The sequence below is a fragment of the Diceros bicornis genome, chromosome 28, assembly GCF_020826845.1.
Source record: "Diceros bicornis minor isolate mBicDic1 chromosome 28, mDicBic1.mat.cur, whole genome shotgun sequence".
Lineage (NCBI taxonomy): Eukaryota > Metazoa > Chordata > Mammalia > Perissodactyla > Rhinocerotidae > Diceros > Diceros bicornis.
The window spans coordinates 31,106,299-31,178,387 of record NC_080767.1 but is presented as its reverse complement, the minus strand read 5'-3'; the positions used below and the strand labels follow the sequence as shown (position 1 = coordinate 31,178,387).

Sequence of the window (72,089 nt, the reverse complement as noted above, 5' to 3'; positions counted from 1 at the left end):
TTTGTTTATTGTTGTTCTTATCTACTACTTAATGAAGGAAATCATACGGTATTTGACCTTCTCCCTCTGACTTATTTCACTTTGCATAATACCCTCAATGTCCATCCATGATGTCACAAATGGCTGGATTTCATCGTTTCTTATGGCTGAGTAGTATTCCATTGTGTATATATACCACATCTTCTTTATGCATTCGTCCCTTGATGGGCACTTAGGTTGCTTCCAAGTCTTGGCTATTGTGAATAACGCTGCAATGAACACATGGGTGCATGTACCTTTACAAATTGGTGTTTTTTTTTTTAAAGATTTTATTTATTTATTTTTCCCCCAAAGCCCCAGTGAATAGCCGTATGTCATAGCTGCACATCCTCTAGTTGCTGTATGTGGGACACGGCCTCAGCATGGCCAGAGAAGCGGTGCGTTGGTGCACGCCCAGGATCCGAACCCGAGCCGCCAGCAGCAGAGCGCGAACACTCAACCACTAAGCCATGGGGCCGGCCCACAAATTGGTGTTTTAAAGTTCTTTGGATAAATACCCAGCAGTGGGATAGCTGGATCATATGGTAGTTCTATCCTTGATTTTTTGAGGAATCTCCATACTGTTTTCCATAGTGGCTGCACCAGTTCGCACTCCCACCAGCAGTGTATGAGAGTTCCCTTCTCTCCACATCCTCTCCAACACATGTTGTTTCCTGTCTTGTTAATTATAGCCATTCTGACTGGCGTGAGGTGATATCTCATTGTAGTTTTGATTTGCATTTCCCTGATAGTTAGTGATTTTGAACATCTTTTCATGTGTCTGTTGGCCATCTGTATATCTTCTTTGGAGAAATGTCTGTTCAGGTCCTTTGCCCATTTTTTAATTGGGTTGGTAGTTTTTTTGTGGGTAAGATGCATGAGGTCTTTATATATTTTGGAGATTAAGCCCTTATCAGATGTATGGTTTGCAAATATCTTCTCCCAATTGTTAGGTTGTATTTTCGTTTTGTTGATGGTTTCCTTTGCTGTGCAGAAGATTTTTAGTTTGATGTAGTCCCATTTGGTTATTTTTTCTATTGTTTCTCTTGCCCGGTCAGACGTGGTGTTTGAGAAGATGTTGCTAAGACTGATGTCGAAGAGGGTACTGCCTATGTTTTCTTCTAGAAGTTTCACAGTTTCAGGTCTTACATTCAAGTCTTTAATCCATTTGGAGTTAATTTTTGTGTATGGTGTAAGGTAAGGGTCTACTTTCATTTTTTTGCATATGGCTATCCAGTTTTCCCAACACCATTTGTTGAAGAGACTTTCTTTTCCCCATTGTTGTAGGTTCTTGGCTCCTTTGTCAAAGATTATCTGTCCATAGATGTGTGGGTTTATTTCTGGGCTTTCGATTCTATTGCATTGATCTGCATGTCTGTTTTTGTGCCAGTACCATGCTGTTTTGGTTACTACAGCTTTGTAGTATATTTTGAAATCAGGGAGTGTGATACCTCCAGCTTTGTTCTTTTATCTCAGGATTCCTTTACCTATTCGGGGTCTTTTGTTGTTCCATATAAATTTTAGGATTCTTTGTTCTATTTCTGTGAAAAATGTTGTTGGAACTTTGATAGGGATTGCATTGAATCTATAGATGGCTTTAGGAAGTATGGACATCTTAACTATGTTAATTCTTCCAATCCAAGAGCACGGAATATCTTTCCATTTCTTTGTGTCTTCTTCAATTTCTTTCAGAAATGTTTTATAGTTTTCGGTGTATAGATCTTTCACCTCTTTGGTTAAGTTTGTTCCTAGGTATTTTATTCTTTTTGTTGCAATTGTAAATGGGATGGTATTCTTAATTTCTCTTTCTGCTACTTCGTTGTTAGTTTACAGAAATGCAACTGATTTTTGTATGTTGATTTTGTATCCTGCAAATTTACCATATTCATTTATTACTTCTAAAAGTTTTCTGGTGGATTCTTTAGGGTTTTCTATATATAAAATCATGTCATCTGCAAATAGTGACAGTTTCACTTCTTCCTTTCCAATTTGGATCCCTTTTATTTCTTTCTCTTGCCTGATTGCTCTGGCTAGGACTTCCAGTACTGTGTTAAATAGGAGTTGTGACAGTGGGCATCCTTGTCTTGTTCCTGTTCTTAGAGGGATGGCTTTCAGTTTTTCACCATTGAGGATGATATTAGCTGTGGGTTTCTCATATATGGTCTTTATTATGTTGAGGTACTTTCCTTCTATCCCCATTTTATTCAGAGTTTTTATCATAAATGGATGCTGTATCTTGTCAAATGCTTTCTCTGCATCTATTGAGATGGTCATGTGATTTTTATTCTTCATTTTATTAATGTGATGTATTACGTTGATTGATTTGCGAATGTTGAACCATCCCTGCATACGTGGAATAAATCCCACTTGATCATGTTGTGTAATCTTTTTAACGTATTGTATGCGATTTGCCAGTATTTTGTTGAGGATTTTTGCATCGATGTTCATCAGTGATATTGGCCTGTAGTTTTCTTTTTTTGTGTTGTCCTTGTCTGGTTTTGGTATCAGGGTAATGTCAGCTTCATAGAATGAGTTAGGGAGCTTCCCCCCCTCCTCAATTTTTTGGAAGACTTTGAGAAGGATAGGTATTAAGTCTTCTTTGAATGTTTGGTAGAATTCACCAGGGAACCCGTCTGGTCCTGGGCTTTTATTTTTGGGGAAGTTTTTGATTACTGTTTCGATCTCCTTACTGGTGATTGGTCTACTCAAATTCTCTACTTCTTGATCCAGTTTTGGAAGGTTGTATGATTCTAAGAATTTATCCATTTCTTCCAGATTGTCGAATTGGTTGGCATATAGCTTTTCATAGTATTCTCTTATAATCTTTTGTATTTCAGAGGTGTCTCTTGTAAACTCTCTTCTTTCATTTCTGATTTTACTTATTTGTGCCTTCTCTCTTTTTTTCTTGGTGAGTCTAGCTAAAGGTTTGTCTATTTTGTTGATCTTTTCAAAGAACCAGCTCTTGGTTTTATTAATTTTTTTCTATTGTTGTTTTGGTCTCTATTTCATTTATTTCTGCTCTGATTTTTATTATTTCTCGTCTTCTACTGATTTTGGGCTTTGTTTGTTCTTCTTTTTCTAGTTCCTTTAGGTGCATTGTTAGATTGTTTATTTGAGATTTTTCTTGTTTGTTGAGATAGGCCTGTATTGCTATAAACTTCCCTCTTAGAACCGCTTTTGCTATATCCCATAAATTCTAGCATGTCGTATTTTCATTTTCATAGGTCTCCAGGTATTTTTTGATTGCTTCTTTGATTTCTTCGTTAACCCAGTCGTTGTTCAGTAGCATTTTGTTAAATCTGCATGTATTTGTGGCTTTTCTGATTTTCTTCCTATAGTTGATTTCTAGTTTCATACCGTTGTGGTCAGAAAAGATGCTTGGTATTATTTCAATCTTCTTAAATTTATGGAGACTTGTTTTGTGGCCTAATATGTGATCAATCCTGGAGAATGTTCCATGTGCCTTTGAAAAGAACGTGTATTCTTCGGTTTTTGGATGGAATGCTCTGTATATATCTACTAGGTCCATCTGTTGCAGTGTGTCGTTTAAGGCCAATGTTTCTTTATTGATCTTCTGTTTGGATGATCTATCCGTTGGTGTAAGTGGAGTGTTAAAGTCCCCTACTATTATTGTGTTACTGTCTATTTCTCTTTTTATGTCTGGTAATAATTGCTTTATATATTTAGATGCACCTACATTGGGTCTGTGGATATTTACAAGTGTTGTATCCTCTTGTTGGATTGTTCCCTTGATCATTATGTAATGCCCTTCTTTGTCTCTTTTTATAGTTTTTGTTTTAAAGTCTATTTTGTCTGATATGAGTACTGCTACCCCAGCTTTCTTTTCATTGCCATTTGCGTGAAGTATCTTTTTCCATCCATTCACTTTCAGTTTGCGAGTGTCTTTAGGTCTGAAGTGTGTCTCTTGTATGTGGCATATATATGAGTCTTGCTTTTTTAATCCAATCAGCCACCCTATGCCTTTTAATTGGAGCATTTATTCCATTGACGTTTAAAGTAGCTATTGATAAGTATGTACTTACTGCCATTTTTTTAACTTTTTTTTTCTCAGTCTTTTAGTAGTCCTTCTCTGTTCCTTTCTCCTTCTATACAAAATTGATGGTCTCTTTAGTTTGACCTCTTTAACTCCTCTCCTGCCTCCTTTTATGTTTTTGATATCATATCTAACTTCTTTTTTGTGCATTTGTATCCATTACCCTCTTATCATGGAAATAGATCATATTTGCTATTTGTGGTCTTCTCTTTTCCCCTTAAATCAGTCCCTTTAACATTTCTTGTAGCACTGGTTTCTTGGTGACAAACTCCTTTAATTTTTGCTTGTCTGGGAAATTTTTGATCTCTCATTCCATTTTGAATGATAACCTTGCTGGGTAGAATATTCTTGGCTGTAAGTTTTTTCCTTTTAGCACTTTAAATATATCGTGCCACTCTCTTCTAGCCTGTAAGGTTTCTGCTGAGAAGTCAGCTGATAGCCTTATGGGGTTTCCTTTGTATGTAACTTGTCTCTCTCTTGCGGGTTTTAGGATTCTCTCTTTATCTTTAATTCTGGACATTTTGATTATGATGTGTCTTGGTGTGGGCCTCTTTGGGGTTATCTTGTTTGGGGCTCTCTGTGCTTCCTGTACCTGGATGTCTGTTTCCTTCCTTAGGTTAGGGAAGTTTTCACCTATTATTTCTTGAAATAGATTCTCTGCCCCTTTGTCTCACTCTTCTCCTTCCAGGATACCTATAACACGTATGTTAGTGCGCTTGATGTTATCCCAGAGGTCCGTTAGACAGTCCTCACTCTTCTTAATTCTTTTCTCTTTTACCTGTTCATCTTGGGTAATTTCTTCTATTCTTTCGTCCAGCTCACAGATCCATTCTTCTGTATCTTCTACTCTGCTTTTGAGTCCTTCTAGTGAATTTTTCATTTCCAGTATTGTATTCTTCATTTCTGATTGGTTCTTTTTTATATCTTCCATTTCTTTGTTGACATTCTCACTGAGTTCATCTATTCTTCTCCCCAGATAAGTGAGCATCCTTAACACTCTTAGTTCAAACTCTCTGTCGGGTAGGTTGCTCCTTTCTGTTTCACTTAGTTCCTTTTCTGGGGTTTTGTCCTATTCCCTTACTTGGAATGTATTCCTTTGCCTCCTCATTTTCCCTCTTTCCCTGTGCTTGTGTCTATGTATTAGGTGGGTCAGCTACATCTCCTGCTCTGGGATAGGTGACCTTATATAAGTAATGGCTTAGGAGGCCTGCAGTGTGCCTCCCTCAGTTCTCAATGTTCCAGGGATGACCCCAATGTGAGCTACGTGTGTCCTTCTGTTGTGGCCTGTTTGCTCTCCCTGTAGGCGCCCAGGGAGGCCGAGTTATGCCCCTGGCCAGCTGCTGTAATGCTCAGCTGTTTGTAGTTGTTGTGGGCCCTTCAGTCCCTTTATCAGGTGTGGGGAGCCCCAGCACAGTTGGCTACAAGATCTAATACCACATTTGTGTTGCAGTATTTCTTTTAAGTGAGTAGGCGCCCAGTGTGGCTGGTTGTCAGGCTCAGGGCCTTACAATAGCTATAAGCCTCCAGGCTTTAGGTCTCTTGTCAGCTCCCTGAGGATTGCAGCTGGGTGGGGCTGGCCTCAGGCACGGGAGCACCCAATGGTTTCAGGCTTTGGAAGGTCGGGCAAACCCCCTATGTGGTTTTTTGAGAAGCAGAAGTCTTCTGCAGCTGACCAGCCCTGCCACCCACAGGCCCACATGCACAGTCAACACAGTACTGCTCTGTGTGCATGTCCCGACCTCCTGAAGTGGACCCAGTCTCTCCACGTCGGGAGCTCCACACACTCCACCACCGCCCCACACTCTCCACCTGCTCCTTGTGCACTCCCTGCCCCACTGAAGTGGGCTCAGTTGCCAGGCTGCAGAGAATCCAGTCACCAATCTATGCAAGCCCATAAGTTGCCTGAGGGCTTGTTGTTGGGTGGGGCCGGTCTCTAGCATGGCCTGCCTGCCCTGGCTGAGCTCGATTAAATCGGTGGTCTAGTGGGTGGGGCAGACCTGGGCTAGCAGGGCCCTGGGAGAACTCCAATGATGTTTGTGTTAGCATGCCCACACCAGGCCACAACAATGGCCACCCCCCATGTCCCAGTCCCTGGAGAGGTCTCACCTCTCACCGAGATGCACTCAGGTCCTATCAGGTGAGTCTCTTTTCACCAAAGTACCGTGCACCTTTCTTTCTGGTGATTTTAGGTTGCTTTCTGAAATGTGTGGGTTTGTGCGTGGGCCTTTTAAGAGCCGGTTGTACTTTCTTTGTGAACCAACTTTTCTGGAGGTACTCCCCAAAGTTTTAGTAGCAGGCAAAGTCAGATATTATGCCACTTGTCTGGATTGTGCTGGGTCCACAAAGTGCCCACAGCGGGGGCGCTCCCCGGCTCAGGGCCCCGTGCCTCCAGGGAGGGCTGTGTACCTCTGGGCTGCTCCTGGGCGGCCGTGAAGTGCTGCGGCCTGTGAAGGCGGTGTTTTTCCTCTCCAGAAGGGAGTTTCTGCCTCTTCCACCTCAATTAGGATTGTCATTTGTTGCAGGAGTTCCTCTTATTCAGTTTTTGGATCTGTCTCAGGGGTAATTTTTTCCACGAGTAGTTGTAAATTGGCTGTGTCCGTGGGAGGAGGTGAGTTCAGAGTCTGCTTATGCCGCCATCTTGACTTCTCTCCAGAAAGGCTTTATTTTATATTAAATTTTGAAAGATATTTTCTGGGTTTGTAATTCTAAATTTATCTCTTTTTGGTCTTTCATTACTCTAAACATGCCCTGCAGTTGTCTTCTCTCTTGCTTTGTTTTTAATGGAAGTCTGCATAATTTTTATCTTTGCTTCTCCATATGTATATGTCTTTCTCACTTTGATTACTTTTCATATTTTCTCTTATATCACATTTCTATAGACTTAATTTTGATTCACTGTGGTATGATTTCCTTTATGTTGCTTTGACTTGGACTTTTCTGCGTTTCTTAAATTTTAAAGTTTATAGTATTCATAAAATTTGTAAAGTTTTCCATTATTATTACTTCAAATAATTTTTCTACACTATCCTCTCCTTCTGGGCCACGGATTGGCTCACAAGTCAATGATTCTAATTTTATTTTCAATCTCTTTTCTCTTTGTGTTTCATTTTGGATAGTGTTATGAAGTTGAACTGTGTCCCCCTCCCCAAATTCATATGGTGAAGTCCTAATCCCCAGAATATCTGAAATAGAGTCATTGTAGATGTAATTGGTTAAGATGCAGTCATACTGAATTAGGGTGGGTCCCCAACCCAGTATGACTGGTGTCCTGAAAAAAAGGGGAAATTTGGATACACGCACACACACACAGTGAGAACACCATGTGAAGATTAAAGTGGAGATTGGAGTGATGTTTCTGCAAGCCAAGGAAGGATGAAGATTGCCAGAAAACCAGCAAAAGCTAGGTGAGAGGTATGAAAGAGATTGTCTCTCAGAGCCTTCAGAGGGAACCAACCTTGCTGACACATTTGATTTTGGATTTCTAGCCTTCCAAACTGTGAGACAATAAATTTGTGTTGTTAAGGCACCCGGTTTGTGGTACTTTGTTATGATAGTCCTGGAAACCTAATATGAGTAGTTTCCATATATCTTCAAGTTCATGCATCTTTTCCTTGGTGTTGTTTAACTTTCTGGTAAACCCATCAAGCATATTTTTCATTTTGTATATGTATTTTTTCAACCATGAAAGTTCAATTTGTGTTTTTTATGTTGTATATATTTCCCCTCAGGATATTTATGTTGTCCTCTACCATTTCAACATATAGAGTATATTTACAAGACTGTTTCCATGTTCTTGCCTTCTGATTTTCTTCATCTTTGTTATTTCTCTGTCTGTTTCCACTGATTGATATTTTTCTCTTTCTAATGACTAATATTTGCCTGTTTCTTTGTATGCCTGGTATTTTTTAATGAAATGACAGACACTAAATTTTAGGTTTGTAGATTTTAAGTTTATTTTTACTCCTTTAAATATTGTTGGACTTTGTTCTTAGATGCAGGTTTTTTTGGAATATACTTGATCTTTCCAAGGCTTACTTTTACGCTTTGTTAGGAAACTTCTGGAACAACCTTTCATCAAGGGATACTTTGACTCCACTACTGTAGCAATATCCCTTTGAACACTCAGTCCAAGGCTTCTGTCCACCCTGGTTGCTGGGAACACGAACTATTTCCAGTCTTCTATGAGCTCCAGTGAATGATCCACCCAGCCCCTATCCAGTGACATTTTCTTCAGCCTCAGGTAGTTTAGTTACACACATGTTCAGATCTCTACCCACTCAAAGGCCCAAGGAAACCTATCTGCAGATATCTGGTATTTCTCTCTGTGTAATTTCCTTCTTTCTAATATTCTCCCAAGAATTACAACTGTCTTGGCTTCTGTGATCTCCACACATTGTGTCCTCAACCAGAAGAGGTTGCTGGGTTCTGTTTGGCTTTTCTCTCTACACTGCAGCCTGGAAATACTCTCCAGACGGTAGGGTTGGAAATCAGAGATCTTCCATTTGTTTCTACTCTCTTGCGGATCACTGTTTTGCATAATTTTTAAAAGTTGTAGCTTTATTGATATAACTTACATATCATAAAATTCGGTGTAATTTCAGTGAATATTAGTCAATTTTAGTAAATTTAGTAAATTCACAGAGTTGTGCAGTCGTCACCACTACTTTATTTTATAACATTTTCATAACCGAAAAACCTAGTACACATTAGCAGTCTGTCCTTATTCTCCTTTGCCCCCAGCCCTTGGAAATCACCAAACTACCTTTTCTTTCTATGGATTTTCCTATTCTGGAAATTTCATATAAATAGAATAATATAATATGAGGTCCTTTTTGACTGACTTCAATTTTGCCTAATGTTTTCTAGATCTATCCACATTGTAGTTTGAATGTGTACTTCATTCCTTTTTATTGCTGTATAATATTTTATTGTATGGATGTACTACGTTTTATTCATCCATTCATCAGTTGATGGACATTTGAATTGTTTCCACTTTTTGGCTATTGTAAATAGTGCTGCTATGAACACAAATGTGCAAGTTTTTGTGTGGATATATGTTTTCAATTCTTTTGGATATAGACCTAAGAGTGAGATTTCTGGTCATATGGCAAATCTATGTCTAATTTCAGAGAAACTGAAAACTGTTTTCCGAAGTGCTTGCAGAATTTCACATTCCACCAGCAATGTGTTAGGGTTACAATTTTTCCACGTTCTCAGCAGTACTTGTTATCGTCTGTCTTTTTTATTTTAGTCATCTTAGTGGATATGGAGTGATATCTCATTGTGGTTTTGATTTGCATTTCCCTAACGACTAATGGATGTTAAGCATCTTTTCATGTATGTATTATCAGCAGACTTAGAGCATGGTCATTAGCTTTGCCATTGAAATCTTTACCCCTTTTCTGGGAATCGTTTTCTCATGTTTTCCTTGAGTGCCCTTGGCATTTTATCATCTTCAGCATCAATCCATATGCCCTGAAAGATCCAGACTGTACTAAATATCTTAACACTGGTGGTCCTCTGCCTTGACCATATGAAACTTAAATTACTGTAGATCATACATATCAACTTAGGGAAAGAGAAGAGTTATTTTTCAATGGTTTTATTAATAAATATTTGAGAATAATCAATTGGCACTCTGCATCCATTCTGACCTTGTGCTAGTGTAGCTTTCTATATTTCAAAAGCTGGAAAGAAGAAAGGAATACTTTTCCCAGACTACTTTGCAGTTCAGGTCCTGGATGTGAATTAGGTTCTACCAAATAGATGCACTTGTGTGAAATTTGGAATATTGAAATGAGGTGGAGGACATCCTGCTTTTTTGCCTTTTATACTATCAGATGTATTCATGAGGCATTTTTTCTGCAGTAGAATTTCAGTGTCCGGTCAGCAGGTACATAGATACCGAGAGGCAGTTGCATTGGGAGTGGCAGCTGGAGCCCACTTTTCTGTGCCCAGTCATCATGTTAGTGGGAATCAAGAGGTAGTTTTGATGTTGGTTCCTGATACTTGAGTTGCAGCTACACTGAGATGCTCTTGAATTCAATAGCTCCAATGGCAATCTTCTGATTCCCCTCCTTCCTGACTGCACAAGAGATAGAAGTACTCCATGTGGGTAAGACTATTATTGCTCTTAAGGTTATTTTTGGAGACTTGTCTTAGAGCCTGTGATTCTACAACCCTTTCAATCACTTTGTAAGCACACAATTCCCTGAATTAACTTCATTTCTGCTTAAAATACGATGAGTAGTTTCTTTTTCCTTACTCAGAACCTGGATTAATACAATAGATAATGAAATATAGACTTAATTTTAGCATAATTATGACACCAGGCCCTTTATGTTCATGTGCATAGACAGAAAACTCCTTCATTCCCAAATGGAAACATCACAACTGATTTCTAATACAGAGAAAGAATACTTTTATTTTTGAGAAACTTAATTTTCTTTAAGAAGTCTTCTTCCTCTCTCCCTTGTAGCAGAATATGTAATAACGTCCTCTAGTATCTGTTTGTTGACAGCATCGAATTTTCTATCAATTGTCCCTTGAAGAAGAGAAAGATTGATTTTATCTCTAGAGCAAACCCAGATAACCAAAGTATAGGTATTGGCTAAAATAAGTTGATAAAAATTTAAAAATATATTTAAATTTATCATTATCAAAGCCATATTTTATTGTAGAAAATGTGGAAAATACAAGTTAAAAATGGATGTTGAAGAAAGAAAACAATGATCGTTCATAATTCCATCGTCTCTAGGATGGCCACTCTTAATATTTTGGTGTCTTTTATTTAAGCTTTTTTAGCCAAGTGTTAAGAATAATGAATTCATAGTCAATTCAGTAATAATGCATTTCCTATTAAGATTATTCTGTGTTAAAAATGTGTTATCAAATAATTGGAAAGCTCATACAATAGTCCAAGATATCAGCACAGCACAATTTAATTAACCAAGCCCCAATGACTAAAATTTGCATAGTTTCTGTTTCTCTTATGAAAGATATCATTATACATAAATGCTTGACAATATTCTTTTAGTATTTCTTTGATCAAACTCCTGGAAGTGAAAGAGTAAGTCATAGGGTACAAATCCTTTTAGTGTTCCTAATATATATTATCAACTTAATTCCTGGAAATCTATGCCAATTTATATTCCTACTATCTGTAGCATTTGAGGGTATCTCTGTTACCTGCCTCGATACAGCATAAATTATTGTCATTTAAAAACCCAGTTACAATATCTAACTGTATTTTAAAATATAATTTGGGGTGGTATTATTTCCAAAAGCCTTTATATTGTGATTCTGTACTGTGTTAAGGACTATTTCCATTCTCAGAATTGTATTAGTTGTAATTAGCTATCTATATCCCATAGGATATAGTGGGATACTTAGATACCACATAAAATCTCTAAATTTCCATTTACAAAGTAAATACTTTTCCTAATGAAAACAAATTAAAGTTTGATTATAGATTTAAAATGTCAAATGAAGTACATATAACTTCTGGAAAAAAGTAAAGCAGCAGTGACTTTTTTATTTATGGAGTCCTTAAATATATTTGCTCTTTTCCAACTTATTCACTCTGCCTAAACAATATCCTTTTTATTTTCTGAGTCTCATGAGGGGCAAAGGTGGTTGAGAACAGGAGAAAAGGAGAAATGGATGAGGTATAACTGTAATATATTCCTGCACCTAAAATTTTCTTGACTTGGAAATATCTCTAGAAATATCCTATCCATTTGAGATTCATTTGGTTTACAAAATTCATCTTTGAAAGTGCAGATGGCGCTGTAGAAGAATGAACTTTATTCACAAATTGAGTGTATGTTTTTTAAGGTACATAATCATGTTTAGCTGAGTGGTCCAGGAGTGGGAATTTTGACTGGGATCACTATAATGGTCTATTCACAGGACATGGTGTACTTCGGTGACTGGAGGCCAAGGGTGGCGATAGTAGATGTAAGAAATGAGATCAGAAAAAAGAGGGATATTATTGACAAACACAGAACTTTCCTTTTCTGACCTTTGCTTTGGTACCAGAATTTGCAGTAGTAGATTGCTGTGGTCAGAGCCAAGTAAAATAATTCAAAACCAGGATGCTCTAGTCTGGTTTCTCTAGGTGTCTCATTATTCCCACCTCTTCCATCCAAGGAGAAGGAACAGAGGGTGAAAGGTAGGATGGTCAAAGGTAGATGCATGCAGATACGATCTGCTTTCTTTAAAATCTTCTTCCTCTAAAAACGAGATCTAATGTACAATACATCCGAAAGTCATACCCTCCTTTTTTAAAAAACTTTGTCCAGGACGAACTTGATCTTGAGACTTCAGAGAGCTCTGTTTAGATGCTTCCTTAACTCTCTGGGGTGACTTTCTAATTATTGGAACATTTTTGTGCCAACCCCCAAATTTCATTTCTTGGTTCTAAAAATATATATGTTTTGAAACATGTAGATATAAAAAAGAGAGTAACAACATGTAAACACGCTGCAAAAAGAACCACTGTTAAGTTTTGTAACTTCTTAAAACACCACTGTTCAACAGACAATTTTTCATCAAATTATTGACATCAAATTTCCACCACACCTGATTTATCATTTTTTATTTTAGGGAATATTTTATGAAAGAACCCAGAGAATGAATCATATACTTACTACAAAATTGGCACGCAGTAGGCACACATAAATATTGACTCTGTTTCACCTATCCATTACAATAATAGAGAGGAATGCTTTCAAGTTATAGAAATAAAATATTAGTGAAATACCATAAATATATATTAATTTAATTCTTTATCTCCTTTTATATAATTATTCAGTATGTGTCATGGTCTCCACAATGTGGTATTGTAGAAATAGGATGGGTATTGGAATCAAACTTACCTAGTTTGGGGAAGTTATTTAACATTCTGAGTCGTAGTTTTCACAATTCTATCTCAAAGATCTGATATGGAGAACAATGAGGGACATTGTAGATGCTCAATAACTGTTTGTATTCTCATCCCTTCACCTTGTCCCATGGCCATCAAGGGCAGAATTACCTGGCTCCAGAGCGTACGTAACATACCTTAGTTCACTCTGGCTAATATGCTGGTTTTAGAGATGAGGAAGGAGGAATGGTGTCCTGCTCTTAGAAATGGTTGCTTCATTGGGATGGGGAGAGAGACTGAGGCAGAACATCTCATTCCACAGTCAAGTAAATGAGTGGAAATACCCTTTTTACATTCCTAACTCAGAGTTACCTGATAACCTTCCCTTAAAATCAATCTGAGAATGGTGGAATCATTGAAATGGTGGAAAGCAGAGGCTGATCAGGGTACCAGGATCAGGCATCACTGTCATGGTGAGAAGAATGTTTTCCCACAGCCAAATAGTTTACCCAAAGCCTCCTTCAAGTCTCTGTTCCTCAAGCTGTAGATAAATGGGTTTAGCATGGGAATAATCACCATATAGAGAATGGCAGCCCTACTTTCCCTCTCTGCAGAGTGAGTTGATGGAGGAAGTAAATACACACCCATTAGAGATCCATAGAAGAGCAGGACCACGGTGAGATGAGAACCACAGGTGGAGAAGGCCTTCCATCGCCCTCCAGGAGATGAGATGCCAAATACAGCCCAGGAAATGCGGACATAAGAGAGGATTATCAGCATGAGTGGAGTGGTGAGGAACGTCAGGCCCATAGTGATGATCATCAGCTCATTAACATGGGTATCTGAGCAGGCAAGCTTCAGTAGAGCACTGGGATCACAGTAGAAGTGGGGGATGGCCTTGTGAGCACAGAAGGCCACACGGGTCAGCAAGATGGTGTGCATCAGAGCAGGACAGTTGGTTAGCACCAAGCACATGCCCAACATTAGTGCACAGATCTGGGGACTCATAGCTGTGCTGTAATGGAGGGGCTGGCAGATGGCCACATAGCGGTCATAAGCCATCACCACCAGAAGGCAGTTGTCAAGGCCACCAAACATAAGGAGGAAATATAACTGTGCAAGGCACCCAGAATAGGAGATGGCCTGGCTCTTGGTGTGAATGTTGGCCAGCATTTTGGGGATTGAGGCAGAAGTGAAACAGGCATCCGTTAATGATAGGTTGGCCAGAAAAAAGTACATGGGAGTGTGGAGGTGTGGGTTAGAGCTGATGGCCAGGATGATGAGCAGGTTCCCCATCATGGTGACCAGGTACATGCCCAGGAAGATGCCAAATAGGAGAGGCTGCTCCTCTGGCCACTCAGAGAGTCCTAGAAGGAGGAAGTCTGAAACAGCAGTTTGGTTCACTCTGCTTAGTTTTCCCATCCCTTGTGGTTCTTGTTATCTGTGCAGATAAAACCCTTCCATGTGTCAGTATTTAACTATTAAATCAATTCACAGATATGTATCTGTGTAGCTAGAAATATGCTGGCAAAAAGGGTGACTAAATAAACCTTGCCAATGAGAATCTCTGGATCTCATCGAGGATGTAAGACAATACCCATCGGACATTTAGAGAACAGTCAAGGTAATATGCACTCAAATACAAATTGTGCTTTCTATTCTATAATAGGGTCCAGAGAAAAGAGAAGAATATGACCAGAGAAGTCAGTGTAGGCTATTGGAGGAGATGAGAATTGAGCATATCCTGGAAGGCAAGATTGGAAAAGTCCTTGATGCTTACCGATTGAAAAGGAAATGCATGATCTCCATCATTGCCCCAACCGCAAGACACACACACACACACACACACACACACACACACACGCTAGCCTTCTGTTTTGAGCCTGAAAATGGCTTTGAAGAACAAGATAGCCTCCTCTCTACTTGCCCCCCCAATCCCAGAACTTGACCTCACCTACTCAGCTCCAGTCCCTGTCCTGTTCCCTAACTAGGGGCATAGGATGTGTGGACTGAGGGCAATGAGTGTCTGTGGTGTCCTATTCTCCCCATCTGCTGTTAGGATCTCCCCTCCACAAACAGGACAGGAGGCCACCCCTGCCCCTCCATCACCCTCTTTGCTTCGTCCCTGTCCACTCTCCTTTTCCTCCTTTGCATTGGTATTCACTCTGGGAACTGGTATTTTAGTCCCCCTGGTCCCTTGAACATCAACATGATCAGTGCCTATTTGTACAGGCTTGCTAAGTGCCAGATACCTTGATGATATCGTTTTATTCTTCACAAGACTATGAAGTAGGTATTGTTATCCTCCATAATTTTGCAAATGGTGAAACGGAGTCTCAGAGATATTTGCTATACTCCAGATCTGATAGCTGGTAAATGAGATTCAAATGCAGATGTGCCTGACTCCGAAGCCTGTGCCTTCACCCCTACACTTGCACTGTATCTCTCTGATATTTATTCTTCATCAGAGGGAGGAAAGGTGAAAGAAATCAGGCTTTCGCTCTCTGGGCTTGAAAATAGCCACTCTGTTCTGCTTTCCTAGGATTTAGAGCAAGCTGGTGTAAGAAGTCATTTCATGTTGGCCTTGTAGAAACTGTGACCTTAGAATTTTTTGTGAATATTTAATCCTCCATTTGTTCTTTGATTCATAGAGAGGCTTCTGATCTTGGGCAGAGACTCAGATCATCTACCTTAGAAACTTTTGCCTAGTCATTGGGCTGGGAAGGGAAGTCTGTGTGTGTGTGTGTGTGTGTGTGTGTGTTTGTGTGTGTGTGAGGGTGTCCTACCCTTTCCAGATTCTCACCTGTCAGAGTAGGGAACAGTTTCAGGCATCTACACGTTCTCCAATTCTCTCCTCTGGATAAAAGATTCACAAGGAGGAAAAGTCTGAGATCTTTCTGACTCAAGTCAGTAAAGTTGGGGTCTATTGAGTCCAGGGTTCATTAGGATCGCCTGGAGTGTATGACTCATTTTCAGCTTCCCTAGACCTGGGAAGACAGGAGTCTTTCTTAGGGTTTTAAAGGCTCCTAGAACACAATCCCCCAAAGCTCATTAGAGCCAACCTCAGTGTCATTGGTGGCCTGTGCTCCAGCCAGCTCTGGCAGGCTTCTGGGAGAACTGAGGGCATCTCTTTCCCAGGAGTTAAGCTCTCAGAGGTGGGTCTCTGGACTGTGATTCTGAAGCCTGTTGCTAGGATTCAGCACTTCAGCTTTACCAGCAGGCCTCCTGGGAACTCCTGCCTATGCACTGGATAATTCAGTGTCTGTCCCATGCCTTGGGTAAAACTGAATTGAGAGAGATGTCAGAATCAAAATTATAATGTGAATATATCTGCTAGTGATTTCTCTAAACAGAGTAATCCTGATATGAAGCAATGCCCTCAAGTCCTAAACTCTCAATTAGATATGGCAGCCTATATAGAGTACACCAGCCATAATGTCTGATGTATAGCAGCTGCTAAAAATGTTACATCTCCTGTATTTTTATCAATATTAGTACTTATCAAACACTTTCATACATGATCTCAAGTTGTAATCACAACAAGCTGAGGATGTAGGAACTATCATTATTCCCATTTTACCGATAAGAAAACTGAGGCCCAGTGAGGATAATGACTGGATCAAGGTCATACAATTACTAAATGGAGGGGGTGGTCTCTGTGACTATAGAGTCCATGCTCTTAACCACCATACTTTGTCCCAGTATCATTGATAGTTTAAATCATTAACAATTTCATAGGTACAAAATAATCTCATTGTTCTAACTTGCATGTCTTTGGTTACTGTTCAGATTGAATATTTGTTTCAGCTGATTTTTAACCATGGGTAATTATTTCTCAAACTGTTCACAGAATGTACTTTTTTTTCTATTCGAGTGTTCATGACTTTTTGAATGGATATTAAAGGCAGTAAAACAAAATTAAAATATTTTATTCTGAGTGTTTCTTTTCTGTTCTTGTTGTTTCACTATGTATAATAGTTTTTAAAATTTATTTTTGTAGTCAAAATCAACAGCTGTTTGGCTTTGTGATTTATTTCTATTACTTTTATACTAAAAAGTTCTTTCTTTCTCATAGATCAGGGAAAGTCCACTTAATTATTTCTTCTAAAATTTAAATACTATATTTGGTCTTCCTAACACCTAGCTTTAGAAATCCTAGAATCTCACTTTCACTGCCTTCCATAGGTCAAACAAGTCACTAAGACCAGGCCAGTGACTAAGTGAAGGAAGTTAAGCTCCATGGCTCCATAAGAAGAAGAGTAAAGAATTTTTGTCACTCTTTAATTTACCACAGCCTACACTTTTGCCACAAATTATTTACATTCTTCCCACATTCAAAATGGACTCCTACATCCCAAGAGCCTCAAAATCTCGTCCCATCGCAACATCAAGTCCAAGATCTTGTCATCTAAATGAGGTCCAGGTGAAAATGCATTTTTTCAGACGTACTTCCCTGCGTGTTGTTCCTGTGAAGACCTGGGAATGTAAGAGACAAGTTGTCCCCTTACCCCCTCCACACACATGGCCAACATGATGGTGACACAGAAGTGGATAACTGAGATACACACTCCAAATCCTTGGGGTGGGACAGGGAGGTGGATGGGAAGCACATAGCTATATTTCATTCATTCTCATTGCTGCTAATATTCCACTCATAGATATACCACAATTCATCTATTCTACTTTTGCTAGCCATTTAGATGATTTCCAGTTGGGTGTTTTACAAAGACAGATGGTCCCTGACTTATGATTTTTCAATTTTATGTGGTGTGAAAGCAACATACATTCAGTACAAACCATACTTCGAATTTTGATCTTTTCCTGGGCTAGCCATATGCAATAGAGTCCTCTCTCGTGATGCTGGACAGCAGCAGTGAGCCACAGCTGCCAGTCAGCCACATGATCGTGAGGGTAAACAACCAATACACTTACAGCCATTCTGTACTGATCCAACCATTCTGTTTTTCACTTTCAGTACAGTATTTGATAAATTACATGAGACGTTCAACACTTTATTATAAAATAGGCTTTATGTTAGATGATTTTGCCCAACTGTAGGCTAATGTAAGTGTTCTGAGCATATTTACGTTAGGCTAGGCTAAGCTACGATGTTCAGTAGGTTAGATGTATTAAATGTATTTTCTGCTTAAAATATTTTCAACTTAATGATGGCTTTATCAGGATGTAACCTCTTCATAAGATGAGGAAGATCTGTAGTGGTGACATAAACATTCTTATACATGCCTCTTGGGGAATATGTATACACATTTTGATTAACTACATGTCTAGTAGTAGAATTTTGGGGCCCTTGGTTTTGCATGTGTTCAGTTTTAGTTTTTCAGTGATAGCTCTATGGTGGCAACAGTGGATATGAGAATTCTTGTTGTTCTTATCCCACTGATACTTGGTAAGTCTCTTTTGTTCATTTTAGCTAATCTGGTAGGTTTGTAGTAGTAACACATTGTAGGTTAAATTTAAATTGTCTTGATGACTAATGAAATTGAAAACATTTTCATACAGTTATTAAAATATATGATACATCTTTTCAAATCTATTGGTTTTCTTCATCTTTCTTGATTTGAAAAAGGTCTTATATATACCGTAATCAAGTATTTTGTGACATGTATACAAGGCAAATATCCCCTCCTTTGAGGGTTGACTTTTCATTTTCTTATTGATGTCTTTTGATAAATAGAAATTCTTAATTTTAATATAGTCCAATTTATTTTTTATTTGTGGTTATGCTGTTCGTGTCCTGTTTAAGAGATATTTGCATACTTCTTGATTATGAAGATATTCTCCTCTGTCTTTGTCTGAAATTTTAATATTTTATATTTTATTTGTATATGAATCTATTTGGAATTGATTTTTATATACAGCATGAGATCAGAGTCGAATTACGCTTTTTTCCATTTGGATATCCAATTAACTAAAATGATTTGTTGAAAAGATCATTGTTTACCTACTATGCTGAAATATCACATTTATAATAATTTCAGTAATCATTTATATGAGGGTCTACTTCTAGACTGTATTCTGTTCCATTTGTCAATTTGTCTGTCCCTGCCCTATACCACAGTGTTTTGATTCTTATAGTTTTATAACACATCTTGACGTAGGTTTCGTAAGTCCTCTACATTTGTTTTTGCCTTTCGGGTTGCCTCGTGGTATTTGTGGTTTTGTATGAATTTTAGAAGTAACTTGTCAATTTTCACACACACAAACACACTGACACATGCTCACAAACGTGCTGGGACTTAGAATGTGATTTCATTAGTAGATAGACTAATTTGTGATGATTTTATATCCTTACAATGCTAAATTTCCCATCCACGAATATGGTATATCTCTTTATTTATGCCTTCTTTAATTTATTTCAATAATATTTTGTAAATTTTAGAAAGAGGTCTTGCACTTTTCCTTAAATTTATTCCTAGATATCTATGCTTTTTTTATTCTAATGTAAATAGTGTGTTTAAAATTTTTGTTTTCTCTTTGTTCATGGCTGGTATGCAGGAATACAATTGGTTTTTGTATATTGACTTTGTTTCCAGCGACCTTGCTATATTCTTTTATTAATTCAGTAAGTTGTAGATTTGGGGCAACCTTTTAGGTATACAATCAGGTTGTCTGATAATAATGACAGTTTTAGTTTTTCATTTGTAATACTTAGCTATTTTTCCTTCTTTCTCTGGCCTCACCTTTCTGTTTGAGACCACCAGTAAATGCTCACTAGAAGTAGTGGTGATAAAAATGTCCCTGACTCCGATTCCAGGGAAAAAGATTTCAGTATTTCTCCATTGAGTATGATATTTTCTGTATAAAATTTTTATCAGATTGAGGATGTTCCCTTCTATTCCTAGTTTCCCATAGATTTTTATCATGAGTGGGTGTTGAAGTTTATTAAATGCTTTTGTTGCATCTACTGAAATTTTGAAATGATTATTCTCCTTTTTATATTAATGTAATGAATTTCAATGATTGATTTACAAATGTTAAACTAACATTTCATCATGAAATAAGCCCTTTGGCTCAGTGCATTAGGCTTTCTCTGCATCCTTAGATTCAATTTTCCAATATTTTGTTTAGAATTTTGAAACTTGAGAGATTGGTCTTCGTTTTTTTTTGTCATGTACCTCTCAGATTTTGGTATTAGGGCTATGCTTGCCTCATAAAAAGAGTTATAAACTGTTTCTTCTTTTACTATTCTGGTGAAGAGTTTGTGTAAGACTGTGGTTATTTCTTCCTTAAATGTTCAGAAGAATCCATCAGTGAAACATTCTGAGATTTAATATTCCCGTTTTGAGAACATTTGATAAAGGATTCCGTTCCTTTAGTAGATATCAAGCTACTCATATTTTCTTTTCTTTTGTCAGCTTTAATATATTTTTGTTTTTGACGCATTTGTCCATTTTACTCAAATTGTGAAATTCATTAGCTTAAAGTTGCTAATAATAGCTTCATACTGTCTTTACATTTTTAAAAAAAACTGAGGAGAGGGAAAAACCCAAATAATACTTGTGAAAATTAATGAATGTTTACATATGTTTATATCCATGTAGTGACTATACAGAAAAAAATACAGGACATTTCCATCACCCCAGTTTTTCTCATTAATACCTCAGAGGCAAACAATATCCTTATATATTAATGAAATTAAATTAATATCAACACCTACCCACAAATAAAAATCCAGGCTTAGATGGTTTCACTGTTTAATTATCTTAATTGTTTAAAGAAAAATTGAAATTAATCTTAAACCAATGCTGCAGAAAATACACACGAAAGGGAGCAGTTCCAAATTAATTTTATGAAGGTAGCAAAAGCTGACAAAAAGAAAATTATAAATGTGACAACCAAAATGTGTTCCAGTTTTCTATCACTGTGTTAACAAACTACCCCAAAGCTTAGTGGCTTTAAACAACAGCCTCATTTATTTTACTCATCTCCAGTCTTGGCAGAGCTTGGTTTGGATAGCACATCTCTGCTCCATGCAATATCAGCTTGGTGGCTAGGAGGCTGAGGACTGGACCATCTGTAGGCTTGTTCACTCATGTGTCTGGAGGTCGATGTTGAGTATTGGCTGGGATGTTAGCTGGGTGTCAGCTGGAACACCTATGCATGGTCTCTCCATGTAGTCTAGGCTTTTTCACAACATAGTGGCTGGGTGTCAAGGTCAAGGTTCTGGATGTTCAACATCATAGATCATCAGGCCAATGCAAATTAAAACTACAATGTAATATTAATATAATCCTTCCCAAATGCTGAAATACAAAGACTGGCAATACAAAGTGCTAGTGATCATATGAGCAACTAGAAATCTCATATAGAGCTTGTGAGAAAGTAAATTGGTACAACCACTTTGGAAAACTGTTTGGAAGTTTATTATAAAGTTAAACATACACTTATCACATAAAATGCATGTCCACCCAAAGATTTGTACATGGATGTCTGTAGCTGCTTTATGCATAGTGGCCAAATACCAGTTACAGCCAAAATATCCATCAGCTGTAGAAGGCATAAACAGATTATGGTGTATTAATACAATAGAATACTACTCAATAATGAAAAAATATATTTATATATATTGCAACATGGATGAATCTCAAACACATTGTGCTGTGCAAAAGAAGCCAGACACAAGAGTATATATTGTAAGATTCCATGTATTTGACTCTCTGGAAAATACAAATCTAATCTATAATGACAGAATTAAGGTTGCTGGCTGCATGAGAATGGGAGTGGGGGAAGGGATTGGGATGTAGGTACAAGGGTGTAGATACAAGGGAACTTTTTGGAGTGATGGAAATAGTCTATATCTTGATTGTGTAGTGTTTATACAGGCATATAAGTTTGTTGAGACTCTTTGAAATGTGCACGTAAAATGGGTGTATTTAATATCATGTAAGTTATACTACAATAAGTTGATTTTAAAATAAGATTAAAGAATGGATAGAGTTATGGATATATGGATGATTATAAAAGCAAGTATAATAAAATGTTAAAGATTAAATCTAGGTGGCTGGTATAAGGCTATTCACTGCAGAATTCTTTCAACTTTGCTGTATGTTTGAAAATGTTTGCTGTAAAATGTTGGGAAAAAAGACTGACACTGCTAGTTTTGTTGAGAATTTTTAGCAATTGGAATTCTCAATTACTTTGGGTGGAAGTATAAATTTGTACAAACATTTTTGAAAATAGTTTGTCTACATATACTAAAGCTAAATATTGTTTACGCTACTACCCAGAAGTATCACTTCTAGTATACCTGAGAGTAATAAGTACATGTGTCCCACAAAAGGCATGTTTAAGGATGTTTCTATCAGCTTTACTTATAATAGCCAAAAGTCGTAAGCAATCTATATGTCCATCAACAGAAAAATGAATAAAGTATGGGTCATTTGTATAATGAAATATTATACAGCAATAAAAATGACAAAATTCTGCTATATGCAGCAACATGATTGACTATGCGTTAAAGAAACCAGATATAAGAGTTCTACTGTCTGATTCCTTTTATGTAAACTTTAAAAACAGGCAAAACTAACCTTGAGGTGATATGAATCACAAGAGTGGTTACCTCTAAGAGGATAGTGCGTCAGAAGGGACAAGAAGGAGCCTTCTGGCTTGATGGAAATGTCATATATCTTGATCTGTGGGGTGGTTATATTCGTGTAAATATGGAAAATTCATTGAGCTGTGCACGTCATATTTATGTGCTTTGCTGATATATGCCATAATGCAATAATTTTTTTGTTTGTTTGTTTTGTTTATGCTGGGAAAGATTTGCCCTGAGCTAAAATTTATTGCCAATTTTCCTTTTTTTCCTCCCCAAGGCCCCAGTTCATAGTTGTAAATTCTAGTTATAAGCCCCTCTGGTTATTCTAAGTGAGCCAACACCACAGCGTGGCTACTGACTGATGAGTGGTGTGGTTCTGCACCCGGGAGTGGAACCTGGGCCACCGAAGTGGAGTGTGCTGAACTTTAACCACTAGGCCATCAGGGCTGGCTCCCAATAAAATTTTTGGAAACTGGATGGAAGCTCTGTGCCTATAGACGGAGCTGTCAACATTGAGCTTCACTGTAGGACGATCTGGCTGGGAAACTTTTTTTGAGGAAGATATCACCAATGCCAGTAACTTTAGGTTTTCCTGTTTGGCTAGCCAGACTCCAAAGAAAATTCTTTCAATATTCTGTATTCAAGATAGAGGTCTGGCAGCAAAATCTGGATAAAGGGCTGTGGGTTTCAGCATGCAGCATATGACATGCACATATAGTCATGTATTCCCTTGTTTTTTGTACAATTTGCTAATCTGAGCTGTATGTGGCAACTCCCAGTCTCAATCTTCTTCAGAAAGGAAACCTCTCAACTTCTACTGGGATAGGAGAGGGACAGTTTTCCAGTAGTGTGGCATGTAAAGGGAATCTAGGGATCCAACTTCTGAAATAGTTTATTTCTCTTTTACTCCCAGATCCAGAGGTTCCAAAGGCTTCCAGTTTCTGGATCTTTTGAGGATTCTTTGGTGTTGGCAAGATTGATTCTTTTATTTTATCTACTGCCAGTTTAGGATTCAGCTTTTCCATGTCTGTTAACTCAGTTATCACTGTCAAAGGAAAATTGTACCACACAGAATTAAACAGGCAAGGAAGACTTTATTCATGACTATTGCAGTAGGGGAGAGAGATTGAACTCAACTCCACTGAAACAAAAGGCAGGAGTACTTTTAAGAGCTGTGATGAGCTAAAGGAAAAGTACTGGCGAAGGATGACCAGTGTGATAAGGCCATCTACATTTGCTAATCGGTATCCGTTGAAGTTAGGTTCCTACCTTCCCACAGAGACTGGGAGATATGTGTGCTTTCTTGATGATTACATTTCAAAGGGATGGCTCCCAGGTCCTTGAGAAAAACATTCCTAAGTTGTAAAACTGAAAAGAACCTGGAAGAAGACTTACATTTTAAAGAAGTAGAGAAAAAGTTTTCTAAAGTTAATCTCTAAGAAAATGGAGTTCAGGGGTCCGTAGTCAGGAAGCAACTGTCTAAAGTTTAGTCAAGTTGAGGGCAATGTTAACACTGTCTTGCTCACCACTCTTTCATCCGTATGGTTTTCCACTTATGAAGTTTTGTTACTATTGCTCGCTTTCCATTCTGCTCTCTTCTTGCAGGTTTTATTTCTTTTTAAAAATCACTTTACTTTTGGGGTTGGCCTGGTGGCCTAGAGGTTAAGTTTTTGCACTCTGTCTTTGGCAGCCCAGGGTTCACATGTTCAGATCCCGGGTGTGGACCTATGCACTGCTTATCCACCCATGCTGTGGCAGGTGTCCCACATAGAAAGGAGAGGAAGATGGGCATGGTTGTTAGCCCAGGGCCAATATTTCTTAGCAAAAAAAGAGGAAGATTGGCAAGAGATGTTAGCTCAGGGCTAATCTTCCTCACCACCAAAAAAAAAAATCACTTTACTTTTAGTAGGGTTTTAGGAGAGAGTGAAATTAGATGAATGGCTTTACTATAACTAATCTTTAACCAAAAAGCCAAAAGTATGAAATTCTTTATGACAGATATGTCATATGCCACTAAACTGTCTGTAGATGTGTATCTCGGCAGCTTTTGAATTTCTTTAAATGAGGAGCTTAGTGACAGAAATCTTGTTGCCAGGGGGCAGCTAGGAGATTTATTTACATAGAAAGTGCATTTTTGCCATGGACTATGGTTACCATTTAACAAAGAGAAAGAAGTGAAGCTTCCAAAGTTTTTTTAATGAAGCATCACTTGACTAATTTGGTCTGTTATGAGAGATACAGAGGGGAAATTTGGCAGTTATGAGTGTTAGCTCTAACAAGGCTCTAGGGACTCTGTCCCATGACTCCCTGTCTGTAAATGTCCAAAGTAGAGCCCTGTTAGGCCTCCCCCTGGTATTAGCCTGAGAGCCAGCAGCTCCCTGTTTCTGAGTCTCTCAATTCAGGTTTCTAAAGGCAAATACAAAATCCTTTAAAATTCCTGAAGACCCGGGTTGAGTGGGGTCAAAGTACCATGTGTCCTAGATCATCTTAAATACTTAGTTCAGATCTTCTTCTTTCTGGTCTTCTGTGTTCCAGCTGATGAACATAACCATGATACTCCAACCTCCCCATTAGATCTGGCCTTGGCTTGGCTTTGCAATCCTTGTTGATCTCTTGGGCTCCTCATGTGTAATCCTAGTCTCTCTCTTTCTCTCCCTTTTCCCCTCTAAACTTGTTTTAAATCTCAGTTTAGCAATCTGACTTTTGCTTCTGGTGATTTGCCATCTGTATTTATTATTCTTTTTTTTTAATTGAGGTATAATTGACATATAACATTATACTAGTTTCAGGTATACAATACAACATGATTAGATATTTGTGTATATTGTGAAATGATCGCCACAATAAGTCTAGTTAACATCCATCACCATACATAGTTACAGAATTTTTGCATTTTGTTATTCTTGACTCAGAATCCTGATCCCAGTTAATCTCATCACAAGGGTTGTCAAGAAGAATCTGAGCTCTTCCATCCTTCCTTCAAAATTAAGAATATTTACAATGTCTTCTTCTCAGTAACCAGGCTAGCAGTAAAAAGATAAACTGACAAACATTTGTAGGCTGGCAGGTCTTGCCTTTGGAAAACTCTCTTGATTGTGTTCAAGCCAGCTCTTACCTGTTGGCAGACACAGTAGATGAAGAAGCAGTGGAGGTAAGAAAAGGGACCACATCACCCTGAGATGACAGAGGCAGAGGTTGCCCGAAGGTTCTGGAAACACCTCATTGTTGTCTCTAGGATCTAGAGAGTTTTCTGAGGCTATAGACAGTATGAAGGATGAGAAAACTTTTAGGGAAAGGAAGAACAAAAGGCTAGTTCAAGATAGATTAGCACAAGACCCTTGAGTAGAGAAAAAAGGGACAAAGGTAAAAAGCTGGGCTTACAATGGAGAGCTTTGGACACTTTTTTGAGGATTTGGGGAATTTTATCATGTTAACTGGTTGGTGACATAGACTGAGGGACCTCTATAGGAATAGTCCAATCAAGGCATTATATGCCAACAGAGATGATGAAAGAGATGCAGCTCTGCCCTAAAATAACTTACAGTACCCTTGAGATCCTCAATGGAAATGAACAGACTTACTCGCTGAAGAGAGGATCTGGATGTCAGGAAAGCATGGAGTTGTCTGCCAGTTTGTGTCGCCTTCCTTTGACGAGATAACAATCAGTTGAGTCTTAAGAGAGTCTCTTGCCCTCCAGGACATGGATATTAAAATATGCCCGGTCAGAAGAGTCTAATCTTTGTGAGGCCTCATATTTCCCACCAAAAGATGGAGTAAGGGAGAAAATAACTTAGCTTGTGACTTTCTAATCTCTCAGAGAACATTATATAACTCGAAGATATGTTCCTCAATTAATGTAGGGTTCAAGGGTAGATAAATATGTAATACTTCTCAGATATTGCTCCTGCTAATGTTTGAAGTATTAACTTTAAAATATGAATAATGCTTCAGTAAATCTTCTATTGATTTGGAGGTATGTTTTTCCTTAGGTGAGGAGTTTGAATAGAAATTGGGAATAGGAACATATCTAGATCTATAAGATATCGATAAAAAATAATGACAAAAGGAAAGATAGCTGACTTAGCAGAAAAGGCACTAGTTGGAGAGCCTGGATACCCTGGTACAAACGTACTATACCTTCCTCTAAGGCACATTGTAAACTTTTTCAATCACTTCACTCTTCTGAACCTTAGCTTATTTTATCTGTGAATCAAATGGAAGAGGTGAACTAAATGATTTTTTCTTAATTCCTATTGAACATCAAAATACCTGAGGAGGGTTTAGTTTTAATTTTAGTTTTTAAATGCAGGCACCCAGACTGTATTCTTAGAATTTAACTCAGAAGTTCTGCGGTTTCTGTATTTTTAGCAACCATCTCACTTGTTTAGGATAAACTGGTCCAAAGACCAATGTTTGGGGACCTATGGACCAGATGATCTTGTAGGGCCTACTAGTTCTTAAACTTCATTGTTCTTCTATAACAGACAAGTATACAAGATTGGAAGGGCAAGTGAGGCTAAAGATATTAAACTAGGACTATTGAGAGATTCAATATAAATGTGGTGGTAGAAAATCACTTTCTATTTGTATTGACTGATGATGATGCAGTCTCTGACGTCCAATGCTGTAGGTTTGAATTCTGTCTCCAATATTTATGACCTGTGCGTCCTTGTGCAAATTACTCAAACATCCTTGGCCTCAGTTTTATTATCTATGCAGTGGTAAGAAAATAAAATCTGCTTCCTCCTGTTGTTTAAGGATTAAAGGCGTCAATGTGTATGAAGTGCTTAGCAGAGTGCCTGACATATAAATAGTGGCTAGTAAATGTTAGCGACAGGATGATTTTGATGCCAATGACAAAAACTCAAACTCACGGAAAAAACGCAGAACTCCATATTTCCTATTTTATTTTATTCTATTTTATTTATTTTTTGTGAGGAAGATCAGCCCTGAGCTAACATCCATGCCAATCCTCCTCTTTTTGCTGAGGAAGATTGGCCCTGGGCTAACATCTGTGCCCATTTTTTTCCACTTTATATGGGATGCCGCCACAGCACGGCCTGACAAGCAGAGCATCGGTGCGTGCCTGGGATCGGAACCCAGGCCATCAGCAGCAGAGCGTGCGAACTTAACCACTATGCCACCGGGCTGGCCCTGAGGACGTTTTAAAAGAAAAATTTTGACTGGATTTTGGGGCTACCTCCCAAGAAAATGTAAGATTTAGCTCACCTCATTCTACTCATGCATCCATGCTACTGCAATGATGAAATTGATATGGGGCTGTAGATCCCATCGAGGCCTTGGGAATGCCAGAGCTGAGCATGCCCAGAAACTCCTTGGAAGAGTATCCTCCCTATAAAAGACTGACCAGAGGGAAAGAGAGAGGAAAAGAAAAAACTGTGAAATTCCTAAGAAAGAGAGAAAGGGAGGAAGTAGAGTCAGATTGGAGGTGAGGTCAGGATTGGAGGTGAAAATGAATTTAAACGGAGAATTAGGAGTTGGAACATTTGAGAGTCAGCACCTTTAGGGTTCTAGAAGAAATATAGCATTCTAACTGATCTTCCTAGTTTCCAGATGGTACAGACTCATGGAAAACCAATCCAGCATCTCTGAATCATTCCTCCAAGGAATATCTGAATCACAAAAGCAACAGCAGTTGTTCTTTGGAATTTTCCTGTGTGTGTATCTTGTCAGCTTGACTGGGAATGTGCTCATCATCCTGGCCGTCCACTCTGACCCACACCTGCACATGCTATCCAAGAGCAGGAGACGTAGCAGATAATAATCTCTGTCTAATAAGGTGAGTTGGAAGATTAACTGAGATAAACTATGAAATGCATCTAGTATAGTGGCTAATACAATCATGTGCCATATAATGACATTTCAGTCAACGACGGGCTGCATATATGATGGTTGTCCCATAAGATTAGCATTTTATATCCTAGGTGTGTAGTAGGCTATGCCATCTAGGTTTATGTAAGTACACTCTATGATGTTCCTATAATGACAAAATTGCCTAACAACGCATTTCTCAGAACATAGCCGCGTCATTAAGCAACGTATGACCGTAATAGTAGATTTTTAATGTGATAGCCATTATTATTACAACTGTTGTCACTCTTAATTGACCCCCACATCAAAAAGTAAAAAAATCCTTTCTCTGAGATTTATTCCTTCAACAAATATTTACCAGACACCTAGTATGTGCTAGGAGCTGTTATAAGTGCTGGGGACACAGCACTGAGCGAGACAATGTCCCTGGTTTCATGACACTTTAATTCTAGATTATAAACTTGTCAGTCATAAAACATTGGGGGGCATCTGTCTTTTTTTGTAGCACTAAGTGGAAGTTAAGACAAAAGAAATAAAAGATGGAGGTTGCATTCCAGGAGGTGCAGAATAGTTTAAGAGTTCCCCATCAGAAGATTGAAATTCAATGTTTAGATTTCGAGACTGATTGCTCCATTTCCCACGGTTTGGGATTTCACCAGGAAGGATGTTAGAGCTCCTAGTGCTGACTCTTCTCTTGCTGGTCAGAAATGTTCAATGCCAGCATCCTTTTTGTGACCAGTAGGTGTGAACACTGCAACCCTCTTTCCCTATTCACCTTCAGATCCAAAAGGGTCACCAGCAGCTTAATTACTTGCAGATAGAAAAAAAAATATGTTTAAAGGCATATACATTTTTTTCTGCTTCCAGGAATCTTAGAAATATAAAAAAATATTATTTTTGAAAAATAAAGACCATATAATTTTGATTCCTTATATCCCTCTTGTACGAACAAGTGTTCATTAGCTGCCTAAACTCCTCTCCCCATTTGCAGTTTGTTTCTCAGACTCAACATATCTCAAAATGTTTCACAATTCCCATTTTTTCAACAAATAATTATTGAGCATCTTTCATGGACTCAAACTGACCCAGGCTTCAGTATTTGGTGAGTACAAATGTGAATCATTTTGAGCAGCATGCCACATCTTAGTACTTGAGCATTCCATTTGTTTGATGACCTGGAAAAGGACTTCTGGTCTTCTCTCTAGATCTCTTTTCCAGATCTTTTCTCTAGGAATCCTTCAACGGGGTGAAGAGTGTTCTCGTATTACCAGAACAGCAGCTAGTTGCAACCCTGGAGTCCTCTGATTTCATCTCCTTGGTGTAGAACTCTCTTTCATTCTATTATCTGCTGTCCTACAGACTAGGGGCCACTGACAGTCTCCTCTGAGCCACTGACCTCCAACTTGCTTCTGTCCTTTGATTGGCAAGAAAATACCCTCTACTTCTCATGACCAGCTCCTTCTGGAGAGGGTCTTCTGGCAGAGTTCTAAGGCCCCTGATGATGCAGTTTCTGGACATGAGGGAGGCTGAGATGTCAGATTACTGGATACAGTCTCACACCATCTTTGTGATCCATGTCCTCTTTGATATACTGAGCCTGGTACTCAAACTGGCCCAATGAACCTCACCTTCTGGTTTCTCTAGATGGCGTTTTCTCCGGATGGCCTTCTAGTTTCTTTCTAGATTCTGACCCTCAGGGAATCATAATCCATCAGCAGTACAGTACGTGTTTGAACCCTGTCTGGGGATGGTGTTAAGTTCTTTCTTACAGGAGAGGAGACTGGGTGTTCATTTTGGTTTCTCCAATATTATTCTGGGGAAATTAGGAATTACATCAAAACAGAGATGTTAAGGTAGGCGCCAATGCTAGAGATAAAGAGAAATACTTCCTAATTATAATATCCTAATTATAAATGCAGTGGTGTGCTCTTAAATAAATACATAAAAAATGTCTCTCTCTCTCTTTTTTTTTCTTTTTTCTTTCTTTCTTCTTCTTCTTTTTTTTTTTTTTTTACAAAGCCCTGATTTGCTACTTTTACCAATTTCCATAGTGTCATTATTCCCATTATGACTGATTTCAATCTACCACCATGATATCATTGAACGTGGATTAGGGGTAAATGTGTACAATCAGCTTGAAGCCAATGCAACCCAGCTTCAGCAAACCTCTACATAAAAGAGTCAGTCCCTCAGGAGCAGATCATGATGCTAAATCTGTGTGCCCTCAATAACATAGTATAAAAAATACATAAGCAAAAACTGGGATATCTAAAAGGAGAAAGAGACAAATACACAATAATTGTCCGACATGTTTTGCGTGAGATTTTGCACGTCTTATAAGAGATGATGAACATGCAGAAAAAATTAATTAGTGATTAACACTCCAAGTAGCAAACTTGACCTAGTTGACATATTAACAACACTATACATGACAGCAGAATGCATATTCCTTTAAAGTTATGTGGAGCTGTCAGCCATACAAAAACTTTAGGAGATACATCTCACTGTGCTCATGACTGCAATAAGAGGATTCAGTGATTGTCACTTAGAGAAGTTAGTCCTGTTGACAAATATTTCTAGGGTCTGTTTTATATCTCTATTCCTTGGGCTATGAAGAAAGGGTTCAGCATGGGGGTAACTGCCATATACATGACCAAAGCAATTATGTCCTTGTCATTTGAGTCCCATGATGAGGAGAAAAAGTAAATACCTGCAAGTGTCCCATAGTATAAAGACAACATAAAGAGATGGGAACCACAGGTAGAAAAGGCTTTAGAGAGTCACTTGGTGGAGGAGACACTCAAGACGGTGGTATCTCTACAGATATATGAACTCAAAACACTAATCAAAGGAGGAATGAAAAGCATTCCTTCCTCAGTGAAAATGACCAGGTCATTGAGGGAGATATTTGAGGAGCTCACCTTCAGAAGCACAGGGAGGTCACAGAAGAAGTGGAGGATGCTATTGTCAGCACAGGAGGACACTTGGGCCAAGAGTAGAGTGTGCATCAGGTCATGTGCACAACAGAAGACCCAGGACCCAACTACTAGTGAGATGTACAGCTCGGCCTCGTGAGGGTGGTGTAGTAGAGTGGCTGACAGATGGCCACATATCTGTCATATGCCATCACTCCAAGAAGGAAATGGTCAAGAGAACCAAAAACGATGCAAAACCACAACTGAGAAATGCATCCCACATAAGAGATGGATTGTTGCTGACTCTTCACGTTCATGAGCATCTTTGGAACTGTGACAGAAAGGGAAATGTTACAGAAGGCCAAGTGGCTGAGGAAGAAGTACATAGGGATGTGGAGGCAAGAGTCTAGCTTGATAAGCAGGATGATGAGCTGGTTCCTCAGCACCGTGGTCAGGTATCTGCTCAGGAACAGGGTGAAGAACATGTCCTGCTGCCCTGGCAGGATGGGGATCCCCAGGAGGAGGAACTCACACATGCTGCTCTGGTTCTCAGCCTCATAGTGCTCTTCTATGTGCTGGGTATGAAGAAGGTTTGTGAATCTCAGGAATGTAGAAAGGATGATCAAGACCATTACTTCTCATACTGTAATTCTCAGGGAAAACACTGAATTTTTAAATGCACTCCTATTAATTTCTCACACCCGTGGACACATACATCATTGCTCTACCTATTCTGGCTACAGGAAAATATCACACCCCCAAACAGCCAACAAGACCTCATTACACAGAAGCGAGAGGGTGTTCACTGTTTTATTCAACCATTATTTATTGAACACTGAGTCTGAACATGTACCTCTGCTAAAGACTGAGATTGCAGCAGTGAACAGAAAGACAAGGTCCCTGCTCTCTGTGAATGTAGAACTTGATGAGCGTAGAGGGGTAGTTCACTACAGCAAGACAGAGCCAAACCATAATAGTTAACTGTGGCAGATATGGTAGATCAGCCTCAGCAAACTATTATCAGTTGTTCCTTCCTTACAGTAACGTGAGACTCCAGTACTGAGGCAGTGTTGGAGCATTGTCACACTCCTCCTGTGAACCTGACCGGGTCCTATTGATCTACAGCTATAAACTCATGGTCACTCTAGAAGTGAGTGGTCATTTAAAGCTGCTTGAGGCTAGAATAGCTCCCAAACCAGAAGAGTCCACAAACTATCTTTCATAAGAATGGTGAGCACTTTGGTGAACATTTAGGTGCTAGCCTAAGGACTTAACCTATATTTCATAATTAAATCCAGACATCAGCTTTACATTCTCAGATTTTGGAAAACCTTTCCAGCTGCAATAAGTATGGATGTTCTTTCACCTATGTTAGCTCTGGGGAAATAGAAACATAAATAATATAAATTCCCCATATATATATATAAATTACCATTTTCTGTAGGTTAATCTAAAATTCTGTGTCATCAGAGCTCGTGCTTTCAACCACTACACACGAAAACTTCCCCCATCATTGGTTAGGAATGCCAGACATCGTGTTCCTTTAGGGCTGCAAAGAAGCCAAAGTAATTCATAATGTTCTTAATGGACTGCTTAGATGGTTCCCTACATTTAAATTGATCTATTTTCCAATCGATAAAAGACTCTCACAGTCATTATCATTTATTCAAATAATAAATATTTACTGAGGGTGTGTAAGTTTCATGAGACATGTGTAATTCCTTCTATTTTATAGATTGAAAACTGAGGCCAAAATGTTAAAGGATTTTCCCGAGGTCTTGCCACCATTCGCTTGAGTTTCTGCACTCTAACTTCACACAGCATGACACTAATTTGTCTTTCTTTGGGATACTAAGTGAAGAGTTAAAGCACTCTGAGTGACTCAGTCACATTCAGATATGTGAAAATCACCGCAGATCCATTTCAGAAAGTCGGAGCTGCTTGCAGCTTTGGTTATCTCAGTCAATGCTACTCCAGAGGATGGTACAGAAGAAAATATTTGAGCCATGGGGGAAAATCAGAAGACCCAAACAAACATACAAATCATGCACACACAGACACACACACAGACACACACACACACACACACACTGCTGATTTGAGGATTCTGGTCACCTGTGACCAGTTCCCATGCTAAGGTAAGGATAGCCAGTATGTGGTTCAGTTCATAAACATTGTATACATACATAATAGCAATAAATAACACACAAACTGATAAATATGCAGCACCTAATGATGTACCATTCACCCACAAACACACTCACAATGCACATCAATACACCTGACACATGATACACCTGGTAAACACTTAACACACCACGTATACACAACACTTTGCTATACACACACATCACCAAAAACACACAGGTCATACACAATGCAAAAATCTCACAAGAAATACACACCAAAAACACGCATGCACATCCAGTCACACACTTACCACAACAAGCAGCACACACACTCCTATTACTGAGAGGCATGCTTTGGCACTACACTTCCTGGGAGAGGGCAGTCAATGGGGGGCAGTTAAGCTAATTCACAGTCATTAAACCACCAACATCCCATGCACGTGGTAACATACACGTGGTAACATACACAGACAAAAGCAAACAATACACATTCCTGTTCTCACATATGAGTGTGTCACCCATAAACACAGCTCACAAATACACTAGCACCCTGCTGAGTAGAGGTCTGGCACTATTTGACCTGGGTTCCTTGAGGAAGTCAGGCACCTTCTGCTGCAGCAGCAGGGACAAAAGTCTCACTCCCAATGCTGAGCTCTTATCCGCTCAGCTGTGGTGCAAGCATTTAAGATTGTAGACATGAATCGTGACTCCTTAATCACACATTAGGAGGCTGATAACTTGGTCCACACACACTGAAACCGAGCCCAGATTGAGTCTAACTCAGGAAAAGAATCAGCCTGTGAGTCAGATACATATTACACACACACACACGCAACTATCCAACAACACGAACACAAGCATACATACACATGCGCACACACATTGCACCCAAGAATACAAATGCACACAAACTTATAACCACATGGGTAGATCCACTGCCAATTGCAGATTCTCAGCTCCCTCTGACCTGTGCTTGTCCTTGGAGTCTTCAGACACCTTCTGTTCCAGACTGTTGTCCAAATCCTCAGCTTCTCATCAGGAGACACAGTATCTAGATAAATATAAGAAATATCTGTGGCCTCAGAACTTGCATAGTTCTTAACCAGCTCTGGAGAAATGAGTCAAAAGATAACGTTTTAATTACCAGCAAGAAGAATGAAACAAAGTCCTTAAGCTTCTGGCTAACTTCTCCCTGCCTTTGGGAGGCTGTGTATCCAGGACCCTGAGGGGCTGGAGTTCCAGGGGATGGTGTCCCTGATGCCAGCAATGCCCTGGACTCCTTTCTTCTTGGGCCTGGTTCCAGCTGGGACAAAGGAATTTTTAACTTTTTGCATTGAAATTATTTCAGACTTATAGAAAAGTTGTAAAAATGATACAAAGAATTCTTTAACACACTTCACCCAGATTTCCCCAATGGTTAACACTTTACTATGTTTACTTATGTATGTATGTATGTATATTTTAGGCTTAGATTTGAGGCATGTCTACCACAGTGAATATTATCAGAAGGCAAATAATATCAATTTTTCTAATTACTAGTGATTTTATCCTTGATCAGTTGGTTAAGGTGGTGCCTGCCAGGTTATCTAACTGTAAAGTTACTGTACTGTAAAGCTACTGTTACTATGTAAAATTACTGTACTGTATAGTTACTGTTTTGTCCTTTGTAATTAAGGGTAAAGTTACTCTTTTAGTAAATAGTAAAGTTACTATTTTAAATTTTGTAATTAATAAGTATCATTTTGGTAGATATTTTGAGACTACATAACCATAGCTTTTTTCCTTTTAAAATCTCACTCACTATATTTAACATCCGTTGGTCATTCTTATATTAAAAAATTCTTGCACTTGTCATGGCCAAATGGTGATTTTCTATTTCTATCATTTCTTGTACATTTATCAGTTGTATTTTCCTTTAAGAAGGAACTTTCCAGAAGCTCCCACTCATTTTTTTCTCACTGATTTATTTATATCGTCATGGACTCATGGATTCTTATTTATTTGAGTCATAACGCATTCTTGGTGTTATTCATTTTGAAGCTCAAATTATTCCAGATTTGGCCAGTGGGATCCCCTTTGAGCTGGTCTTGTGTCCCCATGATTCACTGAGCACTTTTTACTTTCAGCTTGACTCACTCTGTACATGCTAATCTGTAATGAACGTTTCCTTGAACCCTTGAAAGAATATACCGCTGTCATTCTTGATGTACGTACCTTTGTTTTGAAATGTTATATAACTGTGCTGAAAATTGCTCTTCTCCAGAGTGTTTTCTTCCCTTGTGAAGGCTGCTAATCCCAGGCCATCGTCCTCAGTTTGGCTCAAATAAAATGCTCTTCTTTTCTTTACTATAGAATGATTATCAATTATTTGCATTGACACCCCAATAGTGAGCAATCATTACCTTTTTCACAATATGTTTACTTATTTGCTGAATCTTTGAATACATGTTAAGTGATTTCAGAATCTCAAACTAACACCACTGTTAATGAAAAACTAATTGCAGCTCACAAACTTTGTTTACAGTTTTTATTTACTGAGAGAGTATATAGACAAAATTCTGTGTTCAAGAATTACTTAGGTAGTATATTATTTTCCCCGTTAGTCTAATTATGGTATTCATTTGAAAGATAGTCAGGTTCATTTGTTTTCTTATATTCTACTTTGCTTTATTTCCCACCCTCTTCTATTTTTTCTGGTAGGTAAACGATAACAGTCAAAACTATATAAATAAATATACTCATCTCCTCATCTTTTCTACCCCATTCCCACCCACCTCCTATAGGTAAGCAATTTCAGTAGTTTCTGATTTATTTTTCTTATATTCCTTTTTGCTCAAATTGGCAGGTACATATATGTTTTATATCCCTTTCATTTTTAAACAAAAAGTAGCTGCTATAGATGCATTTCCACACACTGCTTTTTTTCCATATATCAATCTATCCTGGAAATACCTCCCTATTGATTCATAGATATCCTTGTCATTATGTTTTCATAGCTGCAAAGTACTTAATTGCATTGATGTTCCAGAGAGTTTCCTTTTGGAGTCCTAAAATGAGATAGTGGTGATGAATGTACTAAATGCCACTGAAATGGTTAAAATGGTAAATTGCATGTTGTATATATTATAATACAATAAAAAATATTTAAGGAGAAAGCAAGAAGTAATCTCAACGTAAAGCACTGAAAAGATATAATAATAATGTATGATTAATAAGTTAATAGATGTCTTAAATAGAAAATATGTAGCAATATGGAAAATATAAACTCTAATATATCATGATGGCATTAGATGTTAATAGATCAAATTCTCCAGAAATATGATTATTAGTCTTCATAAAAACAGCAAAACCTTGGGGCCAGCCTGTTGATATAGTGACTAATTTTGGCATGCTCGGCTTCAGTGGCCTGGGATCCTGGGTTTGGATCCCATGTGTGGACCTACATCATTCATCAAGCCGTGCTGTGGTGGTGACCCACATATAAAATGGAGGAAGATTGGCACAGATGTTATCTCAGGGCCATTCTTCGTCAAGCAAAAAGAGGAAGATTGGCAGTAGATATTAGCTCAGGGCCAATCTTCCTCACAAAAAAATCAAACAACAAAAACCAAAAAAACCCCCAGCAAAACCTAACTTGACACTGTTAACAATGGACACTCCACAGACGTAAGGACATGGAAGAATTTAAAGTAAAGTAATGGAAAACAATTACCATGTAAACACCAACCAAAAGAAAGACAATATGGCTATCCTAATATTGGAAGATGTAGATGAGTTGTTAAGGTAGTGGCAATTGCTAGAGATAAGAGAAATATCTCCTAGTTATAATTATAATCTCCTACCTATAAATGCAGTAGTGTGCTGTTAAACGACTAAAAAATGGCTCCCTTTCTCTTTTTTTTACAATGTTTTGCTTTGTGGCATTTGCCAATTTCCATAGTGTCATTGTTCCCATTATGGCTGATTTCAATCTATCAACATGATGTCATTGAATGTGGAGTTGGGAAGAGATGTGTAAAATCAACTTGAAGCCAATGCAAGCAAGCTTCAGCACACCAATACATAAAAGAATCAATCCGCAAGGACCAGATTGTGATGTTAAATCTGCATGTCCTCAATAACATAATATAAAAAATACATAAGCAGAAACTGACATATATAAAAGGAGAAAAAGACAAATCCACAATTATAATTGTGTGATATGTTTTGCCTAAGATTTTGTATATATCTTATAAGAGATGATGAATAAACAGAAAAAATTAATTAGGGATAAAGAATATTTAACATTTCAAGTAGCAAACGACCTAGTTAGCATATTAATAATATACATAAAAGCAGAATGCATCTTCTTTTAAATTTATATGCAGATTCAATCATACAATAATTTTAGGAACTCCATCTCACTGTGCTCATGGCTGCAATGAAAAGATTTAGTGATTGTCACTTAAAGAAATTAGCCCTATTGACAAATGTTTCTAGAGCCTTTTTTATATCTTTGTTCCTCAGGCTATAGATAAAAGGGTTTAGCATGGGGGTAACTACTGTATACATGACTGAAGCAATTATAGCTTTGTCATTAGAGTCCCATGATGATGAGGAGTAGTAAACACCTACAAGTGTCCCATAGTATAATGACACAACAAAGAGATGAGAACCACAGGTAGAAAAGGCTTTAAAGAGTCTCTTAGTGGAGGGGACCCTCAGGACAGTGGTCCCTATATGGATATATGAGCCCAGGATGCTACTCAAAGGCAAGAAGAAAAACATTCCTCCCTCAGTAAAGATGATCAGTTCATTGAGGGAGATGTCAGAGCAGCTCATCTTTAGAAGAGCAGGGAGGTCACAGAAGAAGTGGGTGATGGTATTGTCAGCACTGAAGACAGTTGGACCAAGAGAAGTGTGTGCAATAGGGCATGTGCACAACTGAAGAACTAGGACCCAGATACTAACGAGACACACAGCTCCTGCCTCATGACAGTTGTGTAGTGGAGTGGCTGACAGATGGCCGCATACATGTCATATGCCATCACTGCAAGAAGGAAATTGTCAAGACATCCAAAAACTATGAAAAACTACAACTGAGAAATGCACCCAACATAGGAGATGGATTGTTGCTGAATCTTCATGTTCATGAGCATCTTTGGAACTGTGACAGATGAAAGGGAAATATCAGAGAAGGCTAAGTGGCTGAGGAAGAAGTACATGGGGGTGTGGAGGCGAGAGTCCAGCTTGATGAGTAGGATGATGAGCAGGTTTCCCAGCACCGTGGTCAGGTACACGCCCAGGAACAAGGCAAAGAATAAGCCCTGCTGCTCCAGAGGGATGGGGAGCCCCAGGAGGAAGAACTCAGACACTCTGCTCTGGTTCTCAGGCCTCATAATGCTCTTCTCTATGCTGGGGATGAAGAAGGTTTGGGAATCTCAGAAACCTAAAAAGGATGATCAGGACCATCGCATCTCATATTGTAATTTTCTGGAAAAACAAACAATTTTTAACTATATTCCACTTAATTTCTCACACCTGTGGATGTATGCATCTTCGCTCTACCCAGTCTGGATCCTGGAAACCATCACACCCCAAAGCAGCCAACAACACCTAATTGCACAGAAGTAAGAGGGTGTTTCCTGTTTCCTTGAACCATTGTGTATTGAACACTGAGTCTGTATAGGGACTGTACTAAGGACAAAGAATTCAGCAGAGAACAGAAAGGCAAGCTTCCTGCCCTCTGTGAGTGCAGATCTTGATGAGCATAAAGGAATAAATCACTACACCAAGACAGAGCCAAGTCATAATAATCCACTGTGGTAGAAATAGTAGATGAGCCTCCACAAACCGGTATCAGTCGCTTCCGCCTTAAAGTAATGTGAGACTTCATTGCTGAGGTGGCATTTTTGGAGCTTTGTCACACTTCTCCTGTGAACCTGGATGGGTCCTGTTGACCTACAGCTGTAAACTCATGGTTACTCTAGAAGTGGGTGGTCATTTATAGCCACTCAATGCCAGAATAGCTTCCAAACCAGAATAGTACACAAACTATCTTTCATAAGAATGGTGAAAAATTTGGTGAACTTTTGGGTACTAGGCTAATGGCTTCACCTACATTTCCTAATTAAATCCAGATAGCAGCGTTACATTCCTAGATTTAAAGAATGTTCACAGAAGCACTAAGAATTAATGTTTTTCACCAATTTTAGCTCTTAAGAAATAGAGACATAAATATATAAACTATCTATATCACCATGTTCTGTGGGTTAAAGATTATAAAATGTTGACTACTTCACGCAGTTCTATCTAACATATTTGTGTGATCAGAGCCCGGGCTCTTAACTACTATACTTGGAAACTTCCCCCATCAATGATTAGGTGTGCCAGACATTGTGTGTTGCTTTAGGGCTGCAAAGAAGCCAAAGTAGTTCAAAATGTTCTGCTTCCCTGCCTAGATCGTTCCCTTCATTTATATTGATGTATTTTCCAATTGACAAAAGACTCTCACATTTGTTATCATTTATTCAAACAAATATTTATTGAGGGCCTGTAAGTTTCATGAGACAAGTGTAATTCCTTCCATTTTACAGATTGAAAACCTAGGCCAGGGAGCTAAGTGGTTTTCCTAAGGTCTCACCAACCTTTGGTGGGGGTTCTGCACTCTAATGTGTCTTTTCCTGGGACATTAAGTGAATGGTTAAAATCTCTGAGTTAGTCACACTCAGGTATATGAAAATCATAGCAGATCCATTTCAGAAACGGAGTTGCTTGGAGCTTTGGTTTATCTCAGTCAATGGTGGTCCAGATGAAGGGCACTGAAGGAAATATTTGTGTCGTGGGGGGAAAATCAGAAGCCCCAAACACACATACAAATCACACATAGTCATACACGCTGCTGATGAGGATTCCAGTCACCTGTGACCAGTTCCCATCCTAAAGGAAGGATAGCCAATATGTGGTTCAGTTCATAAATATCATATACTTACATATAAGTCAAAATAACATGCAAAGTGAGACATAGACAGCACAAAATGATGTACCATCCACCCACGAACACACTTGCAATGCACATCAACATACCTGACATATGACACACCTGGTAAACATGTAACTCACCGTATGTACATAACTCATCACTATATATACACATCACCAAAAACACACAAGGCCACACACAATGCAAAAATTTCATAGGAAACATACACCAACAACACACATACATACACAGCCACACACTCATCACAACAAGCAGCACAGACACTCCAATTACTGAGAGGTGTGCTTTGGGCCCCTCTGACCCATACCCTCCCCAGGGGAATGTAGTCAGTATAGGGCAGTGAAGCCTATTCACACAGGCACATCAATAAACCACCAACAACCCATGCACGTGGTAACATACACGTGGTAACATACACACTGACAAAATCAAACAATACATATTCCTGGTTTCATACATGAGTGTGCCACCCACCAACACAGCTCACACATACACTAGCACACACTGTTGAGCAGAGGTTTGGCCCTCCCTGACCTCAGTTCCTTGGTGAGGTCAATCTCACCAATGATCTCAATGATCTCACTCCCAATGCTGAGCTCTCATCTGCTCAGCTGTGATGCTTGTTCAGTGTGGGAAATGCACTTGTGGTAACAATAGGAGGCTAATGTGTAAGATCACAGGCATGAATCAGGAGCCCCTAAATTACCCTTTACTCGGTGGATAACTTGATCTACATGCACTAACAGGACCCAGATTGGGTCAAACCAGGAAAAATATTAAGCTATGAGTCAGATACATAGTATACACACACGCATGCAACTATCATACAACACAAAGACAAGCATACACACACCCATGCACACACACACACCCGTGAACACAAATGCACACAAACCCACAAGCACACCAGCAGATTTATCACCAAGTGCAAATTTCCAGCTCCCTCTGACCTGTGTCTTTGTTGGTGAGTTCAGACACCTTCTGCTCCAGATTGTTGCCCAAATCCTCAGTTTCTCTTCAGGAGACTTGGTATCCAGAAGAAAAGAAGAAATATCTGTGGCCTCAGTGCTTCTACAGATTTTCATGCTGCTTAACGAACTCTGGAGCAAGGAACAAAAAGATAACATTTTAAGTACCAGCCAAAGGACAGAAACAAAGTCCCCAGGCTTCTGAGTCAGGGAGGAGCCACTGTAGGCTAATTGGCCAAGTTCTTCCTGACCTTTTGGGAATGTGCAAGTCCAGGAGCAAGAGGGGACTGGAGTCCTAGGGGACAGTGTCCCTGATGCCAGCAATGCCTTTCTTCTTGGGCATGGTTCCAGTTGGGACAAAGGATTTTTTAAAAAGAGATATAATAATGGCTTTTTTACTAGGATCTGGACAAATATAAGGGCAACTATTAAGGGACAGTGAGACACACAGGGCTAACAGCAGCGGAAAACAGATGCAAGGGTAAGGAGTGTTTATGAGAACCTGGTGAGACGTGTAGGGGTAGGAGAGGACCCCCAGACAGGAACTGTGGACAGTCACTGTCAACCCAGGGTCCTGTGGGGAGGAAAACAGAATAAATGCCCCAACCTCTCTCCTTCTGCATTTGATCCCTTGCTTGTGTTTCCATTGGCCAAATCCAAAGGGCCAGGAAGCCCAGTTGGTGCAGTTCATAAAAGTCAGAATCCTGAGAGAAAACAGGCTGGAGAAGGCTGGAGAACGGGCCTTGAGGGGCAAGTGGAGACTATCTAGCACTCATTGGTGTAGACAACATCTTCTAGTTACATGTTTGTGTGCTAATTTGTGGGTGGCAAATATGCCAATACATACTATTATGAAGACATGTTTCTTTCCTCCATGTAAAATTGCCTCTATAGTTTCATTATAGAGACTATAAATTGTTAAAGAGCAGGGATGACATTTTATAGAATTACTTTCCTTGTCCTGTCCATGGTTTAGCAGTTCAAATTCTGTATCTGACAGAGGCTACAAGAATATTTCGGAAGATCTTAATTGTCTGCCTGGATGCCAACGTTAAATTTAGTGATAGATCTGTAGGATATTCTATTCTCTCTTATTGAGTAATTGTGGACAAAGGATTTTTTAAACTTTTTATTTTGAAACCATTTAAGACTTACAGAAAAGTAAAAATTATACAAAAAATTCCCATCGACATTTCACTCAGATTCCCCCAAAGTAATATTTAACCATGTTTGCTTAATTATTATGTAGATATTCATGTATCTCAGATTCAGGCTATAGATCTTTGGCAGGTACACCACAGTGAATATCATCAGAAGGTAGCTGACATCAATTTTTCCATTTATTGGTGATTTTAACCTTGCCAATTGATTAAGGTGGTATCTGCCAGATTTCTCTACTGTAAAGTTACTATTTTTATCTTTGAAATTAATAAATATGACTTGGGTAGATAATTTGAGACTATACAAACATAGTATTTTTCTTTAAAATTTCAATAACTATTTAGAGCATCACACTAAACAAGAATCAGATGATTCTTACCTGAAACAATTATTGTAATTATGGTGACCAAATCATGATTTTTCTCATTCCATCAATCATTCTATATGTATTAGTTCTCTGTAAGAGGGAAGTTTGCCTTCTCTTCCATTTATTTTATTATCAAGTTATTTATCTCATTATGGGTTCATGGATTTTCACTAAATCTCTGTCATAATCTATTACATTTGTTATTCTTTTTGAAGCTCAAATTATTCTAGATTTGGCCAGTGGGAGCCCGTTTGAGCTGGGTTGTCTGTCCCATTATTCATTGAGCACTTCTTCATTTTCAGCCTCAGCAAAACTTTCCCAGGTCATCTTTATATTTCCTGGCGCTGGCCCTGGAATCACCCATCTTTCTAGGTAACTTGGGTTCCTCTTAGAGAAGAATGGTACTTAGAGAGAAAATTTGTTAGGTGTGTTCATTGCTTACAAGGCTTCTAGATCATCTCAGAAGATGCAGCTAGGAAATATATATAAAAGAAACACAGGAAGTATAAACAAGAAACCAATAAACTAATGGCAATGGTTAATCATAGGAGGTGAATGGGGGATAAGAATAGTATAAATATTTATATTTAATTCATAAATTGCAACCTATTTATATATGTATGAAAAACCATAAGTTCAAACTGACACTTCCCATTCCAGTTTGACACCACAGAGTTCTTTCCAGTCTCTTCTTTTCCATGTATGTGACACCCTTCCTGATAGTGAGGAGTCGTTCTCTTTTTCAACAATACTTTTACTTATTCACTGAATCCTGGAATACCTGTTAAGTAATTTCAGAATACTGAATCCATATCAATGTTGATGACAAAACTACTAACTGCAGCTCAACTTTTTTCATAGTTTTTTTTTTCTTTATTTTGACGGTATATAGACAGACTATGATGTTCCAGGATTAGTTATTTTAATTCCTCCTTCAATCTAATCATGTTATTCATTTGAGATATAGTTAATTTGTTTTGTTTTCATTCTATTTTTTTTGTTTCCCATTCTTTTTATCTATTTATTTTGAGCAAGTAAAAAATAACCTAGTGAAAATATACAAATAGTTACACCCATCTCCTCATCCCTCCCACACATTCCCACCCAGCCTTGTAGCAAACCAATTACATTAGTTTCTGATGTCTTCCTGTGCTCCTTCTTGCTCAAATGAGTAGATACATGTATATTTTCTTATTTATCTTTCATTTCTACACAAGGGATAACATGCTACAGATACTCTTGGACTCATTGCTTATTTATATGAAAAATATATCCTAGAAATCATTCCATATCAATTCACCGATATCTTTGTCACCTGGAGAATAATAGTATAAGAGCTAAAATTATAAATGATAAAAGTAGACTCTATTAATTGCTTTATATTACGGACTGGTGTGTATTAATTGATTTTAATTATTAACACCTTAAGGAAGAATATTCCTTAAAAGTTTTGATGCCTGTAATGTCTGGAGATTTGAAGGAAGTTTACTCAAATAGGACAAGATTTGGATAGAAGGGAAGGGCCAGAGGCCTGGGAATAGTTATTGACAGGCTGGAGAGGCCGCCTCATCGTATGAGGCTCTTCTGCAACAGGAATGGCCTACAAAGTTGATTGCAATCTCTCATGTGACTTCAGAAAAACAGTTGTCATCTTGGTCTAAATACCATGCCCAGTGTGGCATAACGACTGGGGTTATAGAAGTTGAAAAACACTCTTTCAAACATTTCACACCTGGAGACTTATCCCAGTGGAGAAAAGCATGAGCTTTAATTCAAAGGCAGAACACCAATACTTTTTCAGGGAAAGCGGAATAATAATATTGGTCTGAGTCTAGGTAAGAAGTTTATTCAACAAGGTACTACAAAGAGAAATTTAGAATGAGGACCTAAACAAAGAATTAAAGTAAAACTGCATTGTAAAACAGTCATTGCACTGTTGGAATGTGGCGGGTTAGAGGAGAGATGCTGCAAATTGGATAACATCACAGGAACACAAAACCAGGCTATTGAAGCCAAATCAATTTAACTGCGAGGATGACACACAACTGTCCATTTCTGAAAGGGGATTGGAGATGGCTGGATCTGTTTATGTATGACCCATTTCACATTCAGGTTGAATTCTAAAACGGAGGAACTGATGAAAGGAGATTTTTGCCTGCCAAGGTGTGACTTTGCTGGTGAAGAAAGATCCAGGGGATAGGAGGCACGATTGATAAATGTCTAACTCCTGAAGACACTTGCACTCTCTTGAACTCACCATGCAGTTACAGTACCTCCATACAATTTCTGCTTTCAGAATTTCTTTTTTTTCTCTATTTGTAACGTGTGTATAAAGTCATCAGAAGATTTTACTTCTTCTTTTCTAATTATTTAATGACTTTAATTGATTTCATTCATCTAGTTGCATTGGCTAATATTTTCACCACAATGTGTATTAGTGAGCCTTCTGGTTTTGATCCTGATCTTAAAGGAAATGCCTCTAACGATTCCCACTAAGGAAAGTGTTGTCTGTATAACTAAGGAATGTATATTTTATTATGTATAGTAATATAATAAAATATGTAATATATTTTACATGAAATATATAAATATATATTTATTTAATATAATATCCATAATATAACATTACAAATACAAAAACATATTTATATATCACATATATTCATGCAAAATTTATGTTTTATTAAGAGAGAATCCACCAATCTTTTTTTCTTGATTTTATCAAATTCTGTTGAAGTCTTTTTCAGCATCTACGGAAAGAGTTATATGATTTTTAACCTAATATTTATTAATGAGTTGTATTCTATTAAGGATTTCCTAATATTTAACCAACTTTAAATTCCTGGAAATATCCCACTGGGTTATATGTATTATTTTATTAACATGGTGTGGGATTCTATTTGCTAATATTTTATTGAGTATATTTGCATTAATACTCACAAGAACTGTCAACTTGAAATGTTATTTTTCTTCTTCTTTATCATGCTTACACGTCAATATTGTATTTGTTTCATCCATAAAACAAATTAAGATGTTTTCTTTTATTTTCAATGTTCTGGAATAATTCATGCAGCATTCAGACTATTAGATCTTTGACCATTCATAGAATTCTCCATGAAACCATATGGACCTGGTTCTATTTTATGGAGTAGTTGCTTAATAGCTTTCTCCATTTAGTCTACAGAACTTGATGTTTTTAGACTTCCTATATCATACAGAGTCAATTTTGCTAATACGTATTTCCCTGCGAAATGATCGAATTCATCTGACTTTCGAAATTTATTTTCACGGAAGTTTCACCTTAGGGTAAATCAGAATCCCCATAGGATATTGTTATTATTGGTGTTTTTTAGTTCAGTAAAGATTCATTTTTATATTTACCACTCTTATGAATAATTGTATTGTTCTTCATTTCTTCATGAATTTTCAAGTTTCTCACATAATCAATTTCTTTCTGTGTAAAGAAATCCTCTTGGTGTTTCTATTAGTATAGGTCTGCTGGCAAATTATTTTTAGTTTTTATTTTTCAGAAAATATCTTTATTTCACCTTCAATTTTCCAGGATATATTTGCTGACATAGTATTCTAGGTTGGCAGAATTTATTTTTTACTTTTTTACTCTACTAAAGGTATCACTCCTTTGTCTTCTAATTTCTTTCAATCTTTTATTACTGCCATTGTTAAAAAGTCAGCTCTCATTCTTATTAGGGCTTATTGGAGTGTGATGCTTGTATATATACAGTCACTTCTCATTCTGTGTCCTAAGATCTCCAAAAACTTGGTTGCATTCACTCTTACAGCTCCTCTAGCTTCTGAGTATCCTAGGTAGGCCTAGATAATTCAGCATCACATTCTACTCATCATGCACACTTGTGCCCATCTGAAAGTCCCAAGATGATAGATTTTGAGAGGACCTGCTTGAGTCAATGTTTGAGGATAAGCAAGAAGAAGGAAGAGTTTTGTTTAAGTGAGTTATAACATATGCAAAGAAAGAAAATATTAGAGAGGAAAGATAAAAACAAATAGAAAAAATGGGAGCATCTTCTCCCTGGAAAATGACCTTCATTTTGTATATACATGTCTTCACATTCATTGTATATATATTTTTCACTTCTCCTCAGACAATCATAGTCATGGTTTGTTGTATTTCCTCCCTCTTGTCGTTTTGTATTAACGTCTCACATGCACATACTAAATGAATAAATCTGAAATGTTTGGCCTGATGAGTTTTTCCATATGTATACATCCATTATAACTACCACCTGGATCAAGATATAGAACATTTCTAGCACCCCAGAAGGTTTACTCACATTCCTTTCTTAGAAGTAATTAAAATATTGAATAAAACAGCACATTTTCAAAATCATGTCATTTCTACATATTTATTAAAGGTAGACAAACTCATATGAACCTATACTTTTAGGGAAATGAAGACAAGAGTCATTGAAAGTTTATTGTGAGAATGTTAGCTTTTTAAAAACTGGAAATTAAATTTATCTTAGCAAAATTTTCTGTGATACTCTATTTGCTGGCTCCTTATCTTGACCCTGGGAAGCCAAGGAAGAAAGGAAGGATTTTCTTGTAGATGGTGGGACCGGAGGTGCTTCCTTCCTCACTCTTGCCAGTTGGCATCTTCACTGCCCTCCTCCTCTCACCAAGCACTGTTCATGTTAGAATAAGGCATCTTTACTCTAAGAATTAAGAAAATATAGGGTAACATCAGCAACATGGCATAGGGAGCTGTTCCCTTTATCTCTCCTTCTTTGAACTACAACTAAATGAACATTCACTGGTCAATGGAGGATACCCAATACGCACAATAGGCCACCTGAGAGACCTGCATAGCTATACATCTGAGGGTGGATAGACTACTCCTGGGGAGGTGGTGGTGATAGTTGAGCACTCTCCAGCCCCCTTGCAGCACTGTGCATGGGCACAACTCCTCTCTCAGTTGGAGCAACCATAGTACCACTGTGGCCCTGAGGCTAGGAGTGTGCTTCTGCATGACTACAGCAATAGGGAATGGCATCCCTGACTCCCCGAGTGATCACTTTCCTGTCTGGTGGGAGAGCCCACAGTGCTGCCACAGTCCCAGGGAGAGGCCCAGGCTCAAACCCCGTGAGAGACCCTGCCCACCAAGCACAGTGGCCAGTGCAACTGGGAGAAGAGGCAGCAGAGGATCTGCATGCCCAAGGGAATGGTTACTTGCCTTCCACAAATGCCCATAGTACTGCTGTGGCCCTGAAGTAGGGAGCACATCTCAGCACAACTGTGGGAGCAGGTGACGGCAGCCCTGAGTTCCCATGAGATCGCTTTCCCATCCAGTGGGAGAGCCCACAGTACTGCTATGTTCCTAAGGAGTGGCCATGCTTGGACACCATGAGGAAGTCCTGCCCACCAAGAACAGTGGCTGGAGAAACCCTAAGAAGAGGCAGCAGAAGATCTACACACCTATATGAACACTCTCTCAGCTAGCACAAGTGCCCATAATACCCCAGAACTTCCAGCAGATGAGGTGGTAACAGAAACACACCTCCTGCTTCCTCCCAGTGGCAGCAAGTGGAATCTGTGACTTGATACTACCACAAATGCCCCAGCAAAAGATTAGTTGATGAAACACCATGAGAAACAACAGCAACACTTTGGAGAGGAGGAGAATGACAATTCTCCAGAAACCAACCTTGAAGTCACAGAAATTTACAATCTAAATGACAGATAATTCAAAACAGCTGTCATAAAGAAACTCAACAAGTTACAAGAGAACTCAGAAAGACAGTTCAATGAGCTCAGGAGTGACATTAAAGAGAAGAAGGAATACTTCATCATAGAGATTGAAAGTATAAAAAAAAAACAACAAGCAGAAATTCTTGATATGGGGAACACAATTAATGAAATAAAAAATAATCTAGAATCTCTAAAAAAATAGAGCTGATGTTATGGAGGAAAGAATTAGTGATTTAGAGCATAGAAATATAGAATTGCTTTAAGTGGAGAAGGAGACAGAACTAAGATTTAAAAAAAAGAAGGAATTACTTGAGAAATATCCAACTCAATTAGGAAAAGCAACATAAGGATTATAAATATTTCAGAGGGAGAAGAGAGGGAGAAAGGAGCAGAGAGCTTGTTCAAAGAAATAATAGCTGAGAATTTCCCAAAACCTGGGGTAGGAACCAGATTTACAAATAAATGAAGCCAATAGAACTCCTAATTACATCAATGCTAAAAGACCTTCTTCAAGGTGTATAATAGTAAAACTGGTCAAAGTCAACAACAAAGAAAAATTATTAAGGACAGCAAGGCAGAAGAAAATAACCTACAAAGGAACCCCTATCAGGCTTTTAGTGAATTTCCCAGCAGAAACTTTACAGGGTAGGAGAGAATGGAATGATATTTTCAAAATATTGAAAGATACAAACTTTCAGTCAAGAATAATCTATCCGGTGAAACTATCTGTCAGATACAATAGAGAAAAAAAGCTTTCCCAGATAAACAAAAGTTGAGGGAGTTCATCACCACTAGACATCTCCTACAAGAAATGATAAAGGATGCCCTCATACCAGACCAAAAAGGCAAAAGTCTACAAAGCTTTGAGCAAGGAGATAAATAGACAGATAAAATCAGAAACCTGCAGCTTTCTTTCAGAAAAGGGAAGCAAATATTTAATTATAACTTACAAGATAAAGGGAAGCAAAATATCAAAAGTAACTATAAACACTTCAAGTTAGTCACAGACCCACAACACAAAACAGAATAATTTGTAACAATAATAACTCAGAAGGGGAAGGGGAGAGGGATGGAACCTACTTAGGCTAATGGCGATAAGATGATATAAACAGAAAAAGGACTGTCTCACTTATGAGACATTTTTTTTTCTTTTTGTGAGGAAGATCAGCCCTGAGCTAACATCCATGCCAATCCTCCTCTTTTTGCTGAGGAAGACTGGCCCTGAGCTAACATCTGTGCTGATCTTCCTCCACTTTATGTGGGACACCACCACAGCATGTCCAGCCAAGTGGTGCGTCAGTGCATGCCCGGGATCTGAACCCAGGCAGCCAGCAGCGGAGTGCACGCACTTAACCGCTATGCCACGGGGCCGGCCCCTATGAGATCTTTCATACAAACCTCAAGGTGACCACTAAAAAAAAAATCAGCAGAGCCACAATTCATAAGAAAAGAGAAAACTCCAAAATAAAACCCCCAAAATGAATGGCAGTCAGAAATACAAAGGAAGAGAAACAATTGAAACATAGAACAACCAGAAAACAAGAGATACAATGGCAGTATTAAGCCCTCATATAGCAATAATCACTTGAAATGTAAATAGATTGAATTCTCCAATCAAAAGACACAGAATAGCTGGATGGATTAAAAAACAAGAGCCAACAATATGCTGCCACCAGGAAACACATCTCAGCTCTAAAGACAAACATACGCTCAGAGTGAAGGGATGGATGACAATACTCCAAGCAAATGGCAAGCAAAAGAAAGCAAGTATTGCTATACTTATACTAGAAAAAATGGACTTCAAGCTAAAAAAGACGATGAGAAACAGAAGAGGGGCAGTATATAATGATTAAAGAGACATTCCACCAAGAGAACATAACACTTATGAATGTATATGCACCTAAAACAGGAGCACCAAATTATATACAACAACTATTGACAGACCTAAAGGGAGAAATTAACAACAGCATAATAATAGTAGGGGACCTCTACACCACACTGACACCAATGGATAGATCATCCAGCCAGAGAGTCAACACGGAAATAGTGGAACTAAATGAAAAACTAGACCAGATGGACTTAGTAGATAAATATAGAATATTATACCTCAAAACAGCAGAATACACATTATTCTCAAGTGCATATGGTACATTCTCAAAGATAGAACATATGCTGGGAAACAAGGCAAGCCTCAATAAATTTAAGAAGATTGAAATCTTATCAAGCATCTATTCTGATCACAATGCTGTGAAACTAGAAATCAACTACAGGAAAAAAGGTGGGGAAGTCACAAATATGTGCAGACTAAGCAACATGCTACTGAACAACCATTGGATCAATGAACAAGTTAAAAGAGAAATTTAAAAATACCTAGAGACAAATGAAAATGAAAATACAACATACCAACTCTTACAGGATGCAGGAAAAGTAGTTATAAGAGGGAAATTCATGCAAGGAATACCTGTCCATCTCAACAAACAAGAAGAATCTCAAATAAGTAATCTTAAACTATGCCTAAGAGACCTAGAAAAAGAAGAATAAACAAAGCCTAAAGTCAGCAGAAGGCAGAAAATAATAAAAACTAGAGCAGAAATAAATGAAATAGAGAGTAAAAAAATAGTAGAAAGGATCAATTAAACTAAGATCTGGTTCTTTGAGAAGATAAAAAAATTTGACAAACCATTAGCCAGAAGCGCCAAGAAAAAAAGAGAGAAGGCTCAAATAAATAAAATTAGAAATGAAAGAGTAGAAATCACAATGGATACCACAGAAATACAAAGGATTATAAGAGAATAATATGAAAAATAATATGCCCACAAATTGGATAACCTAAAAGAAATGGATAAATTCTTAGACTCATATGACCTCTCAAAACTGAATCAAGAAGAAATAGAGGATCTGAATAGTCCAATCACAAGTAAAGAGATTGAAACAATAATCAAAAACGTCCCCCAAAACAAAAGTCCAGGACCAGAAAACTTCTGAGGAGAACTATACTTAATATTCAAAGGAGACTTAACACCTATCCTTCGAAAACTATTCCAAACAACTGAAGAAGACAGAACACTTCCTAACTCATTCTATGAGGCCAACATTACCCTGATACCAAACCAGACAAAGGCAGCACAAAAAAAGAAATTTACAGCCAATATCACTGATGAACATCGATGCAAAAATCCTCAACAAAATACTGGACAACCAAATACAGCAATACATTATAGGATGGTACACCATGATCAAGTGGGATTTACACAGGGAATGCAGGGATGGTTCAACATCCACAAATCAATCGATATGATACACCACATTAACAGAATGAGTAATAAAAATCACATGATAGCTCAATAGATGCAGAGAAAGCATTTGACAAGATCCCACATCCATTTATGATAAAAATAACTCTCAATAAAATGGGTATAGAAGGAAAAATACCTCAACATAATAAAGGCCATATATGACAAACCCACAGCCATCATCATACTTAACAGTGGAAAACTAAAAGCCATCCCTCTGAGAACAGGAACAAGACAAGGATGCCTACTCTCACCACTCCTATTCAACATAGTACTGGAGGTTTGCACCAGACCAGTTAGGCAAGAAAGAGAAATAAAAAGAAACCAAATGGGAAAGGAAGAAATGAAAGTCTCGCTGTTTGCAGATAACAAGATTCTGTATATAGAATACCCTAAAGAATCCATCAGAGAAGTATTAGAAATAATCCACAACTACAGCAAAGTTGCAGAGTACAAAATAAACTTACAAAAATCAGTTGCATTTCTATACACTAATAACAAACTAGCAGAAAGAGAAGTCAAGAATACAATTCCATTTACAATTGCAACAAAAAGAATAAAATATATAGGAATAAATTTAACCAAAGAAGTGAAAGACCTATACACTGAGAACTATAAGACATTATTGAAAGAAACTAAAGAAGATATAATGAAATGGAAAGCTATGCTGTGCTCATAGATTGGAAGAATAAACATAGTTGAAATATCCATTTACCTAAAGCAATCTATAGATTCAATGTAATCCCAATCAGAATCCCAACAACGTTCTTCACAGAGATAGAACAAAGAATCCTAAAATTTATATGAAACAAGAAAAGACCTTGAACTTGACTTCAAAATATAGTACCAAGCTATAGTAATCAAAACAGCATGGTACTGGCACAAAAATAGATACACAAGTCAATGGAACAGAATTGAAAGCCCAGAAATAAAATCACACATCTATGGACAGCTGATCTTTGACAAAGGAGCCAAGGACCTAAAAGGGAGAAAGGAAAGCCTCTTCAATAACCGGTGTTGGGAAAACTGGACAGCCACATGCAAAAGAATGAAAACTGACCATTATCTTACACAATACACAAAAATTAACTCAAAATGGATTAAAGACTTAAGTGTAAGACCTGAAATCATAGAAGTCCTAGAGGAAAAGATTGGCAGTACAGTCTTTGACATCAGTCTTAGCAGCATATTTTTGAATACTATGTCTACTAAGGCAAGGGAAATCAAAGAAAAAATTAACAAATGGAACTACATAAGACTAAAAACCTTCTGCAAGGAAAGGAAACCATGAACAAAACAAAAAGATAATCCACCAACTGGAAGAAAATATTTGCAAATCATATATCCGACAAGGGGTTAATGTCCAAAATATATAAAAAACTCATACAACTCCACAACAAAGAAACAAACAACCCGATAGAAAAATAGGCACAGGATATGAACAGACATTTTTCCAAAGAAGATATACACATGGCTAACAGACACACGAGAAGACATTCAACATCACTAATGATTAGGGAAATGCACATCAAAACTACAATGAGATGTCACCTAACATCTGTCAGAATGGGTATAATTACCAAGACAATAAACAACAAATGTTGGAGAGGATGTGGAGAAAAGGGAACCCTCATAAATTGCTGTTGCGAATGCAAACTGGTGCAACCATTACGGGGGACAGTATGGAGATTTCTCAAAAAATTAAAAATAGAAATACCGTATGATCCAGCTATCCCACTACTGGGTATTTATTCAAAGAACTTGAAATCAACAATCCAAAGAGATTTATGCACCACTATGTTCATTGCAGCATTACTCACTGTAGCCGAGACATGGAAGCAACCCAAGTTCCCATAACCTGATGAATGGATAAAGAAGATGTGGTATATATACATATATGTATACACACACAATGGAATACTACTCAGCCACAAAAAAGGCAAAATCAGGGGCTGGCCCAATGACATAACTGTTAAGTTCATGTGCTCCGCTTCAGCATCCTGGGGTTCACGTGTTCGTATCCTGGGCATGCACCTACATACTGCTCATGTAAGCCATGCTGTGTCAGTGTCCCACATACAAAATAGAGGAACATTTACACAGATGTTAGCTCAGGGACAATCTTCCTCAAGCAGAAAAAGAGGAAGAGTGGCAACAGATGTTAGCTCAGAGCTAATCTTCCTCACCAAAAAAAAAAAAAAAGACGAAATCATCCCATTTGCAACAACATGGATGGACCTTGAGAGCATTATGTTAACCAAAATAAGCCAGAGAGGGAAAGACAAATACTGCATAATTTCACTCATATGTGGAAGGTAAACAAACACATGGACAAAGAGAACAGATTAGTGGTTACCAGAAGGGAAGTGAATCAGGGGGTGGGCAAAAGGGGTAAAGGGGCACATATATATGGTGATGGATAAAAATTAGACTAGTGGTGGTGAGCATGATGCAGTATATACAGAAACTGATAAATAATAATGTACCCCTGAAATTTCACAATATTATAAACTATCGTGACCTCAATAAAATAAAAAAAAAAGAATTAAGAAAATGTAGAATCACTGAACTCAGTTTGAGTAATGAAAGCTTGTATAGGTCAGCAGAGAGGGACATGGGAAAAGCCCATCTCCCTGAGCTATATGTACAGCTCCGATTCCACTGGATACTCAGAATGTTTGCTCAGGTTTTATAGTTTCCCTGTGCATTTGAATGTGTAATTACTACACATTGAATGATTGTGACTTAAAGAATTTAACACTATTAACAAACGTTTCCAGGGCATTTTTCATATGTCTGTTCCTTAGGCCATAGATGAACGGGTTCAGTGGGGGGCAACTACCATATATATATCACTGAAGCAATTATACTTTTATCATTGGAGATGGATGATAAGGAGAAAAATTAAGCACCTGTAATGGTCCCATCGTATAAAGATATCACAAAGAAATGGTAGCCACTGGTAGAACAGGCTTTGAAGAATCTCTTGGTAGAGGGGAACCTCAGGACGGTGGTCCCTATCCGGATATAAGAGCCCAAGGCACTACTCAAAGGCAGGATGACAAGCGTTCCTCCCTCAGTGAAGATGACCAGCTCATTGAGGGAGGTGTCTGAGCAACTCATATTCAGGAGGGCAGTGAGGTCACAGATGAAGTGGGGGATGGTACTGCAGCACAGAAAGACAGATGGACCAAGAGGAGCGTGTGCAACAGGGCATGTGCATAACAGAAGTACCAGGATCAAGTTACTAATGAGAAACACAGCTCCTGCCTCATGATGGTGCTGTAATGGAGTGAGTGACAAATGGCCACATACCTGTCATATGCCATCACTCCAAGAAGGAAATTGTCAAGACAACCAAACAATATGAAAAAATACATCTGGGAAATGCACTCTGTGAAGGGGATGGACTTGTAATCATTATGTATGTCCATCAAAATTTTGAGGTCTGTGACAGCTGAGAAAGAGACATCAGTGAAGGCCAAGTGGCTGAGGAAGAAGTATATGGGTGTGTGGAGGAGAGAATCCAGCCTGATAAGCAGAATGATAAGCAAGTTCCCCAGCACCGTGGTCAGGTACATGCCCAGGAACAAGGTGAAGAACATGCTCTGCTGCTTCACTGGTATGGGGAGCCCCAGGCTAAGGAATTTGGACAGGCTGCTCTGGTTCTCAGGCCTCTTAGTGCCCTTCTATATGCTGGGGATGAAGAAGGTTTGGGAATCTCAGGAACCTAGAAAACATGATCAGGACCATCATATCTCATACTGTAATTTTCTGGGAAAACAATGAATTTTTCACTACACTCATTAATTTGTCACATCTGTGGATGCATGCATCTTCATTCTATCACTGTCTGGCTGGAGGAAATCATCACACCCAAAAGCAGCCAACAAGACCTCAAGCACAGAAGGAAAAGAGTGTTCACTGTTTCATTGAGCCATTATTCATTTAACATTGAGTCTGAACGTGCACCTCTACTAAAGACTGAGAATTCGGCAGTGAAGAAGAAAGGCAAGGTTCTTCCCTTCTGTAAGATTAGATGGTGATGAGCATAGAGGGATAATTCACTACACCAAGACAAAGGCAAATTGTAACAGTTCACTGTGGCAGAAATAGTCAATGAGCCTCCACCAACTGGTATCAGTTGTTTCTGCCTTACAGTAACATGAGAATCCAGTGCTTATTTAGAATTGTTGGAGCATTGTCACACTCCTCCTGTGAACCTAGCCAGGTCCCATTTAGATGCAGCTGTAAATTTGTGGTCACTCTAGAAGTGGGTGGTCGTTTAAAGCTGCTTGATGCCAGCACAGCTACCAAACCAGAATACTCTACAAACTGTCTTTCATATGAATGGTGAACAAAAAAAAAAAAAAAAGAAAAGAAAAAAAAGAATGGTGAACAGTCATTAAACCACCAACCACTCATACCTGTGGTAACGTACACATGGTAACATACACACAGACTAAAGCAAACAATACACATTCCTGCTCTCACATACAAGTGTGTCACTCACAAACACAGTTCTCACATACACTAATACCCTGCTGAGCAGAGCTTTGAGCCCTGTCTGACCTCGGTTCCTGGGTGAGGTCAGACATCTTCTTCTCTAGACCGGAGACGACAATCTCACTCCCAATGCTGAGCTCTCATCCTCTCATCTGTGATGCAAGTATTTAAGACCACAGACATGAATCAGGGGTCCTTAATCACAGGTTAGGAGGCTTCTAACTTGGTTTACATGCACTAAAACAGAGCCCAGATTGGGTCTAAATCAGGAAAAGAATCAGGCTGTGAGTCAGATGCATAGTACACACACAGGCATGCAACTATCAAGCAACAATGACACAACCATATACAATACATGCTGACACAAACTCCCTCTGACCTGGGCTCATCAGTGGTGACCTCAGACACCTTCAGCTCCAGACTGTGTCCTGAGTTCTCAGCTTCTCTTCAGGAGACTCGGTATCCAGACAAATAGAAGAAATATCTCTGTCGTCAGCGCTCCTACAGACTTTCATATTCCTTTACCGGCTCCAGAGAAATTAGTCAAAAGATAATGTTTTAATTACCAGTGAGAGGACTGAAACTGAAGTCCCCAAGCTTCTGGCTAATTTCTAACTGCCCTTTGGGGATATCTGTGTCCAGGAGCCAGAGGGACTGGAGTCCCAGTGGACAGTATACTCGATGCCAGCAATGCCCTAGACTCCTTTCTTCTTGGGCCTGGTTCCATCTGGGACAAAGGTTTTTTAACTTTTTATTTTAAAATTACTTCAGACTTATAGAAAAGTTGTAAAAATGATACAAAAAATTCCTACACACGCTTCACCCAGATTCCCCAATGGTTAACATTTTACTCTTTTGACTTATATGTATGTATATTTTGGGCTTAGATTTTCGGCTTGTCTACCATAGTGTGTGGTATCAGAAGGCACATGATATTAATTTTTTCAATTACTAGTGATTTTATCCTTGATCAGTTGGTTACGATGGTGTCTATCAGGTTCTCTACTGTAAAATTACTATTTTAAACTTTGTAATTAATGAGCAACATTTTGGTAGATATTTTGAGATCTTTATATATATATAAAGATTTTATATGTATATATATATTTATATATAAAGATTTTATATGTATATATATTTATATATACATAAAACCATATATAACCACAACTTTTTTCTTTTTAAAATTTCACTCACTATATTTAACATTCATTGGTGATTCTTATACGAAAAAAAAATATTGAAAATGTGATGGCCAAATAGTGACTTTCTAATTCTATCATTTCTTCTGTGTTTATCAGTTTTATTGTCCTATAAGAAGGAACTTTCCATCAGCCCTCACTCATTTGTTTTTTCAATGATTTATTTATATAATTATGGACTCATGGGTTTTTATTTATTTGAGTCATAATCCACTACTGTCGTTATTCTTTTTTGAAGCTCAAATTATTCCAGATTTGGCCTGTGGGAGCCTCTTTGAGCTGGCTCCTGTGTCCCCATGATTCACTGAGCACTTTTTACTTTCAGTCTCAGAAAACTTATCTTAGTTAATCTTATCATGTCCTGGCCCCAGCCTGGAATCAGCCATTTTCTAAGTTACACTGGTGCCTTTTAGAGGAGAATGGTAAAGAGCAAATTTGGCATTAGGTGTGTATATTGCTTTCACGGCTTCTAAATGACCTCAGAGGATGCAGCTAGGAAATATATATGAAAGAAACACAACAAACAGAAACCAGAAACTAATAAACTAAAGGAATGGTTATCCACAGGAGGTGGGTCAGGAGAGTGACAGACAGAATGGAGAATGGGAACAGCATAGATGTTGACACATACAACATATAAATTTCAATCTACTTACACTTTTGAAAAACCATGGTTCTAGTTGATGTCTCCAATTCTAGTTTGACACTACAGAGTTCTTTCCAGCCTCTCCTTCTCCATGCACATGGTGCCTTTCGCTGATACTAAGGAGTCATTCCCTTTTCCACAATATATTTACTTATTTTCTGAATCTTTGAACATATGTTAAGGAATTCAGAACCTCGAACTCATACCACTGTTAATGACAAACGAATTGCAGCTCAAAGTTTAGAGTTTTTTTTAAATTTAGTATACAGTTATTTTTTTATTTAGTATACAGTTTTGTTTACAGTTTTTATTTATTGTGAGAGTATATAGACAAAATTCTGTGGCAATAATTCCTTAGGCTAGTTATTTTATTTTCCCCTTTAGTCTAATTGCGGTATTGATTTGAAATATATTTAGGTTCATTTGTTTTCTTTATTCTATTTTGCTTTATTTCCCACCCTCTTCTATTTATTTTTTAGTAGTTAGAAGATAACATAGTCAAAACTATATGAATATATACACTCATCTCCCCATCTTTTCTACCTGTTTCCCACCCACTTCCTGTAGGTAAGCCATCTCATTAGTTTCTGACTTATTCTGCTCGTGTTTCTTTTTGCTCAAATGGGCAGATACATGTATATTTTATTTCCCCTTCATTTTAACACAAAAATTGTGTGCTATAGATGTTCTTTTTCAGACTGCTTTTTTTCCACTTAACAATATATCCTGTAAATCCCACCATATTGTTGCACAGATATCTTAATCTTTATTTTTTCACAGCTGCAAAGTACTCAATTGCATTGATGTTCTGTAGAGTTTCCTTTTGGAGTCCTTGAATAAGGTAGTGGTGATGAGTGTACTAAATGTCGTGGAATTGTATACTTCAAAAGGTTAAAATGGTAAATTTCATGTTATGTGTATTATACAACAACAACAAAAATTTAAAGAGAAAGTCAGAAGCAATCTGAACAAAGCACAGAAAAGAATTATAAAATAAGAATACTGTATGAATAATAAGTTAGTAGAGGGGTAATGGAATAACAAAATATATATTTAACTGATCAAAAGGGAGAAACAGAAGACAGAATAAACATAAAACAGATGTCTCACATAGAAAACATATAGTATTATGAAAAATATAAATTCAAATATATCATGATGGCATTAGATGTTAATAGATCAAATTCTCCAGAAATATAATGATGTTAATCTTCCTAACAAGAACAAAATCTATCTTTATGCTGTTAATAATGAACACCTCACAGATATAAGGAAACATATAAGGAAGAGCTTAAAGTAAAATGATGGAAAAGAAATACCATGTAAACACTAACCAAAAGAAAGCTAGTATATCTAAATTAATACCAGAAGAGGTAGATGAGATGATATACTAGAAGTCATTGTAGAGGTAAAGAAGAATATCTCCTAATTATAAATGCTGTTAAATGCATAAGAAATTATTCTTTTTCTCTCTCTCTCTTTTTTTTTTTTTTTTTTTTTTACAAAACCTTGCTTTGTAGAATTTGCCAATTTCCATAGTGTCATTATTTCCATTATGGCTGATTTCAATCTACCACCATGATACCATTGAAAGTGGAGTTGGGAAGATATGTGCACAATTAGCTTGAAGCCAATGCAAGCCAGCTTTAGCACAATACTACATAAAAAAAACAGTCCACCAGGAACAGATCATGATGGTAAATCGTGTGCCCTCAATAATGTAGTATAAAAAATACATAAGCAGAGAGAGAGAAGTCAAGATGGCGGCGTAAGCAGACTCGGAACTCACCTCCTCCCGTGGACACAGCCAATTTTCAACTACTCGTGGAAAAATTACCCCTGAGACAGAACTGAAAACTGGATAAGAGGAACTCCTGCAACAACGGACAATCCTAACTGAGGTAGAAGAGGCAGAGACTCCATTCTGGAGAGGAAAAACACCACCTTCACAAGCCGCCAGCTTCACCGCCACCCGGGAGCAGCTCACAGATATGCAGCCTCCCTGGAGGCTCAGGGCCCTGAGCCAGGGAGCGCCCCCACTGTGGGCATTTTGTGGACCCAGCACAATCGAGACGAGTGGCATAATATCTGACTTTGCCTGCTACTAAAGCATTGGGGAGTACGCCCAGAAAACTGGGTTCACAAAGAAACTAAAACCGGCTCTTAAAGGGCCCACACACAAACTCACCCATTTCAGAAAGCAACCTAAAATCACCAGAAAGAAAGGTGCACAGTGCTGTGGTGAAAAGAGACTCACCTAATAGGCCCTGAGTGCATCTTGGTGAGGGGTGAGACCTCTCCAGAGACTGGGACATTGGCGCGGCCATTGTTGTGGCCTGGTGTGGGCGTCTTGACACAGACGCCATTGGAGTTCTCCCTGAGGCCTGCTAGCCGAGGGTCTGCCCCACCCGCTAGAGTACCAATTTAATCCAGCTCAGCCAGGGCAGGCAGCCCACCCTAGAGACTGGTCCCACCCAACAACAAGCCCTCAGGCAACTTGTGGGCCTGCATAGATTAGTGACTGGATTCTCTGCAGCCTGGCAACTGAGCTGAATTGATTGGGGCAGGGTGTCCACAAGGAGCTGGTGGAGAGTGTGGGGTGGTGGCAGAGTGGGTGGGGCTCCCGCCGTGGAGAGACTGGGTCCGCTTGGGGAGGTCGGGGTGCACACACGGGGCAGGACTGTGTTGACTGTGTTTGTGGACCTGTGGCGGCAGGGCTTGTCAGCTGCAGAAGACTTGTGCTTCTCAAAGACCCACATAGGGGGTTTGCCCGACCTTCCAAAGTCTGAAACAATTGGGTGCTCCTGTGCCTGAGGCCAGCCCCACCCAGCTGCAATCCTCAGAGAGCTGACAACAGACCTAATAGTCTAGAGGCTTACAGCAATTGTAAGGCCCTGAGCCTAACAACCTGCCACGCTGGGGGCCTACTCACTTAAAAGAAATACTGCAACACAAATGTGGTATTAGAACTTGCAGCCAACTGTGCTGGGGCTCCCCACACCTGATAAAGAGACTGAAGGGCCCACAACAACTACAAGCAGCTGAGCATTACAACAGCTGGCCAGGAGCATAACTCGGCCTCCCTGGGCACCTACAGGGAGAGCAAACAGGCCACAACAGAAGGACACACGTAGCCCACATAGGGGTCACCCATGGAACATTGAGAACTGAGGGAAGCACACTGGAAGCCTCCTAAGGCATCACTTACATAAGGTCACCTATCTAAGAACAGGAGACATAGCTGACCTACCTAATACGTAGACACGAGCACAGGGAAAGAGGCAAAATGAGGAGGCAAAAGAATACATTCCAAGTAAGGGAACAGGACAAAACCCCAGAAAAGGAACTAAGTGAAACAGAAATGAGCAACCTACCCGACAGAGAGTTCAAACTAAGAGTGTTAAGGATGCTCACTGATCGGGGGAGAAGAATAGATGAACTCAGTGAGAATGTCAACAAAGAAATGGAAGATATAAAGAAGAACCAATCAGAAATGAAGAATACAATACTGGAAATGAAAAATTCATTAGAGGAACTCAAAAGCAGAGTAGAGGATACAGAAGAACGGATCTGTGAGCTGGATGAAAGACTAGAAGAAATTACCCGAGGTGAACAGGTAAAAGAGAAAAGAATTAAAAAGAGTGAGGACAGTCTAAGGGACCTCTGGGACAACATCAAGCACACTAACATCCATGTTATAGGGGTCCTGGAAGGAGTAAAGCTAGACAAGGGGGCAGGGAATATATTTCAAGAAATAATAGATGAAAACTTCCCTAACCTAAGGAAGGGAACAGACATCCAGGTACAGGAAGCACAGAGAGCCCCAAACAAGATAAACCCAAAGAGGCCCACACCAAGACACATCATAATCAAAATGTCCAGAATTAAAGATAAAGAGAGAATCCTAAAAGCCGCAAGAGAATGTCAAGTTACGTACAAAGGAAACCCCATAAGACTATCAGCTGACTTCTCAGCAGAAACCTTACAGGCTAGAAGAGAAAGGCACGATATATTTAAAGTGCTAAAAGGAAAAAACTTACAGCCAAGAATACTCTATCCAGCAAGGTTATCATTCAAAATGGAAGGAGAGATCAAAAATTTCCCAGACAAGAAAAAATTAAAGGAGTTTGTCACCAAGAAACCAGTGCTACAAGAAATGTTAAAGGGACTGATTTAAGGGGAAAAGAGAAGACCGCAAATAGAAAAAATTATCTATTTCCATGATAAGAACGTAATGGATACAAATGCACAAAAAAGAGGTTAGATATGATATCAAAATCATAAAAGGAGGTAGGAGGGGAGTTAAAGAGTACAGCTTTCAGACAGAGGTCAAACTAAAGTGACCATCAATTCTGTATAGAAGAAGAAAGGAACAGAGAAGGACTACTAAAACACTGAGACAAAAATAAGTTAAAAAACGGCAGTAAGTACATACTTATCAATAGCTACTTTAAACGTCAATGGACTAAATGTTCCAATTTAAAGGCATAGGGTGGCTGACTGGATAAAAAACGAAGACCCATATATATGCTGCATACAAGAGACACACTTCAGACCTAAAGACACTCACAGATTGAAAGTGAAGGGATGGAAAAAGATACTCCACGCAAATGGCAATGAAAAGAAAGCTGGGGTAGCAGTACTCATATCAGACAAAATAGACTTTAAAACAAAAACTGTAAAAAGAGACAAAGAAGGGCATTACATAATGATCAAGGGAACAATCCAACAAGAGGATATAACACTTGTAAATATCTATGCACCCAATGTAGGTGCATCTAAGTATATAAAGCAATTATTAACAGACATAAAAAGAGAAATAGACAGTAACACAATAATAGTAGGGGACTTTAACACTCCACTTACACCAACGGATAGGTCATCCAAACAGATGATCAATAAGAAAACATTGGCCTTAAACGACACACTAGAACAGATGGACCTAGTAGATATATACAGAGCATTCCATCCAAAAACCGAAGAATATGTGTTCTTTTCAAATGCACATGGAACATTCTCCAGGATTGATCACATATTAGGCCACAAAACAAGTCTCCATAAATTTAAGAAGATTGAAATAATACCAAGCATCTTTTCTGACCACAACGGTAGGAAACTAGAAATCAACTATAGGAAGAAAATCAGAAAAGCCTCAAATACTTGGAGATTAAACAAAATGCTACTGAACAACGACTGGGTTAACAAAGAAATCAAAGAAGAAATCAAAAAATACCTGGAGACAAATGAAAATGAAAATACGACATGCCAGAATTTATGGGATACAGCCAAAGCGGTTCTAAGAGGGAAGTTTATAGCGGTACAGGCCTATCTCAACAAACAAGAAAAATCTCAAATAAACAATCTAACAATGCACCTAAAGGAACTGGAAAAAGAAGAAAAACAAAGCCCAAAATCAGTAGCAGAAGGGAAATAATAAAAATCAGAGCAGAAATAAATGAAATAGAGACCAAAAAACCAATAGAAAAACTTAATAAAACCAAGAGCTGGTTCTTTGAAAAGATCAACAAAATTGACAAACCTTTAGCTAGACTCACCAGGAAAAAAAGAGAGAAGGCACAAATAAGTAAAATCAGAAATGAAAGAGGTGAGGTTACAACAGACACCTCAGAAATACAAAAGATTATAAGTGAATACTATGAAAAGCTATATGCCAACCAATTCGACAATCTGGAAGAAATGGATAAATTCTTAGAATCATACAACCTTCCAAAACTGGATCAAGAAGAAGTAGAGAATTTGAATAGACAAATCACCAGTAAGGAGATCGAAACAGTAATCACAAACCTCCCCAAAAATAAAAGTCCAGGACCAGACGGCTTCCCTGGTGAATTCTACCAAACATTCAAAGAAGACTTAATACCTATCCTTCTCAAAGTCTTCCAAAAAATTGAGGAGGGGGGGAAGCTCCCTAACTCATTCTATGAAGCTGACATTACCCTGATACCAAAACCAGACAAGGACAACACAAAAAAAGAAAATTACAGGCCAATATCACTGATGAACGTCGATGCAAAAATCCTCAACAAAATACTAGCAAATCGCATACAACAATACGTTAAAAAGATTATACACCATGATCAAGTGGGATTTATTCCAGGGATTCAGGGATGGTTTAACATTTGCAAATCAATCAACGTGATACACCACATTAATAAAATGAAGAATAAAAATCACATGATCATCTCAATAGATGCAGAGAAAGCATTTGACAAGATACAGCATCCATTTATGATAAAAACTCTGAATAAAATGGGTATAGAAGGAAAGTACCTCAACATAATAAAGACCATATATGAGAAACCCACAGCTAATATCATCCTCAATGGTGAAAAACTGAAAGCTATCCCTCTAAGAACAGGAACCAGACAAGGATGCCCACTGTCACCACTCCTATTTAACATAGTATTGGAAGTCCTAGCCAGAGCAATCAGGCAAGAGAAAGAAATAAAAGGGATCCAAATTGGAAAGGAAGAAGTGAAACTGTCACTATTTGCAGATGACATGATTTTATATATAGAAAACCCTAAAGAATCCACGAGAAAACTTTTAGAAGTAATAAACGAATATGGTAAAGTTGCAGGATACAAAATCAACATACAAAAATCAGTTGCATTTCTGTACACTAACAACGAAGTAGCAGAAAGAGAAATTAAGAATACCATCTCATTTACAATTGCAACAAAAAGAATAAAATAGCTAGGAATAAACTTAACCAAAGAGGTGAAAGATCTGTACACCGAAAACTATAAAACATTTCTGAAAGAAATTGAAGAAGTCACAAAGAAATGGAAAGATATTCCATGCTCTTGGATTGGAAGAATTAACATAGTTAAGATGTCCATACTTCCTAAAGCCATCTATAGATTCAACGCAATCCCTATCAATATTCCAACAACATTTTTCACAGAAATAGAACAAAGAATCCTAAAATTTATGTGGAACAACAAAAGACCCCGAATAGCTAAAGGAATCCTGAGAAAAAAGAACAAAGCTGGAGGTATCACACTCCCTGATTTCAAAATATACTACAAAGCTATAGTAACCAAAACAGCATGGGACTGGCACAAAAACAGACACACAGATCAATGGAATAGAATCGAAAGCTCAGAAATAAACCCACACGTCTATGGACAGCTAATCTTTGACAAAGGAGCCAAGAACACACAATGGCGAAAAGAAAGTCTCTTCAACAAATGGTGTTGGGAAAACTGCATAGCCACATGTAAAAAAATGAAAGTAGACCCTTATCTTACACCATACACAAAAATTAACTCCAAATGGATTAAAAACTTGAATGTAAGACCTGAAACTGTGAAACTTCTAGAAGAAAACATAGGCAGTACGCTCTTCGACATGAGTCTTAGCAACATCTTTTCAAACACCATGTCTGACGGAGCAAGAGAAACAATAGAAAAAATAAACAAATGGGACTACATCAAACTAAAAAGCTTCTGCACAGCAAAGGAAACCATCAACAAAACAAAAAGACATTCTAACAATTGGGAGAAGATATTTGCAAACCATACTTCTGATAAGGGCTTAATCTCCAAAATATATAAAGAACTCATGCATCTCAACAACAAAAAACTACCAACCCAATTAAAAAATGGGCAAAAGACCTGAACAGATATTTCTCCAAAGAAGATATACAGATGGCCAACAGACACATGAAAAGATGTTCAAAATCAATAACTATCAGGGAAATGCAAATCAAAACTACAATGAGATATCACCTCACGCCCGTCAGAATGGCTATAATTAACAAGACAGGAAACAACATGTGTTGGAGAGGATGTGGAGAGAAGGGAACTCTCATACACTGCTGGTGGGAGTGCAAACTGGTGCAGCCACTATGGAAAACTGTATGGAGATTCCTCAAAAAATCAAGGATAGAACCACCATATGATCCAGCTATTCCACTGCTGGGTATTTATCCAAACGACTGGAAAACACCAATTTGTAAAGGTACATGCACCCCTGTGTTCATTGCAGCGTTATTCACAACAGCCAAGACTTGGAATCAACCTAAGTGCCCAACAAGGGACGAATGGATAAAGAAGCTGTGGTATATATACACAATGGAATACTACTCAGCCATAAGAAATGATGAAATCCAGCCATTTGTGACAACATGGATGGACATTGAGAGTATAATGCAAAGTGAAATAAGTCAGAGGGAGAAGGTCAAATACTGTATGATTTCCTTCATTAAGTAGTAGATAATAACAACAATAAACAAACAGGTAGAGACAGAGATTGGATTCGTCGTTGCCGGGGGGGAGGGGGGAGCGTGGGGGGTGAAGGGGATGGTTCGGTACATGTGTGTGGTGATGGGTTGTAGTTGTTGTTTTGGTGGTGAACATGATGTAATCTGTGCAGAAGTGGAGGTGTAGTGATGTACCCCTTAAATTTTTACAATGTTGTAAACCAATGTTACTGCAATAAACAAAAAATTAAAAAAAAATACATAAGCAAAAACTGACATATCTCAAAGGAGAAAAAGACAAATTAATAATTGTGTGATATGTTTTGCATAAGATTTTGTACATATCTCATAAGAGATGATGAACAAGCAGAAAAAATTAATTAGAGATAAAGAATATTTAACAATCCAAGTAGCAAACTTGACCTAGTTGACATATTAACAACACTATACACAATAGCAAAATGCATATTCTTTTAAAGTTATATGGAGTTGTCAACCATATAAGAATTTTAGGAGACATATCTCACGGTGCTCGTGACTGCAACAACAGGATTTAGTGATTGTCACTTAAAGAAATTAGCCCTATAGACGAATATTTCTAGAGCCTGTTTTATATCTCTGTTCCTCAGGCTATAGATGAAGGAGTTCAGCGTGGGGCTAACTGCCATATGCATGACTGAAGCAACTATGTCTTTGTCATTGGAGTCCCATGATGAAGAGAAAGAGTAAACACCTGCAAATATCCCATAGTATAAAGACATCACAAAGAAATGGGAGCCACAGGTAGAAAACGCTTTGAGGAGTCTCTTGGTAGAGGGGACCTTCAGTATGGTGGTCCCTGTATGGATATATGAGCCCAAGGTACTACTCAAAGACAAAATTAAAAGCATTCCTCCCTCAGTGAAGACGAACAGCTCATCGAGGGAGGTGTCTGGGCAACTCATCTTCAGGAGTGCAGGGAGGTCACAGAAGTGGGAGATGGTATTGTCAGCACAGACATTGTCACCAAAGGACATATGGACCAAGAGGAGGGTGTGTAACAGGCCATGGCTACAACAGAAGAACGAGGATTGGACACTTTTGGTGACAGGGAATTTTAAATGACTCCAAACAGGTATGATCCAGTCAATTACACTGAAAGTTTGTGACAAAGCTTTAGAAATTCTGTTCCAACTTAGCAAGTTTCAGATACCTTTTAAGAGGAAATGGCTGATCCTTCTTTCCTGGTGCCCATTTCACATACAATCTTAGTAAATTAGTGAGGTTTAAACCTGGCTAGATGTAAAGATGTAAACTCCTGAACGTAGAGACTTCCTGTTTCTTGTTCACTACTATGTACTCAATATGAGACAAAGCTTTTGTTCAATAAATATTTGTTGAATAAAGAATAAATGTTCTTTGGTTACTTTGGAAAGAAACTTGGTTAATGTGAGGATGATGTATCAAATAAACTCATCCTTGACAGATGGAATTACAGCATATCCCTGTCTAATCAGAATCCATCTCTTAACTACTTTGCATAGAAATTATACCTCATTAGTTAGAATATGCAGACAAGCTGGTTATGTCAGCTACCTTTGTCCAAAATGTCCTAAGCTCCCTACTAAGAAAAATTTAGCACTCACATTTATACATCATACAATTTACATAGGGCTTTCACATGCTTTAATTTTTCTTAAATCAATAATTATATATTTAGGGACTGTTTGGTTCACAAGTATATCTTCATTTTATAAAGGTAAATTGGCAGCTAAAGAGATAAATGACTTACCTACGATGACTTAGCTCTTTGATGGATTCCGGATTCAGTACTTACTTGGAACTTAGGTTCGAAGTAAAGATTGCCAACCATACATCCCTCAAGAGGGAATCAAGACTGACATTCTCAGTCAAGTATAGGAGCAGGACAGCAAATCCTCCTCAGGGACCAGGAACTTGCTCATGGGCACTGGTTGTCTCCATTTATAGCCACCAAGGAGGACAGCGACTGACCCTAATGGGGAGGCCAGGCTGCTCACTGAGTTATGATGTGTCAGTCTCCACTGAGAAACCAGAAGAAAACAAGAGGGCCAGGACCAACCAGAACCTTGATTCAAGCAAGACCTTCAGCTTGCGAAGAAGGCAGCTGGGCCATGAGGCGCGGAAAGGAGGTCATGTGTGATCTTGATGTGTGAGAGGGAGCCTTTGGATGGGCCAGTTTTCTCTGACTTCTTTTTTCCCTGCCTCTGGCAGTGGTGAAATAAGGAACTTCCTTGACACAAAAATTGGGTTGGGGAAAGATAGTAAAAATACCTCCTTTTTACTGAGCACCAATTATGTGCTAGACATGGTGCTGAATGATTTGTATACATTGCGTCATTTAATCCTCAAAATAGCATTGTGAATTAGGCATAGTTACCCACCTTTACCAGTGAGGAATCTGAACCTCAGAGAGCTGAAGTCACTTCCCAAGGTCACAAAAACATAAGGGCCAGACTGAGGTTTGGGTCCCAGTCCGGTGTACTGTAGACACTGATGTCATATCCATTAGTGTATGACACCTGCCCAGCGGTGGAAATGCACATGAACTTGCCTCCTCAATGCAGTAATATGGCGACTGTTTAAAGACAGCTAAGGAAATATATGAATTCATAGAGGCGAACCAGAAGCCCCTAAAACTGCCCAGGAAACACAAACACACATGCATACATACTTAAATTGCTGATTTATGATTTCTTGTCATCTGTGACCTATAGCAACCCTAAGAAAAGGACAGTAGTAATATGGCTTGGGTACCCAAAGACTCCTAAAAACAAAACTCACAAATAATACACGAGAGGGGATACACAACTCACAAATAACCCACATAACCACATGTAAGCACTTGTATAATCTGAACACAAACATCAAACAACCAGCAACACATAAAAATCACATATCAGATGTACAAACATACTCTGAACATAGACTCATGCATGCAAAAACACATATTAAAACAACAAAAAACACAAGGTCACACATCACACAAAAATCGTGGAAGAAACACACCATTGCACACATATGCTTTTTCACAGTCAGGCAAGAAACAACACGCACGGTTACACATGTACACTCTCATTGCAAAATGAGATGTTCCAGCCCCAACTGACCTCCACCCAATATAGGAGAAGATGTTCAGTGAGTGAAGCACTTGGGCCCCGTTCACTCACAGGTACCACCACATACACACCATCTGCAAATAAAACATCATCAAATACACACAAACAAACAACACATGCTCTAAACATTTGGAATCACACATGAATGCAATTCGTAAACAAAACTCAAGATCACACACACACATCACTGAGGAGAGATTTCAAGCCCTCTCCCCATGCTGGTCATGGGTAAGTTCAGGAAACGTCTGCTCCAGATTGGGGAGCACATCTGTCTCTCTTCAGACTTTACAGTGTGATGTACTGAACTATAATATCTGTCCAAGGAGGAAAACTGGGAGTTATAAAAGGACAGTGGAGCGAATACTTGAAATCAAAAGGGCTGATTAGGAGACCCAAAATCACATATGCAAATGCCATATACTTGCCTAAAGGGGCAACTCTTGTTTAGAGTTATATGTTCTGGGTCTAAGAGAGGAAAAGAATAAGACTGGGAGTCAATTATATATGACACACACACACAAACACACACATGCATGGACAAAACTTATGAAGAAAACATATATATATCCACATTATACAAGCAAAGAAACGCCACAAAAACCCACGTGGAATACATATGCAGACCTCTAGACACAGTGACGCACCTCACCCACCTAGAGTTCTCAGCTCACTCTGACCTGTGCGAGTCCTTGGTGACCCGAGGCACCTACTAATCCAAAGTTTCCTGAACCTCAGCTTCCGTTGAGAACACCAGGAACAAAAATGTAAGAAGAAAGCCTCTGTGAGCCCACAACCTCCTGAACTTTTTGTGTCTGTTTTTGAGCTCCAGAGAAATAGGCAGGAGGATACCATTTTACAAACTTCAGAGAGGATTTATAAAAATTCCCTAATCTCCTTGTTAAGTAAAGAATCAACGTAGACTAATTGCCTCCAATTCCTAACAGACAATTAGTCTGGGAGGAGCTTGTGCAGAGGCTGGAGGGACGGAGCTGCAGAAGCCACCTGAGAGGATGCCCCTGATATCAGGGACAGCCTGGGCTCCTCTCTGCACGCTCACAGTTCCAGCTGGGAAGGGGAATGCCGTAGTCATTCTCCAAACCAATGTTGCCAGTGCACTGGGTCAGCATCTCCAAACAACACATTTTGGTTAAGGTATGGAAATTCTGGATTCTGCAAAGTGGTTTCCCACACCACTTATAATTGCTACCATGAGAGTACAAATCTAGCTTTAACTTGACGTCCTGCAGAGTCCTTCTTTCCCTAGGGAGAGACTTCCGGACATGCAAGGGTGCCTTGTCTTAGAGATTGTAGAGTACTGCGATCGAGTCCTTGGGCTCAGTACTCAGAGTGAACTGGTTCTGGGCTCTGCCACTCGTTAATTGTTGGCCCTACACAAAGTAAATATCCTCTCAGCCCAGTTTCATCAGTTGTAAAGTGCAGATAATAATTGCATTTTCATCACAAAGTTATTATTGAGATTAAATGAGATGATTTATGCTAAAGCACATGATAAATGCACAATAAATATCCGCTCTTGCTGTCATTATTTTGTATCTTCTAAAAAAGATAATTTTACCTAGAATCACTGATATTGATACAGGATTGATATTGAATGAATGACTGAATTAATTGATTAATAAATTCTTCTGATAAAACTACTCCTTCCTTAAGAAAAACTTAAATTATCCCCTTAGAATAACAATAAAATTATGTGATGCAAGTTTCAGCAGATCAGTCAATCCACTTTCACTCTCCTTTTGTTTAACACATGGTAACTGACATCTCCATTGGCTGGATGACTGCAGACTCCCTCAGGGCCAGAGACAGCCCTCAGGCAGAGAAGAAAAATGCAAGAACTTCCTGAAACAAGCTGTCAGCTTGCTGAAAACCGTCTAACACAGCATCCAATAAACTCAAGGGGGACAAGGTGCTTCAGGTTGAGCATCAGCTACAGTCCCCACGATGCACTACCCATATCTACTCATGCCACCTCACTGAGCCTGGAAGATGGTAGCCAGGCATATACTGTATAAATAGAATTTAAAAGGGAGAGTTAGTGGAACTAACTACAATCTTTACCACCACAGCTGATCCCAGGAATGTAATTGAAATTCATCACTGTCTTCCTCTACCATCCATTTTGACTTCCTTTATTGTCCTCCAACACAACCACTATTCAAGATTGCTTCGCAGATCTTCATTCCTGAAGTGTCAGAGTCTTGATTATCCTGCTCTGTTTACCTATCACGTGGTAGAGCTACAATTTTCTGCTTACTGTTATCATTGGTCAGGGAAGCACCCCTAGTTCTTTGTGATAATTAGGGTCAATTACTCCTTTCTTTGTCTCTTGTCTTCCAGAATGAAGAACCTAAAATTGCCAGGCAGCCATCCTACTTTAAGATCAAGAAACCACCGGTACGTTCTCTGTGGAAGCACACACCCACAATCAAAGACCAAGACTTCTAAATCCACAAAGCCTAAAGTTGCAGGAATGGGAAATACC

The 72,089-nt window shown here is 38.5% G+C and overlaps 1 protein-coding gene and 3 pseudogenes across 1 annotated transcript; all 4 read right to left on the bottom strand.

Annotated features, from left to right (window-relative positions):
* Window positions 1–13,406: 13,406 nt before the first annotated feature.
* On the bottom strand, window positions 13,407–14,375 carry LOC131393323 (olfactory receptor 1N2). Its single transcript, XM_058523968.1, has one exon. The coding sequence runs from the start codon at window positions 14,358–14,360 to the stop codon at window positions 13,407–13,409; it is 954 nt and encodes a 317-aa protein (XP_058379951.1). The 5' UTR covers window positions 14,361–14,375.
* A 16,495-nt stretch (window positions 14,376–30,870) lies between these two features.
* Window positions 30,871–31,876, bottom strand: LOC131393325 (olfactory receptor 1J4-like; annotated as a pseudogene).
* Window positions 31,877–37,813: 5,937 nt separating this feature from the next.
* LOC131393322 (olfactory receptor 1J4-like) lies at window positions 37,814–38,824 on the bottom strand (annotated as a pseudogene).
* Window positions 38,825–54,591: 15,767 nt separating this feature from the next.
* On the bottom strand, window positions 54,592–55,624 carry LOC131393603 (olfactory receptor 1J2-like; annotated as a pseudogene).
* Window positions 55,625–72,089: the final 16,465 nt, after the last annotated feature.

What these genes read in the sequence shown, in the direction of transcription:
- LOC131393323 (XM_058523968.1), bottom strand. Translation starts at nt 14,360, where the DNA reads ATGGGAAAACTAAGCAGAGTGAACCAAACTGCTGTTTCAGACTTCCTC.